The sequence below is a fragment of the Phocoena sinus genome, chromosome 13 (genome assembly GCF_008692025.1).
Source record: "Phocoena sinus isolate mPhoSin1 chromosome 13, mPhoSin1.pri, whole genome shotgun sequence".
NCBI classification, from domain to species: domain Eukaryota; kingdom Metazoa; phylum Chordata; class Mammalia; order Artiodactyla; family Phocoenidae; genus Phocoena; species Phocoena sinus.
The window spans coordinates 59,859,612-59,920,559 of record NC_045775.1 but is presented as its reverse complement, the minus strand read 5'-3'; the positions used below and the strand labels follow the sequence as shown (position 1 = coordinate 59,920,559).

At 41.9% G+C, this 60,948-nt stretch overlaps 1 protein-coding gene and 1 pseudogene across 5 annotated transcripts; one reads left to right on the top strand and one right to left on the bottom strand.

Moving 5' to 3' along the window:
* The first annotated feature begins 818 nt into the window (after positions 1-818).
* Positions 819-42,620, top strand: C13H2orf42 (chromosome 13 C2orf42 homolog). Of its 5 annotated transcripts, none has more exons than XM_032652903.1 (10): positions 819-871; positions 17,625-17,902; positions 18,701-19,535; positions 20,250-20,360; positions 22,319-22,423; positions 25,039-25,143; positions 28,074-28,181; positions 31,735-31,835; positions 33,173-33,335; positions 41,471-42,620. In XM_032652903.1, exons 3-10 carry the CDS (start codon positions 18,713-18,715, stop codon positions 41,677-41,679), a joined length of 1,725 nt encoding a protein of 574 aa, XP_032508794.1. In that variant the 5' UTR covers positions 819-871; positions 17,625-17,902; positions 18,701-18,712; the 3' UTR covers positions 41,680-42,620. The 5 variants fall into 5 exon arrangements, with proteins under 5 accessions (XP_032508794.1, XP_032508796.1, XP_032508797.1 ...); XM_032652905.1 differs by having other exon boundaries at positions 820-871; positions 17,625-17,766; XM_032652904.1 differs by lacking the exon at positions 819-871 and adding an exon at positions 1,225-1,446.
* Positions 13,964-14,944, bottom strand: LOC116764352 (annotated as a pseudogene).
* Positions 42,621-60,948: the final 18,328 nt, after the last annotated feature.

Genomic DNA, 60,948 nt, shown 5'->3' with positions numbered 1-60,948 from the left:
GAGGTTGTCTCCCTGACTATAGTCCTAAGTAAGTCCCTGAATAAAACTGAAACTCAGAGCTCTCACATTTTTTTTTATTTTAAATATTTTTATTATTTCCGTTGACAGTTCTCAGGCAACCAGCCCACAGTGCCACCACTAATAAGTAGCAGGATGAAGGCTAAAGGTGCAGGAAATCTCATTCCAGAGTTTTCCAACACACACACACAGGCCTCACCCTTAACACATTTGTACTCAGGAGCACAAATTTATTTATTTGATTAGACTTATTTATTAGACTTATTCTGTGCGATTCCAAGGACCAAAACTAGGTCATACCAGAACCCAATTCCAACGCCTTATACGGGAAAACGTTCAAGTAATATGTCAGAGTATAATTAAGGGAGAAAAAGATAACTTGATGCAAACACACAAGTGATAGAAGCAGTGAATTCTTTGGTGGACAAGATCCCCTTGACAGAACACTAAATCGCAGCCGGCATCTGCTAATAATGTAGAAAATCTAAGGCGATTTTTGCATCAATGACCAATGGAATTCTACTCAGAAATAGGACTCACTCAGGCCTGAAACAGTCATGACCAGCCCTAGAGTTGTCTGTGCCTTCCAGTACCAGCAGGGTTGGCCGGAAGCACTCTTTCCACAGCAAAGAACCTAAGTAGTACTGCCGCCAGGTAGGCGCAGATTCCACCACCGGATTCCCCAATTGTCAGCCGCCTCCAGGAGGAGGAAACTACAATTCCCGTCAGACAACGCTAGCGGAGGTGGGTGGGCTCTCGCCGCGCGTGGGCGGCTCTGACCAATAACGACTGTCGTTACAGCGAACAGTTTGGCCGCGTTTGTAAAAGGCCGTGGCAGGCGAAGAGAGAGGAGGTGAGGGCGGTCATCAGCTGGGGGCCTGGGACGGCGGGGTGGGGGGCGCAGGGCAGGTAAGGGGGCTGTGTTGACAGAAGGCGGGGGCGGCAATGGGACAAGGGCGTAGAGCTGGGAATCCCGGCGGATAGCGTTTCCCAAGAGCAGGGTGCCAGGCAGGTGATGCTTCTGCTTGGGCCTACTTAGGACCGGAAGTGAGCGGTCGCTCGGGGAGGATGCCGGGAAGCAGGTCCCCGGGGGGGTGCGTCCGGGGGCTGGCCGCATCCCGGAAGCCAGGTGGGAGGTGCGGGTCCCGCAGGCCGGATGACAGGGGTCTTGTCTGCGTGGCCCCGGAGGCCTTTCTCCACTATTCCGAGGCAGTGCGGGGCAATGGAAGCACCCTGGACCTGGAGTTGAGAGTCCTGGCTTCTAGTGCTGCCCCTTCCTCTCACTTGTGGTATGACGGAATCCAGCAGATTCCAAACTCACGTTAGATTATCTAGAGGCCGGCTGAGGGACATTAATCAAATCACTACTTTCTCTGAGCCAGTGTCTACATCTTTAAGATAAAATAACACCTACTTCACAGGATCGTGGTGAGCATACATGAGTAAATGCATGGGAAAAGCTTACCTGTACTCAGTAAACGTTAGCAAGTTTATGTTTTATTTATGGTGATCGTTCTCTTCACTTACTGTGCTTCACAAGCCTTAAACAGCATTCACCAAACTGTATATAGCTCTACAGCCGAATAGTACGGGGCTGAAAACCCAGCACTACAGGGAGCGTTCGTGGGGTAGCTCTTCCAGCACCAGTCCGTTTACACCATCTGAGGAGGCTGTTGAGTAAACTTGCCAGGGAGAGGAGACGCTTTCCTAGGCAGGATTCAAATACAGGTTCTTTATGAAACTGCACTCCTTCTTGGGTGGGACCCAACCAAAACTCAGACCAGGACTCCAACCCCCCTGCACCTCACATTGGGAATTGAACCCACAATCCCTGACTTAGGAGGGAACTCGAACCTACTGTCTTTTAGTTGAAACTGCTCACCTGGTGTCAGGACTTACTGAAGCTCAGAGAATTCAGCGTGAGGCAAAGTGGCAGGTGAAGAGTGAGTTTATTAGCATAGGAGGCTTGTGAGAGATACGAGCTGGACAGCAGGGGAGCACAGCCCTGAGAACAAAGAGGGCTATATTTTTATAATCAAAGAAAAAGTGGGGAGGGGAGAACACCATCTTCTTCCTCAGTCTTGGGCAGACGTCAAGGCTTACATCATCGGTTCCTCCTTTGACCCTATCTGGTCTAACCCGGACTGCCTTGGCACTATTTAAATCTTATGTATATTAGCAAAAGGGTGGTAAATTATACTAAGATATGGTAATTCATCTCAAGTTTTTGTATAATGTCCCCTCTCACCTAGTTTCTTTCCCCTTTCATCTATATTCCTGTCTTGGCTACATGCAGAAATGCTACTCTTCAAGGATCATTAACTCCCTGACTTCATGTAACAAGATTCAGACCCCATATCTATTGTCTTGTGTTGTAACTACCAGGATTTGTGGCTTGAGTGTGTCTGGTGCTTGGATGCACCTGGTCTTCCTTCAAGATAGTGTGGATTGTTGCTAGGTTACTGGATTCTTTTCTTGAGTGGTCATTAGCTTACATCAGTCTCCCAAACTCCCTTAAAATTCCCTTTCTCTCTTTAATTCCCTAGTGGGATTTCTAAACTAACTAATCCTACTCTATCCCTATCATTTACAAATTGTGTTACTTGTTTATATATGCTTTCAATATAGACTCTGTAATAAGTGATACTAGTACAAGTTTAAAATTCAAATCTTATGGAACAGTGAAATGTATATCTCCTTCCCACTTTCTATTTCTCAAGTCCCCAGTCACTTCTTCTGAGGCAACATATTCTGTATGTGTCTTTTTTCTTTTTTAAACTAAGAGTATCACATTATACACCAAGTATTATACCTTTTTTTACTCCACAGTATATCTTGATATTTGTTCCTTATCAATACATATAAATCGGATTCGTTTTAGGGGCTCTATAGTAGCATATTGTATGGTTACATCATGATTTATTTAGTTAGTTCTTAGGCCGCTTCTGTTCTTGTGCAGTTATGCAGCCTTGCATGGAGTACCCCTGTACATATTTTGTGTTCATGTGAGACTAGAACTCATGAAATCTTAAAAGTGGAATTGCTAAAGTGTGTTTTAAGTTTATTTTATTTACATCCCTTTAAAGACGATATTGCAGTTTACACGCCCACAATAATGTACAGTGCCTATTTCTCCACATCCTCATGTGATAACATTTATCTTTTATGTCAGTTTGCTGAAGTCTTGTTTTCATTTGCCTCTTGCTTATTGTAAGGTTGAATTTTGGACGTTTAAAATCATTTTTCGGGAATTCCCTGGGAGTCCAGTGGTTAGGACTCCGTTCTTCCATTGCTGGGGGCCTGAGTTCGATCCCTGGTTGGGGAAATAAGATCTCACAAGCCACACCGCCAAAAAAATCATTTCTTTTTCTTTTTCATAAGCTGTCTTTTTATGCCCTTTGCTCATTTTTTCTAGTGGGTTTGCTTCTTTTTTCTTATTGTAAAAATTCTTATTTTAGGAAATTAACCCTTTGTTATTTGTATTCCAAATATTTTCCCTTTATTTTTAATGACAGATTTACTGAAACATAAATCACATAACATAAAATTCACCCATTTAAAATGTTACAATTCAGCGATTTTTAGTATATTCACAGAGTCGTGCAACCTTTCATTACCCCAGAAAAATACATCACACTCAATGGCGGTCACTCCCAGTCCCGCCTTTCAACCCTAGCAACCACTCCTCTTTCTGTCTCTGTGCATTTGCTTATCCTAGATGTTCCATTTAAATGGAATGTAAGGCTTTTTGTCTGGCTTCTTTCACTTAGCCTAATATATCAAGGCTCATTCATCCATGCTGTAGCATGTATCAGAACTTCATTCCCTTTTGTGGCCAAATACTATTTCATTGTATGGATATATCATATTTTGTTTACCCATTCATCAGTTGTTGGACATTTGGACTGATTCTACTTTCTGACTTTTATGAATACTACTACAGTGAACACCAGTACAAATTTTTGTATGTTTTCAATTCCATTGGGCAAATATAAATATAGATAGATATAGATAAAGATTCTCTTGGGAGTCATATGGTAACTCTGACATTTTGAAGAACGATCTATTTTCCAAAGTGGCTGCACCATTTTGTAATACCATCAACAATGTATGATGGTTCCAGTTTTTCTATACCCTTGTTATTGTCTATCTTTTTTTAGTCATCTTAGGGGCTGTGAAGTGGCATCTCACTGACATTTTGATTTGCATTTCCTTAGTGACGTGATATTGAATATCTTCTCATGTGTTTATTGGCTATCTGTATATCTTCTTTGGAGACGTATCCATTCAGATCATTGACCCATTTTTTTTTTGAATTTTATTTTATTTTTTTATACAGCAGGTTCTTGTTAGTTATCCATTTTATACATATTAGTGTATAGATGAAAATCCCAGTCGCCCAATTCATCACACCACCACCACCACCCCCGCCACTTTCCCCCCTTGGTGTCCATACGTTTGTTCTCTGCATCTGTGTCTCTATTTCTGTCCTGCAAACCGGTTCATCTCTACCACTTTTGTAGGTTCCACATATATGCGTTAATATACAATATTTGCTTTTCTCTTTCTGACTTACTTCACTCTGTATGACAGTCTCTAGATCCACCCGCGTCTCTACAAATAACCCAATTTCATTCCTTTTTAAGGGTGAGTAATATTCCATTGTATATATGTACCACATCTTCTTTATCCATTCATCTGTCATTGGGCATTTAGGTTGCTTCCATGACCTGGCTATTGTAAATAATGCTGCAATGAACACTGGAGTGCATGTGTCTTTTTGAATTATGGTTTTCTCTGGGTATATGCCCGGTAGTGAGACTGCTGGGTCATATGGTAATTCTATTTTTAGTTTTTTAAGGAACCTCCATATTGTTCTCCATAGTGGCTGTATCAATTTACATTCCCACCAGCACTGCAAGAGGGTTCCCTCTTCTCCACACCCTCTCCAACATTTGTTTGTAGATTTTCTGATGATGGCCATTCTGACTGGTGTGAGATAATACCTCATTGCAGTTTTGATTTGCATTTCTCTAATAATTAGTGATGTTGAGCAGCTTTTCATGTGCTTCTTGGCCATTTGTATGTCTTCTTTGGAGAAATGTCTATTTAGGTCTTCTGCCCATTTTTTGATTGGGTTGTTTGTTTTTTTAATATTGAGCTGCATGAGCTGTTTATATATTTTGGAGATTAATCCTTTGTCAGTTGCTTCGTTTGCAAATATTTTCTCCCATTCTGAGGGTTGTCTTTTCATCTTGTTTGTAGTTTCCTTTGCTTTGCAAAAGCTTTTAATTTTCATTAGGCCCCATTTGTTTATTTTTGTTTTTATTTCCATTACTCTAGGAGGTGGATCAAAGGAGATCTTATGTGATTTATGTCAAAGAGTGTTCTTCCTATGTTTTCCTCTAAGAGTTTTATAGTGTCTGGTCTTACATTTAGGTCTCTACTCCATTTTGAGTTTATTTTTGTGTATGGTGTTAGGGAGTGTTCTAATTTCACTCTTTTACATGTACCTGTCCAGTTTTCCCAGCACCACTTATTGAAGAGACTGTCTTTTCTCCATTGTATATCCTTGCCTCTTTTGTTATAGAATAGTTGACCATCGGTGCATGGGTTTATCTCTGGGCTTTTTATCCTGTTCCATTGATCTACATTTCTTTTTTTTGTGCCAGTACCATGTTGTCTTTTTTTTTTAATTTATTCATTTGTTTATTTAGTTTTGACTGTGTTGAATCTTCATTACTGCGCACCAGCTTTCTCTAGTAGTGGCGAGCGGGGACTACTCTTTCTCATTGTGGTGGCTTCTCTTGTTGTGGAGCACAGGCTCTAGAGCACAGACTCAGTAGTTGTGGCTCACGGGCTTAGTTGCTCCGAGGCATCTGGGATCTTCCCGGACCAGGGCTCAAACCCGTGTCCCCTGCATTAGCAGGGGGATTCTTAACCACTGTGCCACCAGGGAAGTCCATATTGTCTTGATTACTGTAGCTTTGTAGTATAGTCTAAAGTCAGGGAGTCTGATTCCTCCAGCTCCATTTTTTTTCCCTCAAGACTGCTTTGACTATTTGGGGTCTTTTGTGTCTCCATATAAATTTTAAGATTTTTTTAAGACACAGACCTGCTAGAGAATGGACTTGAGGATATGGGGAGGGGGAAGGGTAAGCTGGGACAAAGTGAGAGAATAGCATGGACATATATATATTACCAAACGTAAAATAAATAGCTAGTGGGAAGCAGCCGCATAGCACAGACAGATCAGCTCAGTGCTTTGTGACGACCTAGAGGGGTGGGATAGGGAGGGTGGGAGGGAGGGAGACACAAGAGGGAAAAGATATGGGGACATATGTATATGTATAGCTGATTCACTTTGTTATAAAGCAGAAACTAACACACCACTGTAAAGCAATTATACTCCAATAAAGATGTTAAAAAAAAGATATTTTATTCTAGTTCTGTAAATAAAACACCATTGGTAATTTGATGGGGATTGCATTGAATCTGTAGATTGATTTGGGTAGTATAGTCATTTTCACAATATTGATTCTTCCAATCCAAGAACATGGTATATCTCTCCACCTGTTTGTATCATCTTTAATTTCTTTCATCAGTGTCTTATACTTTTCTGCATACAGGTCTTTTGTCTCCCTAGGTAGGTTTATTCCTAGGTATTTTATTCTTTTTGTTGCAATGGTAAATGGGAGTGTTTCCTTAATTTCTCTTTCAGATTTTTCATCATTAGTGTATAGGAATGCAAGAAATTTCTGTGCATTACTTTTGTATCCTGCAACTTTACCACATTCATTGATTAGCTCTAGTAGTTTTCTGGTGGCATCTTTAGGATTCTCTATGTATAGTATCGTGTCATCTGCAAACAGTGACAGTTTTACTTCTTCTTTTCCAATTTGTATTCCTTTTATTTCTTTTTTTCTCTGATTGCTGTGGCTAGGACTTCCAAAACTGTGTTGAATAACGGTGATGAGAGTGGACATCCTTGTCTTTTTCCTCATCTTAGAGGAAATGGTTTCAGTTTTTCACCATTGAGAATGATGTTTGCTGTGGTTTGTCATATCTGGCCTTTATAATGTAGAGGTAGGTTCCCTCTATGCCCACTTTCTGGAGAGATTTTATCATAAACGGGTGTTGAATTTTGTCAAAAGCTTTTTCTGCATCTATTGAGATGATCATATGGTTTTTATTCTTCAGTTTGTTAACATGGTGTATCACATTGATTGATTTGCATATATTGAAGAATCCTTGAATCCCTGGGGTAAATCCCACTTGATCATGGTGTATGATCTTTTTATTGTGCTGTTGGATTCTGTTTGCTAGTATTTTGTTGAGGATTTTTGCATCTATATTCATCAGTGATATTGGTCTGTAATTTTCTTTTTTTGTAGTATCTTTGTCTGGTTTTGGTATCAGGGTGATGGTGGCCTCACAGAATGAGTCTGGGAGTGTTCCTTCCTCTGCAGTTTTTTGGAAGAGTTTGAGAAGGATGGGTGTTAGTTCTTCTCTAAATGTTTGTTAAAATTCACCTGCGAAGGCATCTTGTCCTGGACTTTTGTTTGTTGGAATATTTTTAATCACAGTTTCAATTTCATTACTTGTGACTGGTCTGTTCATATTTTCTATTTCTTCCTGGTTCAGTCTTGGAAGATTTTGCCTTTCTAAGAATTTGTCCATTTCTTCCAGGTTGTCCATTTTATTGGCATAGAGTTGCTTGTAGTAGTCTCTTAGGATGCTTTATATTTCTGCAGTGTCTGTTGTAACTTTTCTTTTTTTCGTTTCTAATTTTATTGATTTGAGTCCTCTTCCTCTTTTTCTTGATGAGTCTGGTTAATGGTTTATCAATTTTGTTTATCTTCTCAAAAAACCAACTTTTAGTTTTATTGATCCTTCCTATTGTTTTCTTTGTTTCTGTTTCATTTATTTCTGCTCTAATCATTATGATTTCTTTCCTTCCACTAACTTTGGGTTTTGTTTGTTCTTCTTTCTCTAGTTCCTTTAGGTGTAAGGTTAGATTGTTTATTTGAGATTTTTCTTGTTTCTTGAGGTAGGCTTGTATTGCTATAAACTTCACACTTAGAACTGCTTTTGCTGCATCCCATAGGTTTTGGATCTTTGTTTTTTCGTTGTAATTTGTCTCTAGGTATTTTTTAATTTCCTCTTTGTTTTCTTCAGTGATCTCTTGGTTATTTAGAATGTACTGTTTAGCCTACATGTATTTATGTTTTTAATGTTTTTCTCCCTGTAATTGATTTCTAATCTCATAGCGTTGTGGTGAGAAAAGATGCTTGATATGATTTCAATTTTCTTAAATTTACTGAGGCTTGATTTGTGGCCCAAGATGTGATCTATCCTGGAGAATGTTCTGTGCGCGCTTGAGAAGAAATTGTAATCTGCTGGTTTTGGATGGAATGTCCTATAGATATCAATTAAATCTATCTGGTTTATTGTGTCATTTAAAGATTGTGTTTCCTTATTAATTTTCTGTTTGGATGATCTGTCCATTGGTGTAAGTGAGCTGTTAAAGTCCCCCACTATTATTATGTTACTGTCGATTTCCTCTTTTATAGCTGTTAGCTGTTGCCTTATGTATTGAGGTGCTCCTATATTGGGTGCATATATATTTATAATTGTTATATCTTCTTCTTGGATTGATCCCTTGATCATTCATTATGTAGTGTCCTTCCTTGTCTCTTGTAACATTCTTTTTTTTTTTTTAAAGAAGATGTTGGGGGTAGGAGTTTATTAATTACTTAATTTTTGCTGTGGGGTCTTCGTTTCTGTGTGAGGGCTTTCTCTAGTTGTGGCAAGCGGGGGCCACTCTTCATTGCGGTGCACGGGCCTCTCACTATCGCGGCCTCTCTTTGCGGAGCACAGGCTCCAGATGCGCAGGCTCAGTAGTTGTGGCTCACGGGCCTAGTTGCTCCGCGGCATGTGGGATCCTCCCAGACCAGGGCTCGAACCCGTGTCCCCTGCATTAGCAGGCAGACTCTCAACCACTGTGCCACCAGGGAAGCCCATCTTGTAACATTCTTTATTTTAAAGTCTATTTTATCTGATATGAGTATTGCTACTCCAGCTTTTTTTTGATTTCCATTTGTGTGGAATATCTTTTTCCATCCCCTCACTTTCAGTCTATATGTGTCCCTAGGTCTGAAGTGGGTCTCTTGTAGACAGCATATAGATGGGTCTTGATTTTGTATCCATTCAGCGAGCCTGTGTCTTTTGGTTGGAGCATTTAATCCATTCACATTTAAGGTAATTATCGATATGTATGTTCCTGTTACCATTTTCTTAATTGTTATGGGTTTGTTTTTGTAGATCCTTCTCTTCTCTTGTGTTTCCCACTTAGAGAAGTTCCTTTAGCATTTGTTGTAGAGCTAGTTTGGTGGTGCTGAATTCTCTTAGCTTTTCCGTCAAATCTGAATGAGATCTTTGCCAGGTAGAGTAATCTTGGTTGTAGGTTCTTCCCTTTCATCACTTTAAATGTATCATGCCACTCCCTTCTGGCTTGTAGAGTTTCTGCTGAGAGATAAGCTGTTAACCTTATGGGAGTTCCCTTGTATGTTATTTGTTGTTTTTCCCTTGTTGCTTTCAATCATTTTTCTTTTTCTTTAATTTTTGTCAGTTTGATTAGTATGTGTCTCGGTGTGTTTCTCCTTGGATTTATCCTGCCTGGTACTCTCTGCACTTCCTGGACTTGGGTGGCTATTTCCTTTCCCATGTTAGGGAAGTTTTCGACTATAATCTCTTCAAATATTTTCTCGGGTCCTTTCTCTCTCTCTTCTCCTTCTGGGACCCCTATAATGCGAATGTTGTTGCGTTTAATGTTGTCCCAGAGATCTCTTAGGCTGTCTTCATTTCTTCTCGTTCTTTTTTCTTTATTCTGTTCCGTGGCAGTGAATTCCACCATTCTGTCTTCCAGGTCACTTATCCGTTCTTCTGCCTCAGTTATTCTGCTATTGATTCCTTCTAGTGTATTTTTCATTTCAGTTATTGTATTTTTCATCTCTGTTTGTTCTTTAATTCTTCTGGTGTCTGTTCTTTAATTCTTCTAGGTCTTTGTTAAACATTTCTTGCATCTTCTCGATCTTTGCGTCCATTCTTTTTCCGAGGTCCTGGATCATCTTCACTATCATTCTGAATTCTTTTTCTGGAAGGTTGCCTATCTCCACTTCAATTAGTTGTTTTTCTGGGGTTTTATCTTGTTCCTTCATCTGGTACATAGCCCTCTGCCTTTTCATCTTGTCTTTCTGTGAATGTGGGTTTTGTTCCACAGGCGGCAGGATTGTAGTTCTTCTTGCTTCTACTGTCTGCCCTCTGTTGGATGAAGCTAAGAGGCTTGTGCAAGTTTCCTGATGGGAGGGACTGGTGGTGGTAGAGCTGGGTGTTGCTCTGGTGGACAGAGCTCAGTAAAACTTTAATCTGCTTGTCTGCTAATAGGTGGGGCTGGGTTCCCTCCCTGTTGGTTGGTTTGGCCTGACGCGACCCAACACTGGAGCCTACCCGGGCTCCTTGGTGGGGCTAATGGCGGACTCTGGGAGGGCTCACGCCAAGGAGTACTTCCCAGAACTTCTACTGCCAGTGTCCTTGTCCTCACGGTGAGCCACAGCCACCTCCCGCCTCAGCAGGAGACCCTCCAACACTAGTGGGTAGGTCTGGTTCAGTCTCTTATGGGGTCACTGTTCCTTCCCCTGGGTCCTGATGCTCACACTACTTTGTGTGTGCCCTCCAAGAGTGGAGTTTCTGTTTCCTGCAGTCCTGTCAAAATCCTGCAATTGAATCCCATTAGCCTTCAAAGTCTGATCCTCTAGGAATTCTTCCTCCCATTGCCAGACCCCCTGGTTGGGAACCCTGATGTGGGGCTGAGAACCTCCACTCTAGTGGGTGGCCTTCTGTGGTATAAGTGTTCTCCAGTTTGTGAGTCACCCACCCAGCGGTTACGGGATTTGATTTTATTGTGATTGCACTCCTCCTACTGTCTCACTGAGGCTTCTCCTTTGTCTTTGGATGTGGGGTATCTTTTTTGGTGAGTTCCAGTGTCTTCCTTTCGATGATTGTTCAGCAGTTAGTTGTGAATCTGGTGTTCTCGCAAGGAGGAGTCTCATTGGCCCATTTTTAAATTGGGTTGTTTGTCTTTTTATTGTTATAAGTCCCTTATCATATATATGACTTGCAAATATTTTCTCCCATTCTGTAGGTTATCTTTTCAGTTACTTGTTTTTTTTAATTTAATTTATTTTTTGGTTGCATTAGGTCTTCATTACTGCGTGCGGACTTTCTCTAGTTGTGGTGAGCGGGGGCTACTCTTTGTTGCAATGCACAGGATTCTCATTGCGGAGGCTTCTCTTGTTTCGGAGCATAGGCTCTAGGCACGCAGGCTCCAGTAGTTGCGGCATGTGGGCCCTAGAGTATGCGGGCTTCAGTAGTTGTGGTGCTTGTGCTCAGTAGTTGCGGCTTACGGGATTAGTTGCTCCACGGCATGTGGGATCTTCCCAGACCAGGGATCAAACCCATGTCCCCTGCATTGGCAGGCAGATTCTTAACCACGGTGCCACCAGGGAAGTCCCTATCTTTTCACTTTCTTGATGTGTCCTTTGAAGCACAAATGTTTTTAATTTTGATGAAGACCAATTTTTCTATTTTTTTTCTTTTGTCACTTATGCTTTTGGTGATATGTCTAAGAAACCATTGCCTAATCCAAGGTCTCGAGGTTTATTTATTTATTTATTTAAAAAAAGTTTTTTTTAAATTTGTTTATACATTTTGGCTGCGCTGGGTGTCAGGTGCGTCATGCGGGGTCTTCATTGTGGCATGCGGGATCCTTTAGTTGCGGCACTGTTTTTAGTTGTGGCATGCAAACTCCCAGTTGTGGCATGCGTGCAGGATCTAGTTCCCCAACCAGGGATTGAACTCGGGCCCCCCACATTGGGAGCGTGGAGTCCTCCCCCCGGATCACCAAGGAAGTCCCAGTCATGAAGATTTATGCCTGTGTTTCTTCCTAAGAGTTTTAGCTCTTACATCGATGTCTATGATCCACTTTGTTAATTTTTATATACAGTGTGAGGCAGGGGTCCAACTTCATTTTTTTGCAGGTGGCTATTCAGTTGTTCCAGCACCATTTGTTGACAGGACTGTTATTTTCCCATTAAATGATCTTGGTGTCCTTGTTGAACATCAATTGACCATAAATGTGAGGGTTCACTTTTGAATGCTCAGTTCTCTTTCACTGATTTGTATATCTGTATGTCTAAGTCACATTGTCTTTTTTTCCTCCAGCTTTTTTGAGATGTAATTGACATATAACATTGTGTAAAGTTTAAAGTGTGATATGCTTATATTGCAAAATGATTACCACCATAGCATTAACTAACACCTCCATCACATCACATAATTACCATTTCTTGTTTGTGGTAAGAACATGTAAGATCTACTCTTAGCAACTTTCAAGTATAAATGCAGTATTGCTAACTATAATAACTATGCTATATATTAGATCCCCAGAACTTATTCATCTTATAACTAGAAGAGTTTGTACCCTTTCACTAACATCTCCCCATTTCTCCAATCCCCTAGTCCCCTGGCAACTACCATTCTATTCTGCTTCTATGAGTTTGGCTTTTTTAGGTCCTACATATAAGTGATGTAATACAGTATTTGTCCTTCTCTGTCCACATTGTCTTAATTTGCTTTGTAGTAAATTTTGAAATCAGGAAGTGTAACTCCTTCTACTTTGTTCTTTCTCAAGATTGTTCTGGCTCTTCCAGGTCCCTTGCATTTCCCTATGAATTTTAGAATCATCTTGTCAATTTCTGCAAAAAAAAGGTATCTGGGATTTTGATAGGGATACATTATGTTGTACCTGTAGATCAATTTGAGGAATAGTGCCTCTTAACAATATCAAGTCTTCTGGTTCATGAACATGAAAAGATGTCTTTCCATTTTTTAGGAGGTCTTTAATTTCTTTCAATTATGGTTTGTAGTTTTCATCATACAAGTCTTGCACTGCTTTTGTTGCTTAGTTTGTTTTCATCTTCGAACTTAGTTTAAGGTACTTTTTTCCATGCAGAAAAGTTTCATTTTTATGCAATCAAATATAATGAGTCATAATTTTTAAATGGGCCAAATATTTGAATAGTTATTTCCCCAGAGAGATAGACATATGGCTAAGTAAGCACGTGAAATTTTGCCAACATCATTATTCATTAGGGAAATGCAATAAAAACCAAGTGAGATACCACTTCACACCCACTATAGGCAAATGGCTATAACCAAGGAGACAGTAACACGTGTTGGCCAGGAAATGGAGAAAGGAACCCTCATGTGTTGCTGGTGTAAATGTATAATGGCACAGTTGCTTTGGAAAACAGCTTGGCGGTTTCTTAAAATCTTGTACGTAAACTTACCCTACCACCCAGTAATTCTAATTCTAGGTATCTACCCAAGAGAAATGAAGACATTTGTCTACACAAAGACTTGCATGTTAATGTTCTCAACAGTGTTCATGATAGCCCTGAAGTGGAAACAATCCAAGTATCTATAAGGTGGTAAATGGATAAACAAAATGGTATAACCCTACAGTGGAATACTGTTCTGTTTACTCTTGAAAAGTGAGGATTTTGGGGGGCATGTAGGGATAGTTGTAGTGACAATAGTGGGGCATAAAAGGGTCTTTAGCTTTTTAGTTTGCTTTTGCACTATTTTGTAAGATGACTTGTCTTTTAACATTTTTTTCAATTTGCATTTTTGAAAAGATCATAGATTTACATGATTTTTTTTTGTTGTTTTTTTTACAAATATTTATTTTAATGAAGCTGGTACAGACAATGTCCATTTAAAACCCATATCCTAGGCCAAAAAGCATAAATAAAGTCAAAAAGAGCAGCGCTCTGCTGTATACACTTCTGCATGAATAACTTTAACTCCTAATGAAAAGTAGAACTTTTCTGGGATCTTCTGACAAGATTTTTCTTTCATCTTAAAATGCTTTCTCTTCAGTGAAGCCATCTTTGGAGTTAGTCATTATTTTCACCACCTCTGTCACCTTGACTCCAACCTGCTATTCCTCTTCTTTTGGTCCAGACCCTCAGATTTTAAAAGTAGCTTCAAGTTAAGGAAAGGTCATTTTTCCACAGTTCAGTTCTCTGAAAAACTTCCATCTCCCACGGAAAGTCACAGTCCAGGAGCAAAGCGATCACATGCTAGAACTTCAGGGCCAATTGGAAAGTCATTATGAGCACTCGCGTTAGTCAGTCTTATTTATCACAAGCCTGTAAATGCACAGTCCTGGAAAAGGCGGGTGCTCTGTGCACACATGTAATTTTTAAAAAGGAGAGGGCGATATGAACTGGGCTGAGGTTTGATCACCAAAAATCAGCACAATGAAAACACACAATAACGAATAATGGGCACTAGAATTCAAATTACCAGATGTTCTAAAGAGATGGGGTGCCAGTTTTCAATTCTGTTTTGAACACCACATTACAAACGAACTATTTTTAAAAATAAAAAGGATTAAGGGCAAAGAAAAAAATAAAAATATCTAAATCGTTGAACGACCCCCTGCTTGTTCCTGATAAACTTCAATCACATCTTCTTCCTCCATTCCCAGTTCTTTTGGAGTGTTATTATCAGCAATTCAAAGAGAAACCTGAGTGAATTCATGGGAACTCCCTGTCTTTGACAGTATGATTCTTTGAGTTTCTTGAGATGTGTTGTCATTTTCACTTTGAAGTGAATCTCACTGCTCTCCTGTCTGATGACTTTGAGTTTAATATATTCTCCTTCCTTCTTATCCCCCAAGTCCTCAGTTGAAGGTTTTGCCTCCTGATCAGACATGGTGACTGTGGTTTCCCCTGGGGTCTCCGCACAGCAGCGGCCTCGGGTAGGCAGAACCTCGCTCTGGGGTCTACAAATCCGTCTCCCTTCCCCACAGCACAACACAGCGGCTCTACATGATTTATTTACAAAATAAACTATAACTGGCAAGTAATTCCTCCCTTAATGAGCAAAGTTGTTCTGTTTTTACACTTTAATGATAATATGACATCATCATCATCAGTGTAATTTTAAAATTGAATTATATGGACTTCCCTGGTGGTCCAGTGGTAAAGAATCTGCCTTACAATGCAGGGGACGTGGCTTCAATCCCTGGTCGGTGAACTAAGATCCCACATGCCACAGGGCAACTAAGCCCACGCGCCACAACTACTGAACTCGTGTGTCTCAACTAGAGAGCCTGCTGTGCCGCAAACTACAGAGCCCGCGCCACAACTTGAAAAGAGAAAACGCCATAACAAGAGAGAAGCCCGTGCGCCGCAACGAAAGATCCCACATGCCACAACGAAGATCCCATGTGCCACAACAAAGACCCGACTCGGCCAAAATAAAATAAAATAAATATTAAAAATAAAAAGGTTTTTAAAAAATTGATTTATGGGCTTCCCTGGTGGCGCAGTGGTTGAGAGTCCGCCTGCCGATGCAGGGGACACGGGTTCGTGCCCCGGTCCGGGAGGATCCCACGTGCCGCGGAGCGGCTGGGCCCGTGAACCACGGCCGCTGGGCCTGCGTGTCCGGGGCCTGTGCTCTGCGGCGGGAGAGGCCACAACAGTGAGAGGCCCGCGTGCCGCAAAAAAAAAAAAAAAAAAAAAAAATTGATTTATATATAAAACAATCTGAAGCTCAGAAGTTAAAAGACTTGGTCACAGAGATAATTGACTTTGGAACAACATTTTCTCCTAAGAACTCATGTTTGGCTGAGTGACAGTACCTATCAAAGAAGTTTATTGACCTAAGAAGGAAATGCTGTGTAAACAGGCTAATGTCTCTAGGTCAGTGGTTTGTAACAGGTGATTTTGCCCCCAGGAGGACATTTAGCAATATCTGGAGACATTTTTGTTTTTTTACAACTTGGGGAAAGTGTGTTGACTGCTACTGGCATCTGGTGGTGGAGACCCGGGATGCTACTAGACATCCTGTGATGCATAGGATAGCCCCCTGCAACAAAGAGTTACCCAGCCCTACACGTCTGTAGTGCCACGGTGCAGAGCCCTGCTGTAAATCATATTTCAGAAAGCTTTATTCACTCAGCAGATATTACAGTTGGGGGATTAGTTCTTAGCCAATGAGAAGGTGGGCCTTCTTAGGCTTTTTTAATTTGTACTTTCCAGTTTGTTAATCAGTGGACTATAGAAGATGTGAAGGGAGAGTCTTTTATCAAGACCATTCTTGGGACTTCCCTGGTGGCGCAGTGGTTAAGAATCTGCCTGCCAATGCAGGGGACAAGGGTTTTTTTGCGGTACGCGGCCTCAGTGTTGTGGCCTTTCCCGTTGCGGAGCACAGGCTCCGGACGCGCAGGCTCAGCTGCCATGGCTCACGGGCCCAGCCGCTCCGCGGCACGTGGGATCCTCACGGACCGGGGCACGAACCCGTGTCCCCAACAAGAGAAGTCACCACAATGGGAAACCCGCACACCGCAACGGAGAGTAGCGCCCGCTCACCGCAACCAGAGAAAGCCCGTGCACAGCAACGAAGACCCAACGCAGCCATAAATAAATGAATGAATGGAATCCGCCTGCCAATGCAAGTTCGAGCCCGGGTCCGGGAAGATCCCACATGCCGCAGAGCAACTAAGCCCGTGCACCACCACTGCTGAGCCCGCGTGCTGCAACTACTGAAGCCCACACACCTAGAGCCCATGCTCCGCAACGAGAGAAGCCACCGCAATGCGAAGCCCGCGCATCACGATGAGTAGACCCCACTCTCCGCAACTAGAGAAAGCTCGCATGCAGCAACGAAGACCCAATGCAGCGGAAAAAAAAAAAAGACCATTCTTTGGGGTCAGGGAGGAAAAGCAAAGCTTTTCCCTACTTCAAAATCACAAGCAGATTTACCTTTCTAAAAAGCATTAAAACTATTAAACTTTAGTTAATAATATGCATGTCGATCTGATACCTGTAACTTACTTTGAAAGGCATTAAAATATGAAAGGGATTGACAGATGGAGAAAGGGTTGGATAGGTATGTAATAAAGCAAATATAGTAAAATGTTAATTGTAGAATCTAGTGGGTGGGTATATGAAGGTTGACTGTATAATTCAATTTTTTTATATGTTTGAAAATTTTCGTAATATTGGGGGAAATCAAAAACAGATTCGCACTCTTTTTAGCAGACACTGGGTTAGTAGAAACCACATTGCTGATTTTGCTGGGTGGCCTCAGGCAGGTTACTTAACTTTTTGATTTTCATCTGAAGAGCAATTGTTTGGCTCAAATAAGATACTAATATGGCGAAATTCAAATGAAATAATGAATGTGAAATCACTTTGAAAAGCATAAAGTACTCTAAAAATGCAGTGCATTACTATTAGGAAGGATGAGTGTTCAACCAATTATATACCATGGCTCTAGGTGTTCTTGACAACTCCCTGTGTAATGACATTAACACTGTTTTACCTTCTTGCGATTCAAAGTATAAAGCAACTATAACAATTTCTATCAAATATTTCTCAAGTATTTGTGAAAGACTTAGATTCCTTTTCTGGGAGGAAAGAATCATCCTGTCTTTGTATAACTTTAATATTTTTTTCCTGTGTTACTTATAGACTGCCAAGGTCTCCACTTAGGGCGGTGAGAATCTTTGACTGTGGAACATTGGACATGAGCTTTGCCATTGGCTGGTCGAGAAGGAGAAAGCAGAATGTCTGCACTGTTACAAAACAGAGCTCAAACTTCAGAAGACTTTGAGTTAAGCAGCGTCATTTACTATGCACATGATTATGTCTTCGTCTGTCCTATATGATCATCACAAACTAATGAAACACCTTTTAGGTCTTATGAATTCAGCTCACACTTTTTCTGGATGCTCGGGCAACTGATAGAGGTAGGATTGGGCTGGGTTTTGTGGGGAGTGGTGGAAGGGAAGGAATTCATCTTTCCCATTCTCCAGTCTTTGCTCAAGTCAAACATCTGTGCATGTAAAGATTAGGTTAACTAGGGAATTCCCTGGTGGTCCAGTGGTTAGGACTCTGTGCTTTCACCGCTAAGGATCCCCGCAAGACACGTGGTGTGGCCAAAAAAAAAAAAAAAGATGTAGGTTAACTAATCTAGGTTGTTGTATAGAACAGGATTGAATCTAGAAAAATGCTTCAGTTATTACATTAGGACTTAAAAAATAGAGAGAGAGGGCTTCCCTGGTGGTCCAGTGGTTAAGACTCTGTGCTTCCACTGCAGGGGCAGTGCAAGTTCGATCCCTGGTCAGGAAAGTTCCTCATGCCATGAGATGCAGCCAAAAAAAAAAAAATTATATATATATATATATATATATATATATATATATATATATATATGGAGAGAGAGAGAGAGAGCGATGTGAAAGGCAAAGTTTCCTCCACTTTTTTTTTTTAAACATCTTTATTGGAGTATAATTGCTTTACAATGGTGTGTTAGTTTCTGCTTTTATAACAGAGTATATCAGCTATACATATACATATATCCCCATATCTCCTCCCACTTTTATTTTGCTTGAGGGTTTAAGTGGATGTTCTCTTTGAGGGTACAATTTGAGAATAGTGGATAGCTTCTTACATTTTACTTTGTATACTAGATATCATAAGTGATTTTAACTTCATGTGTGTGTGTGCATGTATAGTCAGGCTGATGGGCTTATTGCCTTTTCTAGGACCTGTGAAAAATGGAACCAAACTCTCTAAGGACAAAAGTCCCAGCTTTCTTATCTGATTTGGGCAAGGCTACATTGAGGGGAATCAGGAAGTGTCCCCGCTGTGGCACATACAATGGAACCCGGGGACTGAGCTGTAAGAACAAGACATGTGGAACCATATTCCGGTATGGTGCACGGAAGCAGCCTAGTGTTGAAGCTGTCAAAATCATAACAGGCTCTGATCTGCAAGTCTACTCGGTGCGGCAAAGAGACCGGGGCCCTGATTACCGATGCTTTGTGGAGCTAGGTGTTTCAGAGACGACCATCCAGACAGTGGATGGGACGCTCATCACTCAGCTGAGCTCTGGACGGTGTTACGTCCCCGCATGCTTGAAAGCTGCCACCCAGGGTGTTGTGGAAAACCAGTGCCAGCACATCAAGCTGGCCGTGAACTGCCAGGCAGAGGCCACCCCTCTGACGCTAAAGAGCTCGGTCCTGAATGCAGTGCAGGCCTCCCCAGAAACCAAGCAAACCATCTGGCAGTTGGCCACGGAACCCACAGGTCCCCTTGTACAGAGGATTACTAAAAACATTTTGGTGGTGAAATGCAAGGCAAGCCAGAAGCATAGTTTGGGGTATTTGCATACATCGTTTGTGCAGAAAATCAGTGCCAAAAGCTTGCCTGAGCGCCGTTTCTTCTGCTCCTGCCAGACTCTGAAATCACAGAAGTCGAATGCCTCCAAGGATGAGGCGGTCCAGAGATGCATTCATTTCTTTGCTTGCATCTGTGCCTTTGCCAGTGACGAGACATTGGCTCAGGAATTCTCAGACTTCCTAAATTTTGATTCCAGCGGTAGGTGGTGTCGTTGACACTGTTACTCTGTTTTTCTAAAATGGCAATGAAAGTGTCCCACTGATGGCATTTGGAGATTGTCCTAGCAACCTTCAGAAGCAGTTGCTAGATAAATCAAATGAAAAGCATTCCTTCTTTTAATCCCAGTGAGCATACTTGCATAAAGTTTGGTTGGTTGGTTAGTTGAAATTAATGATCAAGAGACTACCTGTGCATTTTCATTGAAACAATGAATCTAGCAAAGTTAGCTTTGCTTTGATTTTTTTACTCCACAGATGCCCTATGTTAGTAAAAACAAAGAAAAAACAAACAAAATCCCTTTTATTTTGTCTTGCTTGCTTGTTTCTTATCTTTGAAGATGGGGAAAACTAGTACCTTGCTCAAAAGATCTTTAAATGTTTCTACATCATCTTATGTTTTTAACATTTTTATCTTGTAGATGCTTTTCATTTTCATTTCTGAACGATCTTTAGTTGGCAGCAGCTCCCAACTCTTTAGTTTTACATTTCTCTGTAGAGCCTTTTATCGTATTAATGGTCTATGAACAAAAACATACGTTTGGGAGAGTTCTTTAAAGGAACTGATTTTAAAGCAGACAGTCACTCTATAATTTGTTTTGGGGATTTGGATTTTTAGAAATTAATTTTCTCTAGATAGGGACCCATACTTACTCTTGGGTAGTATTAATAATTCAGATATTTTCTTATATTTTAGGTCTAAAGGAGGTTATTGTGCCCCAGCTAGGTTGCCACTCAGAATCAACAATATCAGCTTGTGAGTCTACTGCCTCTAAGCCAAAGAAGAGGAAGAAGGAGGAAGTATCTGGTGAGAAGCTGTTTGGTTTGTTTGTTTGGTGGTGTTACCTTTAGAGGTGGTTTTACTGTGTTCTATGTGTTTCACTGAATCTCAGCAAGTATAAGAAATAATGTTGCTGTTTCCTGAAAAAAGTTTTACTCTCCCTTGATGATTCTTTCTCAAGTGAAGCTAAGAGTCGGTTCTACTGGCCAAGTATAAGATCTGACCAAACTCCACTTTTAGTTTGCTCATCCCTTAATCAGACTAGTCTTACACCTTACTCTGCCTTAGGACAGTGTTATGAAATTTTCATCAATAGATATTTTTTTTTAATTTGTGACAATGGTTAATTATATTTTCCACGATAACTTAGCAATATAGTTTGTTATCTGCATCTTCAGCAAGTGGCTCCATATATGTATCTTTTTTCTTTTTAAATTCAAATATATCAGTGTCAGTTAAAGACTCATATAAATCAGTATGAAAATACTGAAGTGTCCTAGTCGGTAAGTGTTAAAAGACCTAGGCTCTAGGGACTTCCCTGGTGGTCCAGTGGCTAAGGCTCCGCGCTCTCAATGCAGGGGCCCTGAGTTCAATCCCTGGTCAGGGAACTAGATCCCACATGCCTCAACTAAGAATTAGCATGCCACAGCTAAAGATCCCGCACGTGGCAACGAAGATCCCACATGCCACAACTAAGACCCGGCTCAACCAAATAAATCAATCTTTTAAAAAATAATTTTAAAAACAACGACCTAGGCTGTAAACAAAAGGAAAATATTACCGGTCCCCACCTGAGAACCAAACTCCAAATACACTAGTGAAGAGAGAAATGCAAGCATTTTATAAATGCCAAATTAAAACAGGATACTTTGGGATACCAAATCAGCAAAGATATTTAAGCGATGAGACCACAGGCAAAGGTAAAATCAGTGTTCTTCAGCATGGCTAGTGTAGTGTAAGTTGCTTTAATCATTTGTAGTATCTGTTAAGAACCTTAAAAAATGTTCCTACCCATAGAGGGAGTATTGCTGCAGGTGGGTCAGAGGGTCAGGCACAGGCATTCAGGTGCTGGGAAGCTGGAGAAAGATGGAGAAACGAAGCGACACGGTTATTTCTGTGATTTTGAGGGGTAATTCTGGCAGCAATAAAGAGCAGAGATCGTGGTTAAATGTTTGATTATGGGTCTTTCCCAGGAAAATTTGAAATTAAAAAAAAATTTTTTTTACCCTCTAACTCAGTAATCCCACTTCTAAATAATCTTTTTTTTAAGGAAATAATCCTTTGTACAGGAAAAGCATTTTGTCCAGAGATGCCTATTGTGTAGTTATTTATAATATTGAAAAATTTGAAACAACTGAGGGCCAGCCACTGGGGATAGTTAAATGACCCGTGATAAACCACTTGATAGAATACCAGGTAACCATGAAAAATGACTATAAAGAGTTTGGAGAAATGTTAGCTCACTCGGGTAGCCAGAGAGAGTACATAATGCTCAGTTCAATTTGAATTTCAGATAAACAGTGAATAATTTTTTGGTATAAGTACTTCCCATGCAATCTTTGCAACATATTTATACTAAAAAATTATTTGTTTGTTTGAAGTTCAAAAAAATTTTTTTTTGCTAAATCTGGAAATCCCAGTATATTTAGAGCTACTTAAAGCACAAAACCAGCAAAATAAACTATTTACAAAAAAGAAAATGGACAGTAGTTCACCAGAAAATTAATAGTGATTGTCTGAAAGGTGGGAACAAAGGGTGAAGTTTTTTCTTCCTTTCACTTCTAGTCCCCCCACCAACTTCCTGTAAAGAGTGTGAGACATTTAAAATGTTATGTATAAAGGCTAATGCTAATTCTTTCTAGAAACTGAAGCTAACTTAGAAATTAGCAAAGACTTTTTATATGTTTTAGACTTCAGAAATTAATATTGAATCGATTTATATTCTGCAGACATTTTATTAAACACTATAATGATTTGTCGTTTAGGTGCACAGATGAACAGTTCACTGCTGCCTCAAGATGCAGTGAGCAGTAATCTAAGGAAAAGTGGCCTGAAAAAGCCTGTGGTTGCTTCTTCATTAAAAAGGCAGGGTAAGTTTCTCTTCCCCAGGATAGGCTAAAGAGTTGGAAAATCATCCTGAAGAAGCCCAGACAGGGGACTTCCCTGGTGGTCCAGTGGTTAAGACTCTGTGCTACCAATGCAAGGGGCATGGGTTGGATCCCTGGTCGGATCCCACAGGCTGAGCAGGGTGGCAAAAAAAAAAAAAAATGATGCCCAAAGCAATATAATCAAAAGAAATGCTGCATATTGTCCCCCTAGATAAATACTAGCAGGCACTGAGGCTAAGATCTGTGCTGTCAGTCCCACTGGTCTCGAATCAGTCTCAAAACCAAATTGTCTTTTTTTTTTTTTTAAGATTTACTTATTTATTTTTGGCTGCATCGGGTCTTAGTTGCGGCACCTGGGATCTTCGTTGAGATGTGCGGATCTTTCGTGGCAGCGCGTGGGCTCTTCGTTGTGGTGTGCAGGCTTCTCTCTAGCTGTGGCGCACAGGCTCCAGGGCGCGTGGGCTCTGTAGTTGTGGCATGTAGGTTCCAGAATGCATGGGCTCTGTAGTTTGCGGCACACGGGCTCCCTAGTTGATGCTCGCGAACTCAGTAGTTGTGGCAACTGGTCTTAGTTGCCCCGTGGCATGGGGTATCTTAGTTCCCCAACCAGGGACCAAACCTGCGTCCGCTCTATTGTAAGGTGATTTCTTTACCACTGGACCACCAGGGAAGTCCCCCAGTTTTTTTTTTTTTTTTTTTTTTTTTTGGGTGTATTAGGTCTTCGTTGCTGCACACAAGGCTTTCCCTAGTTGCGGCGAGCGGGGCTACTCTTCATTTTGGTGCGCGAGCTTCTCATTGCGGTGGCTTCTCTTGTTGCAGAGCACAGGCTCTAGGCGCACGGGCTTCAGTAGTTGTGGCGCACGGACTTAGCTGCTCCGCAGCATGTGGGATCTTCCCGGACCAGGGCTGGAACCTGTGTCCCCTGCATTGGCAGGCGGATTCTCAACCACTGCGCCACAAGGGAAGCCCCCCCCCAAATTGTCTTTAAATAACAAACGCAACAAAAATTACTGACATGTTTTGGCAGCACATATTTTGTAAAATATTTTCCTTTTGTTGCTGATTACCCATATGCAATTTGGTATAGGGGTTCCAAATTGAAGAAGAAACATATCTTACAATTATACTGATAAATATTTGTTGAGAAAGACAAATATAGTCTGTTCTCCAAAGTTAGTGAACTTTGAAAACACCTAAAAGCAGTAACATTTAAGAGACAGAATGACTTAATTTGAATATAACTTATAAATTTATATATGTCAATTTTCTACTCAGAATAGTTAAGCTTGTAAGTTTGGGGGTCGACATTTTCTTAACTCTCATATACTATGGCTGGGTGATTAAAAATTAGACATTATCCCTGCCCTCATACTCTGGTTTTGAAGACAAGACCGATACATAAATAGCAAACAATACAAGACCAAATCTTAATTAATTAATTAATTAAGAACTTACACAGTCCAAGAATAAATGTTTTTGGAAGGTCAGGAAGTAAACAAATCAAAAGTATCTGGTAGGGCTTCCCTGGTGGCACAGTGGTTGAGAGTCTGCCTGCCGATGCAGGGGACACGGGTTCGTGCCCTGGTCTGGGAAGATCCCACATGCCGCGGAGCGGCTGGGCCCGTGAGCCATGGCCACTGAGCCTGCACGTCCAGAGCCTGTGCTCCGCAGCGGGAAAGGCCACAACAGTGAGAGGCCCGCATACCGCAAAAAAAAAAAAAAAAAAAAAGTATCTGGTAGAAGATTTTAAACAAATTTTTATCACTTTGGTGCAAAGAAAAAAGAAAATAGCTTTTAATCCAAATTAGCACTATATGCATTTATTTATGAGAATTGTAACTTAAATGAATAGTCGTTTTGGCATCATTATCTCTTTATAAAAGGGAATAGGGCTTCCCTGGTGGCACAGTAGTTAAGAATCCGCCTGCCAATGCAGGGGACACGGGTTCGAGCCCTGGTCTGGGAAGATCCCACATGACGCGGAGCAACTAAGCTTGTGTGCCACAACTACTGAGCCTGCGCTCTACAGCCTGCAGGCCACAACTACTAAAGCCTGTACGCCTAGAGCCTGTTTTCCGCAACAAGAGAGGCCCCCGCAATGAGAAGCCCACGCACCACAACGAAGACCCAACGCAGCCAAAAATAAAATAAATAAATTTATTTAAAAAATAATAAAAATAAAAGGGGATATATACTTCAGTCATATGAAAACATTTCAGGAGAAGAAATAGAATAGAATGGTAGGTCATTGGGTATATAGACATATTCATCAGGAATAGGGCCAATTAATGGCTCTAAAACAGCCATTATACAAGGCCGTTCTTCAATTTGCAGTTTGATGTTGAAAGACTGCAAATCTTTTGTGGTTAATAATCTTAAACCCATTAGTCTCTCAGAGCTTTCTATTCCTTTTTTTTACTAGTTGGATTCTTTAAAAGAATCCTGCAATATTCCATTTCACTTATTGTATCTACTTTCTTTGAATTTCAGCTTGTTCCTCTTTTACGTATAAACTCCTTAGCTTTTTCAAACTTCAACTAACTGTTAAATTCTGTAAGAAAAACATTAATGAAGAGTTTTGTTTTGTTTTTCCCTAGGCTGTAGTCAGCTGTTAGATGAGGCACAAGTGACCTTATCCTTCCAAGACTGGCTGGCCAGTGTCACAGAACGCATCCATCAAACCATGCACTATCAGTTTGATGGTAAGTATTGGTCATCCAACTGGGCTATTGCTGAAGGTCGGAGAAATGAAAGTAATTGTGTTATAGTTCTACTTTGTTTTGATAGAAAAAGTAATTGGGCTTTAGTCTAGAGTGCTCTGGGCTGCAAGAGAGTAGAAATCTAAATGAAATAAAGGAATAATCACATAATAAAAATGCAGGACCAGCAAAATGAATTTAGAGATGGAAGAGAAAAACCACAGCAAATAATAAGTAAAGGTAGAGAGCCTTGGTCTTGGGGTATGCATGGGTGTGTATTTGGTAAGGGAGATACCAAAGCCTTAGAAGATTATTCTAATCCTCACACTTAAAGCAAGGGAGAAAATAGTTTAGAAAAAACTCTAAACCTGTGAGACTAAGACAGTCATATAAAATTACACAGACATGCTAAGGAAGATTGGAGAACACAAGCTGGATTTGGGTTGATCATGATAGCCTCATAGAACCTCAGCAGTTTCAGAGGTGGACCATCCACCCAAGCCTTGCCCATTGCCTTAAAAGCATCCTTGATGGATGATTTTCCAGGCTTTGTGCAGTGATGAGCAGCTCACTGCTTTTTGAGGCAGCTCATGACATTGTTAGACAGTGAGAACTGTGAGGAAGGTCTTCCTCATACTAAGTGGAAATGTTTGCTGATAATACTTCCTGTTGGTTCTAGTTCTGTGCTCTAGTCACACGGAATAAGTCTGTTCCCGTTTTCAAATAACAGTCCCTGCCACTGCACACACCCTTTGCTCTGCCTGACAGGTCTTCTCTTTTCCAAGTGATACATCTCAGGTCTTCAAACACTCCTCGTGGCATATTTACAAACCTCACATCATTTTGATGTTCTTTGCTGAATATGTTGAAGTTTATGAATATCATTTTAAAAATAAAGCACCCCAAACTGAATGGTAGCCCAACAGCAGACACTCAGTAGGAAGACATGGGTTTTGAAGGATTAGATCAGTTGTGGCTTCATGGTGAAGGGACAAGAATGGAGGTGTTGAAATACATGCTTAGTTTTATTTATATTAATTCAGAATAAATAAAACCTCAGAAGTTACTTTTTAGAAAAACAAAATAAGCTAGAGAAGGTTAAAGAGAAAGTCTATGTTTTTCTTTTCTTTTAAAAATTTATTTATATATTGTTTTAAATAATATAATAAATACCTACTAACCCACCTCCCAGAACTTAAAACAGAACATTGACAATAATGTAAACTATAAACTGTGGTCCTTTTTCATCCCATTCCTTGTAACACCCCCTCTCACCATCTCCATTACCACCACCTTTGTCAAAGTCACCATCAGCTCTCTCCTGGACTGTGATTCTATGTCTTTTACAAGGGCTTTTCAAGATTAATTTACCTAAACCCTAGCATCCCATCAGCTGAGTTGTGGTAAGTTAGCAGTTTTAGAGCTGTAATGATCTCTGCAGATCATAATCTAATTTCAATATGAAAGATTTTAAAAACCTTTCTGTAGTGACTTCTCTAAACTGCCCCGATATTAATATTTTAGTGGCTTGGGACTTCCCTGGTAGTCCAGTGGTAAAGAATCTGCCTTCCAATGCAGGGGATGCTGGTTGGGGATGCTGGTTCGATCCCTGGTCGGGGAACTAAGAACCCACATGCCGTGAGGCAACTAAGGCCCGAGCCCCTCAACTAGAGAGCCCACACGCTCTGGATCCCAGGCGCCACAACTACAGATCCCACGCGCTCTGGAACCCATGCGCCACAACTAGAGAGAGAAAACCCGCACGCCACCACTAGAGAGAAGCCTGCACACCGCAATGAAGAGACCGCGTGCCGCAACGAAAGATCCCGCGTGCCGCAACTAAGACCCGATGCAGTCAAAAATAAATAAATAAAAATTAAAAAATAATTTTAGTGGCTCAAAAGCAGTGACAGTTTTGTCATTGGCATTCTGCATTCAATTAAGTAGGTAAAATCAATTGATAGAATGTAAAACCTTAATATGGAATTCTAGAAAACCTTTCATTTTCATTTTTCTTGGCTTGATCTTTATTTCAGAAAGGCAGGTGAACTGTCTTTAAGAACTACACCTTCTACACGCAGGTGGAAGCTACATGTTAAGCCATGTGGTTCTGGATGTTTTCCCTCTGTTGGAGCTTGCTTCTTGGGCAGAGTTTTTAAGGAAAACTCTGAACTCTTTCATCCTCTCCCCTGAACACTCTTTCTGTTGACCTAGTGTCTTGCAACTTTTTTTTTTCTTGCTACTTTTTAAAGGAGGTTTGTTACGTATTTTCAAACAGTTTGCCTGTCTTCACATCAGAGAGGAGACTGATGCTTATTGGATAAAGTGTCCTAACTTTGCAGTCTCTGGCATTGGCAGTCCTGACCATCTGAGAAAATGCAAACAGCAGGTGCCTGGGATAGTGAGCAGCAGTGAATCAAGTTTACCTTCTCATCTCAGCCTCAATGTTCTCATCTCATTTCATGTCCTCTTTAAAGGGAGAAGTCTGTGCTGTGGCAGTGTTTACAAAATTAGGGATTTGAAAAGTTATCTTTGGTAGATGACAAGAGTGTGCTGTATTTGTTCTTAATTGCAAGGGGTCAAGAGTAGGGCAGGCGACAGTGCTTGACTCATAAAGGTCAATCAAAGCCTTCTTTTTGCCTCTGTATAAAGAAATCTCAGGGCTTCCCTGGTGGCGCAGTGGTTGAGAGTCTGCCTGCCGATGCAGGGGACGCGGGTTCATGCCCCGGTCCGGCAGGATCCCACGTGCCGCGGAGAGGCTGGGCCCGTGAGCCATGGCCGCTGGGCCTGCGCGTCTGGAGCCTGTGCTGCGCAAAAAATCTCAGTGGTATTTTTAGTTATTACTACCCGTCAATTCCATTTCTTCCACCTTCCCCTACACACCAGGAAGCCCACTGAGTTTCTTTAAATGAGCTTCTTCTTATTTCCTATAGGCAAACCAGAGCCACTGGTGTTCCACATTCCTCAGTCCTTTTTTGATGCCCTGCAACAGAGAATATCCATAGGAAGTGCAAAAAAACGGCTTCCCAACTCTACCACAGGTATGGGATTTTTCCTCAGGAATAGCAATAGATGTCTTGACCTTAGAGAATAATGTTTGGAAAAATTGTGTGGAATTTTCATGATTAGGACTTCCAGTTACATGCTCAGAGCATGAAGCCTTAGTCCATCAGCTCTTAGAATAATGATCACACTCTTCAAAGGCCCCATGCTTATGCTAGTAAGAGTTGATGGAAAGATTCCGAAAGCACAATGTTGGTAAAAGAATCACCGATGAAGCACAATGAAGGTGCCCACCAAGAAGCTGGATATTTTCTAGATATGAACCAATTTCAACAAAAGCATTGCAGTCACCAATTGTTGTTTGGGCTGGCTTCTTGGAAGCATATTACAGTATGTGTCAAAAGCTAAAACTTGTTTTTCACGATTCCCCATTTATGATGAAGGGAGATTTTATTTTTAGAGTGATTCTCAGGCTTAGAACATTTTATAATTATAGTATTCTGATACTTATTTCTTGGTTTTATATAATATCTTTCTACTAGAGATCTCAAGATACTTATTTGGTAGTATGAGGAAATAAGGGAGAGAAAAGGAGAAGGAAAAGATTGCTCAGGGACAAATAGCCCAAGAGTAACTACAGCTAGAAATCAGAGCTATTTCTTCAGTAAATTGTTATTTGATGATGTAATAGGGACTGAAGCGTTTCTGTTTGTTTGTTTTTTGGCTGAACCATTCAGCATGTGGGATCTTAGTTTTTGATTGGGGATCGAACCTGTGCCCCTGCAGTGGAAGCTCAGAGACCTAACCACGGAACCTCCAGGGAATTCCCAGGACTGATGTTTAATTCTGTCTTTTAATAGGTCAAGCTGTGAATCTCTCTGTTTAGGGCCATAAAAATCTCTGTCTTTACACCTTATCTTATCTATCTGACTTTTGAGACAGTATTTTTTTTAAATAAATTTATTTATCTTTTTTTTTTTTTCGACTATGTTCGGTCTTCATTGCTGCACACGGGCTTTCTCTAGTTGCGGCGAGCAGGGGCTGGTGGCTTCTCTTGTTGCCGAGCATGGGCTCTAGGCACGTGGGCTTCATTAGTTGTGGCACGTGGGTTCAATAGTTGTGGCTCACAGGGTCTAGAGCACAGGCTCAGTAGTTGTGGGGCACGGGCTTAGTTGCTCCGCAGCATGTGAGATCTTCCCGGACCAGGGCTCAAACCCGTGTCCCCTGCGTTGGCAGGCGCATTCTTAACCACTGTGCCACCAGGGAAGTCCCTTGAGACAGTGTTGATGCTTCCAGTTTAAACTTTAGGCCTGGAATTTCCTAGCAGTCCAGTGGTTAGGACTCCACACTTCCACTGAAGGGGCATGGGTTCGATCCCTGGTCGGGGAACTAAGATCCCGCATTCTGAGTAGTGCAGCCAAAACAAAAACAAAAACAAACCATTTTAGGCCTAATACATTAATTTTAACCCATTGCTTAGATCTTTTGGGGTCCTTCAGTGGAACCCCTTTATAATCTGGGAGGCAGGGCAATAGATTGGCAACCACATGAGCAGGCTTAAACTCTATGTAGTTATTTTAAGGACTATGATTTGACCTCTGACTTATCTAAAATTGTAAGAGGCTGTTTTATAATAGAGTCCTCTGTGTGTAGACTTACCAAACAAACAAGTTGCCAAGATGTCAAAAATCAGTAGTATCTCAAAAGAAGCATCAGAGACTTTTTATAGCAGAAATCCTTATCATTTGATTCATCACATTTCTGCCAAAACTCTATTATAGATTTGCTTCTAGAATTCCTTTTTTAGGGAATTCCCTGGCGGTCCAGTACTTAGGACTCAGCACTTTCACTGCCGGGGCTAGCTTCGATCCCTGGTGGGGTAACTAAGGTCCCTCAAGCTGCGTGGCACGGCCAAAAAATATATCTATTGGGTTGGCCAAAAAGTTCCTTCGTTTTTAAAATAAAAATAAAAGACACATTTTTCATTTTCACCAAGAACTTTATTGAACAACATATTCACCCTTTTGTTCCACTACCTTCTGCCATTTTTCAGGCAACTTCATAATCACACATCTTCCCAAAACTTTTTATCTTTTTGAGCAAAGAACTGTTCTAGGTGTCTTTTACAGTCTTCCAGGGAATTGAAATTTTTTCCATTAAGAGAATTCTGTAAAGACCGAAATAAATGGAAATCTGAAGGTTCAATGTCTGGTGAATACGGCAGATGAATCAGAACTTCCCAGCCAAGCTCTAACAGTTTTTGCCTGGTCATCAAAGAAACGTGCGGTCTTGCGTTATTCTGATGGAAGATGAAGCGTTTTCTGCTGACTAATTCCAGACACTTTTCACTGAGTGCTGCTTTCAGTTGGTCTAATTGGGAGCAGTACTTATTGGAATTAATCGTCTGGCTTTCCAGAAGGAGTTCATAATAGAGGACTCCCTTCCAATTCCATCACATACACAACGTCACCTTCTTTGGATGAAGACCGGCCTTTGGTGTCGTTGGTGATGGTTCATTTCACTTGCCCCATGATCTCTTCCATTCCACATTATTGTACAGTACCCACTTCTCATCACCCATCACAATTTGTTTTAAAAACAGAACATTTTCATTACGTTTCAGTAGAGAATTGCATGAGGAAATACAGTCAAGAAGGTTTTTTTCACTTAACTTATATGGAACCCAAACATCAAAGCGATTAGCATAACCAAGCTGCTGCAAATGATTTTCAGCGCTTAATTTGGATATTCTGAGTATGTCGACTATCTCCCGCATGGTATAATATTGATTGTTCTCAATTAATGTCTCGACTTGATCGCTATCAACTTCAACTGGTCTACCCAACTGTGGAGCATCGTCCAGTAAGAAATCTCCAGCACAGAACTCCACAAATCACTTCTGACACATTCAATCAGTCACAGCACCTTCTCCATACACTGCACAAATCTTTTTTTGTGTTTCAGTTGCATGTTTACCTTTCTTGAAATAATAAAGCATAATATAAGGAAAATGTTGCTTTTTTTCTTCCATCTTCAATATTAAAATGGATACACAGAAATTCACCAATTTTGATGTTTTTTTTAAATGCAACTGATATGACAGTTGTCACCATACAATCTAACAAGATTGTTTCAAATGAAATTAAAGACCACTAGGCAGGGCTTCCCTGGTGGCGCAGTGGTTGAGAGTCCGCCTGCTGATGCAGGGGACGCGGGTTTGTGCCCCGGTCCGGGAGGATCCCACATGCCGCGGAGCGGCTGGGCCCGTGGGCCATGGCCACTGGGCCTGCGCGTCCGGAGCCTGTGCTCCGCAAAGGGAGAGGCCACAACAGTGAGAGGCCCGCATACCGCAAAAAAAAAGACCACTAAGCAATACTAGAGCCATCTTACGGAAGAAAACGAACAAACCTTTTGGCCAACCCAAAACATATGTGTGTGTGTGTGTGTGTATAAAATACGTTTTTTAGAGGACTGAGATTCTATAAGGCAGGAATATCACTTCACTGAACTCTCCAGAAACTGGATAACAAATTCAATGAAAGAGCATGTTATTTTTCGATAGTCTAATTTTACCCCCTTTTTATCTTGAAGCTTTTGTTCGCAAAGATGCTTTGCCACTGGGAACCTTTTCCAAGTATACCTGGCATATCACGAATATCCTGCAAGTTAAACAAATCTTAGATACCCCAGAGGTAAGAGTTTATTTCTCCAATAGTGGGAGGGCAGAGAGGGGAAGACAGGGAAGCAAGTGCGGGAAGTATGTTTGCACCAGCTCCTTGAGTCATGGACACCAAAGAGAATTCCTTTTTTTCATACTAAGAGATTATTCAGAAATATTCATGGCTTTATTGTTCCAACTCTGATTTTAATAGGTATTCCCTGTAGCTTGAGGATGTATCTTAAATTGGAGTATCCTTTTTTCTTTGCCTTTGGGATCAGAAAACAGGGATGTTCCTTCTTGTAAATTAAATAATGATCCCCTTCTAGCCATGGTAAGCCCTAGGTTAACTGGCAAGCAGCTAGAAAGTATATATATAATTTGAGATGATATACTATTTGTGAAGTCCGTGGGTCCAGCACAATTCAGTGTTCCTCTCCAAACTGCAATTTCGCTCTCATTAGAGAAATGATTCTTAAGTAGTTTGTGTCCTTTCTCACAGGGGCAATATTAGACATTTTTTTCAAGCAGATCCTAAAAATGTGAGGATTTTCCCTTCCTATGATAATGGAATAGTGTGGAAAACTCAGCATCGTGTGATTTAATACATTAAGATTAGCTGAATTGCAAGGCACTGTTATATTCAGAAAAATAAATTGTTTGATAACTATAGAACTTACATGGGAACTTTAGGAAAGGCCTATGTTTGCACTAAAGACACCTGAGGAACTTCTTTAAATGGAGGATGTCGCAGAAACAGCTTCTAGCCTGAAAAGGGCGGGGTTCAGGGAGGCACTGCAGCAGCCCCAGAGCAAAGTCAAGTCATGGAGCTTCTGTGTTGCACGTTACTTACCTGTATCACCCCATTCAATCTCACAACCATGCACTGGTATTAACAGTATGTTGCAGATGAGAAACAGGCTATGAGAAGCTCAGCCTGCTGTTTAGTGGCAAAGGCAAAATTCAGTTCAAGCTCTGTCTGGCTTAGTCCCAAGGATGGTGGAAGCACACAGGATGTGAGGTCAGCTATAGGTGCTATTGGTAGGGTTTTTAGGAGAAGATTGTTGCTAGCAGAGCAGTAGGGGAGGGAATAAAACTGATTTTAGAGCAGGTCTGTGCCAGTAGCAGTCATGTGACCATGAAGGTATTAGGCGTTCAGTTCACTATGGTTTGGGAAGGGTTCAAATGAAAGTTACAGAGAGAAAAGGAAAGGCAGAACTGTTGAAAAAATTTACTTGAAAATACAAGGGGAGATTTTAGTTAATTTGAGTGTACTTAGAAAAGAATGAATAAAATCTGTTGTCATCCAGTGTTTGTCTACTTTGAAAGTTTTTCCTTTCTCACCTTTCTTGGTATTGTCTCCACATGCAGATGCCTTTGGAAATCACCCGGAGTTTTATCCAGAACCGGGATGGGACTTATGAGCTGTTTAAATGCCCTAAAGTAGAAGTAGAGAGCATAGCAGAAACCTATGGTCGTATAGAAAAGCAACCAGTGCTGCGACCCTTGGAACTAAAAACTTTTCTCAAAGTTGGTAAGTAAATTGGTGGTTTCAATAGCACACCTTCCTTTGAGGGTCACCTGTGTGTATTACGCTGTCCTCGACTTTGGGGCTTGACCTTGAACAAAGAAGACACATTCACACATTTTGTAAAGGCAGTCATGGAATAAAGTGTTTTGTTTCATCTGAGCCAGTACTTTAAAAATAAAATTAGAGGGCTTCCCTGGTGGCACAGTGGTTAAGAATCTGCCTGCCAATGCAAGGGACATGGGTTCAAGCCCTGGCCTGGAAGATGCCACATGCCACAGAGCAGCTAAGCCCATGCACCACAACTACTGAGCCTGAGCTCTAGAACCCGCAAACCACAACTACTGAGGCCATGTGCCACAACTACTGAAGCCTGCACACCTAGAGCCCGTGCTCCGCAACAAGAGAAGCCACCGCTATGAGAAGCCCACGCACCGCAATGAAGAGTAGCCCCAGCTCGCCGCAACTAGAGGAAGCCCATGCACAGCAATGAAGAGTAGCCCCCGCTCACCGCAACTAGAGAAAGCCAGTGCACAGCAACGAAGACCCAACACAGCCAAAAATAAATAAATTTATATAAAAAAAAAATAAAATCAGAGAAGTAATACCTGTTCATTATACAGAAATCATAGATTTCATTATAGAGCATAAAGGAGGAGAAAAATAAAAACCACCTGTAATCCCACCCACTATAGATGACATCATCATTAAGATTTTGGTGTATACCTTTTCAGACTTTTTTTTCTGTGCATGAAAAGGGTTTCTAGGGGCTTCCCTGGTGGCGCAGTGGTTAAGAATCTGCCTGCCAATACAAGGGACACGGGTTTGAGACCTGGCCTGGGAAGATCCCACATGCCGCAGAGCAACTGAGCCCGTGCACCACAACTACTGAGCCTGCGCTCTAGAGCCCGCAAGCCACAACTGCTGAGCCCGTGTGCCACAACTGCTGAAGCCTGCGTGCCTAGAGCCCGTGCTCTGCAACAAGAGAAGCTACTGCAATGAGAAGCCTGCGCACCGCAACGAAGAGTAGCCCCCGCTCACTGCAACTAGAGAAAGCCTGTGCACAGCAACAAAGACCCAACGCAGCCAAAACTAAAAACAAACAAATAAATAAATAAATTTTAAAAAAAAAAAGAAAAGAAAAAGAGTTTCTAAAACATGGGATCATATCTTAGCAGCTTTTTTCACTTAAAAATATATCATGAACAGCTTTCCATGTCTGTCTTCAACATTATTTTTTAAACTTTTTTTATTATTATAAAACATGTAATATAAAACTTAACATTTTAACCTTTTTTTTTTTTTTTTTTTTTTTTTGCGGTACGCTGGTCTCTCACTGTTGTGGCCTCTCCCGTTGTGGAGCACAGGCTCCAGACGCACAGGCTCAGTGGCCATGGCTCACGGGCCCAGCCGCTCCGCGGCATGTGGGATCTTCCCGGACCGGGGCACGAACCCGTGTCCCCTGCACTGACAGGCAGACGCTCAACCACTGCGCCACCAGGGAAGCCCCCATTTTAACCATTTTTAAGCTTAAGGTTTTCTGGCATTAAGTACTTTTGCATTGTTGTGCAACCATCACCACCATCCATCTCCAGAACTTTTTCATCTTTCTCAACTGAAACTACCCATTAAATACTAACTCTGCATTCCTGCCTCCCCCCAGACCTGGTTGCCATTCTACTTTCTGTCTGTATGAATTTAATGACTCAAATTAGAATCATACAGTCTTTGTCCTTTTGTGACTGGCTTATTTCACTTAGCATAATCTCTTCAAGGTTCATCCACATTGTAGCATGTGACAAATTTTCTTTCCTTTCTAAGGCTGAACAATATTTCATTATATGTATCTACTACATTTTGTGTATCCATTCATCTGTTTGGATACTTGGATTGCTTCAACCTTTTGGCTATTGTGAATACAACATTTTTAAACAGCTTCATAAAATTCATTCGTTATCTCACTCTAGTCAATTCTGAATTTAAGTTGTTTCAAACTTTTCGCTATTATGAACAGTGCTTCCTTTTATAATTAACTTCCTTTGAGACAAACCTTTTATAGCCTTAATTATTTCCTAATTTATTTAGGATATTCTTTCGGGTAAATTCTTAAAAGTTAAACTGGAGGGTCAAAGATTATGTACATTTTTAGGACTTTTGATTGTTTTTGTCGCGCTGCCGTCCAGAAAGATTGTAATATTTCTACAGTTTACTCCTGCTAGCCATGCGTGAAAGAGTTTCTCTTTTTATTTTTTACTTTTGGCTGTGTTGGGTCTTCATTGCTGCCCATGTGCTTTCTCTAGTTGTGGCGAGCAGGGGGCTATTCTTCATTGCAGGGGGCTACCCTTCATTGCGGTGCATGGGCTTATCATTGCGGTGACTTCTCTTGTTGTGGAGCATGGGCTCTAGGTGCGCGGGCTTCAGTAGTTGTGGCATGTGGGCTCAGTAGTTGTGGTGCACGGGCTTAGTTGCTCCGTGGCATGTGGGATCTTCCCGGACCAGGGATCGAACCCATGTCCCTTGCATTGGCAGGCGGATTCTTAACCACTGCATCACCAGGGAAGTCCCCAAGAGTTTCTTTTTTTAATCTTTATTGATTTGATAGCCAAAAAATGTTCTATCATTCTTTTAATTTGCATTACCCTCAAATGTTAATGAGAGTAAATTTTCATATTAGTCATTTGTATTTGATGCATTGCTTTTTCTTTGTCTATTTTTAACTTGGGTATAATAATTTAATAATAATAATGACAACTATAACAAGTAGCACTTAATGAGCACCTACTCTGTGCCAGCTTTTATTTTAAGTTCTTTACCTAGATTAATCCATTTAATGCTCATCAGCCCACTCAGAGGTGGATTCTGTGATCCCCATTTACAGATGAATAAACTGAGGTCAAGAAAGGTGCAGTAACCTGTCCAGAGTTACACAGCTAGTAAAGTGGTGGAGCTGGTCCTCAACTCCAGGCAGTTTTGGACTCCAGAGCCTTCACTCCTAGCCATCCAATACTCACCTGTCTTTCTACTGACTAGGCTATAAGCACTGTCAGGGCAGTGAACTGTGTCACCAAGAAATTTAGAATTTATAATTATTTTGTCAAATTCTTGTGAAATATATTTTTGGCTGCTCTTGGGAATAAGATATTTATCATGTGTCTAACTTGTTACTGCCAATGTATGGAAAGCTCTTGATTTTGATATAATTACTATCAAATTGCCCTCCTTAATGAGTTCCTAGTAGCGATGATAGTTGTTTACCTGTTGTTTCTGGGAAATCAATTATATCACTTGAAAAATAATGATAATTTTGTTTCCTATCAAATGTTTATATCTCATTGTTTTTTTCTTGTTAAATTAGCTACAACTTCAAGAGCAACAATGAACAATACTAAAGCTAGCAGCTGAGATTTTCATTTTACTATAGTAAAACTATCATTTTTACTATAGTAAAAACTCCTCCAGCATAGCATTTTCCAACTCTGTCTTGAAGAAGAGATAATGATAAGTATGCTGTGAAAAAAGTGTTCCATGATCTGATAAGTTTGAGAAATGCTACATACTGTATTTCTTTGATTCTAAGACCCTTGATTCTAAGACTCCCTGAACCCTTGTTCAGTCAATTTTGTAATAAATTTTTTGCTGGGAAAAAAAACTTTGCCACATGAGAACTTCCCTGGTTGTATGATATACTCAGATCGCAGATAATGTTACAACTGGAGTAGGGAAGCAGTAGGGAGTAGTGTCTTAGAATATAATGTATCCCTCTTAGTAACTCATCCTATAAATTTGCATATTAAAAAGATCCTGAAATTAAAATACCTGTTGAACTTTATTTAACTTAAGTTTTCCCCAGTTTATTTGACCGGTCAACACTTTTCAGGGGAATACCATTAGCATTTCATAGAATTTTTCTGGGAAAAGCTGCTCTGTGTTTCACTATTAAATAATGAACTATTGGTTATTGATTTCAGATAAAATTTTTTATTATAACAGCATATCATATTCTTGGTTTATTAAGTATTTTTATTAGGAACTAGAATTGATTTTTTTTAATGTAGTTGTTTTTTAAATTATTTTTATTTATTTATGTATTATTTTTTGGCCTCACCACATGGCTTGTGGGAGTTCCCCAACCAGAGATTAAACCTGGGCCACAGCAGTGAAAGCACCGAATCCTAACCACTAGACCACCAGGGAACTCCCTAGAATTTAATTTTTTGAAATACCTTTTTTTTTTTTTTTTTTAATTTTTGGCCACACCCCACAGCACGTGGGAACTTAGTTCCCCGACCAGGGATCAAACCTGTATCCCTGCTTTGGAAGGGGGAGTCTTAACCACTGGACCACTGGGGAAGTCCCTTGAAATACCTTTTTACCGTCTTTTGAGAAACCTCAAAAGATGAACTGTTTTGACCCAAGTGCAATGAAATTTATTTATTTTATTTAAGTATAATTGATTTACAATGTGAATTTTATGAATAAGTGTCTAATATTGAAGTAATCTTGCCTTTCTGGAATAAATCCTGTGTGGTCTTTTTTATTTTAATATGTATTATGTAGAGTCTATTTGCTAATACTTTATTTAGGATTTTTTCTTATTGATTCATAAGTATTAACTGCCTACAGTTTCTTTTTTGGAGGCTATCTTTTTTGGCGTTTTGTAATAGTTATATAGAAAATGATTTTAGAAAGCTTTGGACCAAATTAAATATCTTGGGGGGAAGGGTAAATTGGGATTTGGGATTGACATATACACACTACTATATATAAAATAGATAACTAATAAGAACCTACTGTATAGCACAGGGAACTCTACTCAATTCTCTGTAATGACCTATATGGGAAAAGAACCTAAAAAAGAGTGGATATGTGTATACGTATAACTGATTCACTTTGCTGTACAGCAGAAACTAACACAACGTTGTAAATCAACTATACTCCAATAAAAATTAATTTAAAAAAATAGCTTAGGAAATATCTGTTCCTTGAATGTTTGAAAGAATTTATTCTCTTGGACCTAAACTTTACTTGCAGGCAGTTCTCTAAAAACTTGTTTAATTTCTTCTGATTTATATTTGTACTCACGGTCCCTACCTCTTCTTTAGTCAATTTTAATTGTTTTTTTCCCAAAAAATTCTCCTATTTTCATCCAAAATTTAAATTGTGTACATTTTTATAATTTTTGGTATAGAGGATAATCACATAACTTTTAAAACCTAGGTCTATAGTTATATACTCCAAGAATTTTTTGTCTTTTTCAAAGAACTGGCTCTTGTATTTATCTGAATGTCTGTTTTGAACTATTTTATGCTTTTGTCTGTAAAAATTTCTCCTAACTCTTTAAAAATTTTTTCTAACACTTTCTTGGAATTTTTTAATTTTTATACCTTTTGAAATTATCAGTTAATTTTTAAAATTCATGTTTGATAATAAGAACATTTAAGGTTCTTCTTCTTATTAATATCTAAATAGTCTCTAATCATAGTTTAGTTTCTCTGTGTCCCCAACACTTTGTATTTAAAATTTCCAGTTGGTTGAGTTGGTTTGATTTTTATATTCTTAGCTATCAATTTCTACTTTTATTATTTTGAGGTCAGAAGATGTGCCTTTTCGATTTCTATTTATTTTAGGGATTTAAAAATATTTTCTCACTAACCTAATATATGATATTAATTTGTGCTAGCAAAGATGTTATTATTTATCCAATGTAAAGTCTTGTGTAGCTTTAAGACTTATACAACTTAGATAGCAGAGTTGTGAGACAATTTCCTACTACAGTTATGTTTCTCTAAATGTCTTCTGATATTGCAAAAAGCCTTTGAGTATTGTAATGCAGTGTTTTTGGTACATCAGAGTTATTGACAGATGTCAATGAAAATATATTGTCTAGTCCATTTGGGCTGCTATAACAGAATACCATAAACTGGGTGGCTTACAAACAACAGAAATTTATTTCTCACAGTTCTGCGGGGTGGGAAATCCAAGATCAAGGCACCAACAGATTCGATGTCTGGTGAGGGCCTGCTTCCCGGCTCAAAGACGGCCATCAGCAGTCTTCACTTTGTGTCCTCACATTACAGAAAGGGCAAGGATGTCTCTGGGGTCTAAAATAAGGGCACTCATCTCATTCATCTGCCCTCATGACCTAATCACCTCTCAAAGGCCCCACCTCCAAGTACTATCGCATCGGGGATTAGGTTTTCAATTTATGAATCTTGGGAGGATACAAAATTTGGGAGAAATTTTGGGAGAATGTAGATTCAGTACATAGCAATACTTTATCAATGTAAAAATAACATTTGCCCTAAATTCATCTTTGTTCAATATTACAAGTGACACCAGCTTTCTTTTGTTTTACATTTTTCTGATGTTTGCCATCCTTTTAACTTTTTTGTGACACTTTGTTCTTATTGAATCTCTTATCAATATTATATTGTTGGTTTTGATTTTTCTCCAATTTCAATAGTTTATCCCCTTTATTATAATTGATAGAGTTGGTCTTCTGTCTCCTTGTTTTGTTCTTCTGTTTTGTGCTAAATGGACTATGTTTTCTATGCTTAATTGTCTCCATAGTTTTGAAGGTGATACCATATGCTTATTTTTAATTCTGCTAGTATTTTACATTTTTTCAAAAGCATTCTTTAACCTGAGTTTTTCACGTTTAAATCTTTGATCTTCTGGACTTTATCTTGATGTAAGTTATGAGGTAAGATTCTGCCTTTTATTTTCTTCCAGATAATTATGTAGTTGATGCACACCATTTGTTATAAGAAACACTCGTGGGTTTCCCTGGTGGCGCAGTAGTTGAGAGTCCACCTGCCGATGCAGGAGACGCGGGTTCGTGCCCCAGTCCGGGAGGATCCCACATGCCGCGGAGCGGCTGGGCCCGTTGAGCCATGGCTGCTGAGCTTGCGGGTCCGGAGCCTGTGCTCCGCGGCGAGTGAGGCCACGGCAGTGAGAGTCCCGCGTACTGCAAAAAAAAAAAAAAAAAAAAAAAAGAAATAAACAGTTGTATTTCTTGTACTAATTGAAAGTGCCACTTTTACCTTATCTTAAATTCCTGTTCTTTTTGTATCAATTTTGGATCTTTCTGTTTTGTTTTGTTAATCTGTGTAGACATATGCCAGTACTTTTTTTTTTTTTTTGCGGTACTTGGGCCTCTCACTGTTGTGGCCTCTCCCGCTGCGGAGCACAGGCTCCGGACGCGCAGACTCAGCAGCCATGGCTCACGGGCCCAGCCGCTCCGCAGCATGTGGGATCTTCCCAGATCGGGGCACGAACCCGTGTCCCCTGCATCGGCAGGCGGACTCTCAACCACTGCGCCACCAGGGAAGCCCCACACTCTTTTGTTATTATGGATTTGTAATATGTTTTAGAACCATGTAGATTTTAAGTCTGTTTCTTTCTAGTTTCCTTGAAACCTTGACCTTTTCTTGATAGTCTCCCTTTTTAACCTCATCCAGCTGTCTTTTCCTCTTAGTCTGGCTGGGCTCTCCTTGTGATTCTTTTGGCCCTATTTTCATAAAAGCTGGGTCTTATTTTATTTGAGGATGCCAGACAGTTCCCTGAAACTTTGTTTTGGATAGATACAGCAGTAGTCACTTTTCCCTTCCCTTGATTCTTCTTGTTGGCCCCCCGTGCCTTTTTTTTTCCTCATATAGTTTTTTTTTTTTTTAACTTCTTTTTCATTTCCTTTTTTTTTTTTTTTTTATTTCCTTTTAAAATTTGTGAACAGGGTAAGATCTGTCCAGACTCAATTTTTTTTTAATTTTATTTATTTATTTTTGGCTGCATTGGGTCTTTGTTGCTGCGCGCAGGCTTTCTCTAGTTGCGGCGAGCGGGGGCTACTCTTCATTTCAGTGCGTGGGCTTCTCGTTGTGGTGGCTTCTCTTATGGCGGAACACGGGCTCTAGGCACACGGGCTTCAGTAGTTGTGGCACGTGGGCTTAAGTAGTTGTGGCACACGGGCTTAGTTGCTCCGCGGCATGTGGGACCTTCCCGGACCAGGGCTCGAACCCATGTCCCCTGCATTAGCAGCAGATTCTTAACCATTGTGCCACCAGGGAAGTCCTGTCCAGACTCAAATTTATTTTGGAATTGTACTAATCAATCTTTTTTCTTTTCTTTTGTTTTGTTTTCTTCAGGCAACACTTCCCCAGATCAAAAGGAGCCAACACCTTTCATCATTGAGTGGATTCCAGATATTCTTCCCCAATCCAAGATTGGCGAGCTGCGGATCAAGTTTGAGTATGGTCACCACCGCAATGGGCATGTGGCAGAGTACCAAGAACAGCGGCCCCCCCTGGACCAGCCCTTGGAACTGGCCCCTCTGACCACCATCACTTTCCCTTGAGGCAAAACAAAAGGGTCTTTCGCTGCTAAATTTGCACATCCCCACCCTTTGACAACTTTAAATACTAGTTAGGCACTTAGATGGCTCTGTTCCTTAGTGAACTACTCTTAGCTAAGATGCGGTTTCTCAACACATTCAAGTGGATTCTGTTGAAGAAAAACTCTTCTTGTACATAGCCCTTTTGGTGCTGCTGTGTATAGTCTTCATTATAAATTGGGTGGTATTCCTGGCTAGTTTTTGAAGGAACAAAAAGAAAACCAGCCCACATACCTTCTCGAAGGACTCACCTTTAGAGTTTGTTTCAACCTTTTCCTAATTCTCTGAGAAGTTAGCAGCACTTGCCTTACACCAACAGTGTTGGAAAGTTAATAATACCCTGGTTAGGAAAGAAGGTTGATGATCATCCTGGCAGAATTCCAGTCATGCCCTTTTATTCTCTTCTCAAAGCACAGTGTCACTAGTTTTTCCAAATTATATCTCATGTTGGCCTAATTATAAAATTATAAACCTTTCGGGAGATTCAGGTGATAGTAAAACAGGAAAAAGAGATCCAGGTGTCAAGGCAGTATTTGACTTTTCAAACTAATGCTTGTAATTGCTTGTTTTCTTGATTTTTCTTTCCTTCTTTACTCTCCAAAAAGTTTAACAGGTGGTAAAATTCAATTCCTATTTTTTAATTCATTGATCACAGAATGGAGATACACTGAAAGACACAGAATGAAAGCCTGCCTTTAAGGAGAAAAGAAGGGAATGAACATTTCCTGTTTGCCTACTACATCCCAGGCATTTTCATTTAGATTCTCATTTGATCATTTTTCTCATTTAGTCCTCATCATTCTTTGAGTTTAGCCATCACCCCTTCTTTTATAAATTTAAACAGTCTCTTTGAGATTAAGTATCTTGCTGGAAACAGCATTAAAAATGTTTCATTTTATTCCAAAGTGCATGTTCTTTCCACTCTGTCATGTTGCCTTATAATATAAATTCCTTATAATTCACTGTCCTTGGGAAGACAAGAAAAGTCCTTAGGTAGGCTTTTTGTTTTGATTGCACATAACAAAAACCCAACTCTAACCAGCTCAGGCAAAATGCGAATGAATGACTGGGCTGGACAACCATCCTGGGGTGGAGCTGGGGTGTGGCTAGGCCTCAGAACCCCTGCAGCCAGGGTCCATCTGACCCATCTCCACCTCTCCTGAGGCTTCACTCTCTCTCAGCAGAGAGCATCTCCTTCTGGTAGGAATTCTGGCTCCTAATGCACCTGAAAGTATGGCTTTCACTTCCACACTAGAGCAGGATTGACTGCTCTACTCTCCCTGATCCAAAGTCCAAAATCCCCAAAAGAAAGGCTCTGCTGGGCCTAACTGGGGTGGGGGTGGGGGAGTCTGTGATCATTTTTGGTGAAAGGGGGAGCTGTGCCCTTACAAGAGGGGGATGGGTAGGCAAATTAAGGGTTGTCTATCTACGATTGAGGAGCTAGCTTGTGTGGAGAGCTCCCAAGTGCTTCTGACAATGGGGAAAATCCTTGAGGAGAGTCCAGAGGTCCATGGAGAATGAGACCTGTGCTGGGCTTTAAAGGAGAGGAAGGTGGGGATTCCCTGGCAGTCCAGCGGTTAGGACTCCACGCTTCCATTGCAGGGGGCATGGGTTTGATCCCTGGTCGGGGAACTAAGATCCCACAAACCGTGCCACACGGACAAAATAAAATAAAATAAAGGAGAGGAACGGCCTGGATAGCTATAGAGAAGAGGAGAAATTAAAACTAGGTGCGGCAGAGTGTTTGCTTTAAAAGCAAAAACACCCGAGGAAACACAGTGGTTGGCCTATTCTGAGAAGTCTTTCAACCTCAGTACTTTGAGGACATCAGTCACAGCTTTTTGATCAAGCCAAACCTGTGAGTGACAGGCAAATCCTGGCTGGGTCTAGCAGTACTTGACTCCAACCACAGGGGCCAGAAGAACCACAGGAGCCATAAGACACATGGCTGGGGCAAATAATTCACCAAAAGAGGCCCCCACTCAAGCGCCAAGATCTTCCACCCAGGACCACCCCAGCCCACCAACACAGTTCATCAAAATCTGAAATGGGGTTCAGAGTTACATTGACCTTTTCTACATTGATACCCTCTCTACCAGGTCAAGCATGGTCCTAGGAGTACCAGTAGGGTCGCTACACCCACCCCCAGCATCCAGACACCTTTGGGACACCATCAGTATTGACCTCATTTCAGACTTGCCCCATGCCAGAAGAGTAGAGTGGTCCTAGCTACTCCCAACAGTCCAGTGTTCTTCAAACCCTGCACCCACCCATACATACTCCCATCTGTACCATCCACTGCACACCTCCATTAGGCGTTGGAATCTCCCAGCTCTGAGGGCTGCCCACCTGCTGCTTTCCCATGCTGCAGCCACTCTTTGTGTTCTGGAGTGAGCAGCGCAAGACCCTCCAGGTCCACGCAGCCTCCTGTCTACTGCACAGACAGACGGACCATCCTCAGACTAAGTGTACTGATGGGTCTGAGATGGATGGCATCTTAACTCCTCCTCCAGGCAACATGGCGGGGGGCCCTACCATGATGGACATCATGAGAACAGCTTGTATTCCCACACCCAGAACACTCTGGTTCACACCTGCCTCTACCAGAACTGCTATCATCTCAACAGCTTGCTACTATCTAGGGGAGCGACAGGCCACTCAGAGACCTCCAGAAAATCTGACTCCAAGAAGCACCCACCTAAGTGGAGTTCTGTAGGCCTGCCACCTGGCTCTCTCAAGGTACCAGATGTCATCAGCTCTGTGACTTTCTGGGCCTAGCAATTTCCACTCACATATGTCCACCCAATCTTTCACTGATTCCTGTCATGTCTGATCTGCCAATCACTTCCCTTCCCTCCAGCCCACATGTGCATACACATGCACCCACACCAGCCCCCAGGCCTGGCCACTTACAGAGTGCAACCTGTATATGTCATCCAAGAAGCACTCTGCTGTCACTGCCTGGTGTCCGATGTCAGAAACAGGCCAAAATTTGCCCTCCACTAGAATTCAGAGAAATCCCACTCTATGTGCTGAAGGTGAGGGAATGGGCAGGGGCTGCCCTCCTCCAGGCCCTTCGAGTGAATGGACCCTCTCAGGCAAAAGTCACAGACAACACAGAAAGGTCAGTCACAGAGAACAGCCCTTGTGTCTATTTTTTTGGTGAATTTTCCCAAGATGGACCTGCTTCCCCCCTCAATATACTCTTTTTTGTTTTTTAATCTCCCAGATTCTGATTTCCTAGTTTTCTTCCTTCACATCTTGTGATATTTACTGATACTCCGTATTTGATCCTCTTTTTAGACCTCCTTACAGGGAGTTCCCTGGTGGCCTAGTGGTTAGGTTTCCAGGTTTTCACTGCCATGCCTTGGGTTCGATCCCTGGTCGGGGAACTGAGATCCCACAGGGCACGTGGCGCAGCCAAAACAGAAAACCAAAACCTCCTCCCTATCCCTGCCCTCCCACCATCCAGCGCCACAAGCTCCCTTCACATCTTTCTACCATCCCACCTGTATCACCAAGGGAGCAGGGTGACATGATAACAACAGTTCTTTAGTGTGCATAGGAATCACCCAGGGATCTAGTTAGAAAGCATATTCTCATTCAGAAGTTCCAGGGTAGGGTCCAAGACTCCGCATTTGTAACATCAAGCTGAATAAAGAAAGTTGATGGACTGAAGAAACACTGCTGGACTGCAAGCCTCACTTTGAGTTGCAGGACCTAATACCTGAGCAGGTGCTGACCCCCACCTTTCATTGGCAGTGCTGGAGGTCGGTGACACTCTGAAACTAGTGGCCCTTGCATGTAGCCAGGTGTTTCAAGGCAGCATATTAGTCTGGGCTGCTTTATGGCACACTCCTGCAAACCTGATCCAACTGATGGAGGCAGTAGCCATGTTCCTAGGAACTAGTTCCCATCGACAGTTACAGAAGTACAAAGTCAGTCAGCTACCATATATGTTCCCTGCCGTTTTTCGCCCTTCTCCCCAGACCACCATCTTAAGGTTCAGATTTTAACCCCTGGGTTCAAACTCCCACTCTGCCACCCGCTTATTAACAGTGCAACCTTAGGCAAATTATTTAACTCTCTGAGCCCCAGTTTCCTCGTCTGGATGATGTGCAGAGTAAATAAGATAGTCTGTTAAACGCTTATTAATACTATTACCCTTTCGTCTCGCCTATTCTGCACTTCTCTCTTCTACCGTGTTTTCTTATTTATTTACTTTTGGCTGCGTTGGGTCTCCATTGCTGTGCGCAGGTTTTTTCTAGTTGTGGTGAGCGGGCGCTTCTCTGTAGCCGTGCGCGGGCTTCTCACTGCAGTAGCTTCTCTTGTTGCGGAGCACAGACTGTAGGTAAGGCAGGCTCAGTAGTTGTGGCTCACAGGCTTAGTTGTGGCGCGCAGGATCAGTAGCTGTGGCTCACAGGCTTAGTTGCTCCGCGGCACGTGGGATCTTCCCGGATCAGGGCTCGAACCCGTGTCCCCTGCATTGGCAGGTGGATTCTTAACCACTGCCCCACCAGGGAAGTCTCTACCGTGTTTTTCTAACTTAGCTTTGCTGCTTTTTGTCCCTCCTTAAGAGCTTTTGTACGTACACTGACATACAGCAAGATTAAAGTAAAAGAAAGTCTGGAAGTAAATATGAAAAGGGGTACTGCTATTCCTTCTCTTCATATCTTTTCCTTTATTTTTCCACCCCAAATTTTCTACAGCAATATAACTTATGTTGATAAGTTTGAGAAAAGGCAAGGTTTTAACCTTAAAAGAAGGGGCATAATAATCAAGCTTCCACACTGTACTAAAAAAATGAGGAATTGAAAGGCTCCCGGCGGCGAGGGCGGGGGCTGGTCACGTGGCAGCCGCCCCCTCGGCTCCGCGAGCTGATGTCAGTCACGTTCTCCTCTCGCCCGCTCCGCCTTTTCCAGCGGGTTTGGTGCTTTTCTTCCACCAGGCGGCGCCGCAGGACGTTCTGTTGCGGACGTCTCTTGCGCAGCCGCATTAAACCCCAGGACACGTCACCACCTTCGCGTCTTTTCTGGAGAGCGCGGGAAGGCGAGAGCTGGAGGACGGTGACGTCACCGGGGTTCCCCGCGTGGCTCGCGGGGGCGGGGCCGGGGACGTGGCGCGCGCCGGGCGGCGGCGGGGGCGGGGGCGGGGGCGCTGGCGCCGAGCCCTGGCCCGGCCGGGACTGACCGGGCCGCACCCGGCAACGAAGCTCAGGCGCTGCCTCGTGACCCACTGTGGGGCTGGGGTGGGCCAGGGCGGCGGGCCGGGCTGCGGGAAAGGAGCTGACGAGGCGAGCTGGGAGGGGAGGGGTGCCGGCGGTTCGGCGCGAGGCCTTCCCGAGGTCGTTAGCCGGCCGGGCCCCTAGGCGTGCCCCAGGTGCCTTTAGATCAGCTCTGAGGTCGGGCACCGACTTCCTGGCACCCTCGCGCGGGCGGGGCCGATCCTGGACTCCTGCCCACGGGTCCGCCGGGGCGGCGGGGCACGTGGGGCCGGGCCGCACCCTGAGCTGCAGACCGCGCGGCTCTGCGGGGAAGGAGCAGCTGCGCCCGGGGACCCGGGCCCTCCCGTTTTCCCAGTATTGGCCGAGCCTCACCCTGGCTGTCTTGCCAGGTGGGGAAGGAAAGGGAGCGTGGGCTCTAGCCAGCCTGTTTGACCTGAGCGAGTCGTTCATATCTCTGTCGGTTTTCTCCTTTACAAAATATCTACTCCACAGACTCACTAGTCTGTGTCTAGCACGTGGTAGTCAGTCAGTCAAAATATAAAAATTGCTTTTTCTCACCGGGTCCTTAGAGCCACTTTTCAGGGGCATTAATCCCAGGGTAGTGCTTAAAACAAAAGGCTTTGTGTGGTTCCCTGTACTGATTTTTAATGGACAGAAGCTTCCCTTTTCCTAGCATGAGCTCCACAGCCTGCCCAGTGCGTTTGGAGGAAAAGGCAGAGGGTTCATCCATGATCTGATGAGTTGAACCTGGGGTCTAGTCAAAATTTAGGGAAGGGTGGTTGGGGGGGATTTTCTCTGGGCCCAAGCATCTGTGATACTGCTGAAGTGAGAAGCCGCAGGATTTCCTGCTGGGAGCCCTGTCTAGGGCACACTCTGCCTTGTGGCACCCTTCAGTTGTCTTTCTCCTCTAGCTGCCCCTTTCTGGAATTTTTCATCTCGTGTTACACTGCTATGGTCAAGACATCTTTCCTTGAATGGCCCGAGCCCTGGGGACAAGCTAGCCTCCAGTAGTTTATAGGAAGTTGGTCTGAGTAAACAGAATGCAAGACTATCTCCTGGAAAGAAAACTAATGTATCCTGGAGTGCTTATTTAGCATGTATCGGAGACTGTATTTGCCTTTTCACACAAGTTATCTCATTTGATTCCCACAGCTGGTCGTGTGAGCTAGGTGGAATTATCCCTTTATATAGAGGAGGTTCAGCAGGGTAAATGGCATGCATCACATCTTACAGCAAGAATATGGTAGACGAAGTGCTCTCAGAGGCCATACTAAAGTTCCACTGCAGGACTCCGGCAGGAAAGCGGCAGTACTTAGTCAGCCCTTTTCTGGGGTATGAGAAGCTCAGGACCATCTAGAAGGTATGAGTGAAGGCATATTACACTAAAGGCTTCCCCTCTATATCCCCTGTCTCTTGGCCACCCCTGCCATTTGTATCAAGGCAAAACCAGGTTAAGCAATGGATCACTTAAGGTACCCTTTGAGACTCTAGAAGCCCCAAAAGTCAGAGAAAGACCAACCCCACCCACACACTTTGCCTTGGTCATGGATGGGTTAATGGAAGGACTCTTGTGTATCAGACTTGGGCCTTTTTTTAGCACCATCTGGCAGGAGCCACCTCTCCTGCACCTGCTCTATCTACAAACCATTGCTCATTTGCCAGTCAATGGTGTGAAGGGCAGAAATGTGGTGCCTGTGTAAGTTAGATTCACTGTTACCTCCAGGGGGGTCTGTGTTCTCTGTGTTATGTCCTGAGAATGGCAGCCCGTACTCACTGCTAAGTTGTATGTGGAACTGCAAGAGACAAAAGAAAGACAACAAACGCGGAAGTCCCCTTTCCATTTTCTTTTCTTTCTTTTTGTAAATTCTTGAACTTGGCTAGAGCAAAAGATAGAGAAATTCCCAAGATAAGGTAAACTAATAAGGGCCCAGGTATTTTGGAGTCATTCCTCAAAACCCAGGGCTTTGTAGGTAAATACTCCTTGGTTTTCAGCAAGGCAGATAGCTTTTGTGTTTTAGGTCAAGAGAGCAGATGGGGGCTTCCCTGGTGGCGCAGTGGTTGAGAATCTGCCTGCCAATGCAGCGGACACGGGTTCGAGCCCTGGTCTGGGAAGATCCCATGTGCTGCGGAGCAACTGGGCCCGTGAGCCACAATTACTGAGCCTGCGCGGCTGGAGCCTGTGCTCCACAACAAGAGAGGCAGCGATAGTGAGAGGCCCGTGCACAGTGATGAAGGGTGGTCCCTGCTCGCTGCAACTAGAGAAAACCCTTGTACAGAAACGAAGACCCAACACAGCCATAGATAAATTAGTTAATTAAAAAAAAAAAAAACAGATGAGCCTCCTTAGTTCACCCTGGGCCACTTTAAATGGAGGGTGTTTTTTTTCTTCCTCTTTGCTGCCAAAGCAGTCCTTTCTATACTGTCACAGGAACTTCCTGAAATCTACAAGGCATGGGCCCTCAGGTGCTTATTTGGAGAAATGTCTTCTCTTTTGTCAATGTAGCTTGTATACCTAAGTGACAGGAAATAAGTTTGCTTTCAGACCAGTAAAACCCAGGTGTAATGGATGATTAGCTCTCCATGAAAGTAAACCTAGAACGTGTCTGTAAATTTGTTGCCCAAATGTTTGAGGACACTCTGAACACTAATCAGATGTCTGGGAGCAATCTCAGGAAAGAAGGGCTGGAAAGTGGTTGTAATTTAGGTTAAGTTATAAAGCAGTTTGGAGAACTGAGCAGAAGGGACTTGGCCATCCTCTGAAGTAAAGAAGTGGGCCTGGTACTGCCTGAGGAAGGGCAGGTCTTGACTAAGGGGACTTGAGCGCTGTGATTGCCTTGGTCAGACTGCTCCTGTAGCAGGGAAGGGGGGGGCCCGCCGTAAAGGAGAGAGGTGACTTTAGGTCGGTTACTTTTGTTCTGAGTCCCTGTTAACCAAGCACTCTTTAGCCCATGAGGAAAAGATCAGCTAATCAGGCTAATTCAAGCATTCTAGTCCATAGAATGTCCACTGTTCCTTGGTATGTGTCAGTACACTGGCATTTGGCTTATATGCCCTGCGACCTCTGTGTGAACTTGGTTAATAGGTGTTTGAGAGGTGAGTCCCTTCGCATGGGCCAGCCTGAAAGTGTAAGGCCCAGATCTGGGTCCTTGTTCAATTCAGCACGATAAGCACTGCTAAGTGGGGATCTGTGGGAAAGAGGGTAGAAGGAAGGGGAGCAGGGGCAGGAAGCCAGCTTTGCCAAGGAAATACTACCCTTGTCTTATTGTTGACCTTCCTGTTGCAGTCACATTCAGGAAAATTATATTATCAGCATAAGGCAGAAGGTGCTAAATTCTAGATGAGTGATGCAGCCATTGAGTGCTGTGGTTTCAGAGGTAGGGGAGATTACTGTAGGAGGTTAAAGGATGGTGCCACACAAGAGTTTGGTAGGACTTGACAAATGGATACGATTTCAATAGGTGGAGATGTTGGAGGTGGAGAAGAAATACCCACTGCCGTTTCAGTGAAGTTCCCCTCTAGAGCTGATGTAAAATACATGGTCATCTGATCTCTTAGCTGTTAGACAAAAAACACTGTTGTGGCAGAAGAGGGAGTGGTAGGCTCCAGAGAAAAGGAAGGAAAATCAACCGTTCATTCAACAGTTTGTTCATTTAACATTCATCGAGTTTCTACTATGTGCCAGGTGCTGAGCTGTGTCCTAGGGATATAGAAATGAACAAAACAGACAAAAGCCCTACCTTCAAAAAGTTTACATTCTAGTGAGGAGAAAGAAAGACTATGAAAGGAAGGAAGGAAAGAAGAGAGGGAAGGAGGGAGGGAAGGAAGGAGGGTTAGATGAAGGGCTATACAGTATGTCAGATGTGCTGTGGAGAAAAAGCAAGGGCTGGGGAGGTTGGAGGATGTGCTGAGGTGTTTTTCTTCTAAATTTTTAATGAATTATGTGCAAGCTAATGTAAAAGTAAAAGTACACTTAGTCTTTGATCGTTTTCTGTGAGTTGGGGGATCTGACCAAGTTGTGACCGAGGAGATTGTGAATATAACCCACTGCCTGGGGAAAAATAAGCCACGATCTATGAATGGAACACTTCTTCTGAAAGCCAGAAAAACCAGGTGCAATGATAGGGGAAAACAGAATTGTACCCTAAACCCCTAAATATGGTTCTAAGAAAGTAGGTGTTGACGTCGTGAGATGTGATAGAGCTAAGCGGGGAAGAGGAAAGAGCTAAAGAAGCACCTTCTCTGCTCTTTTTCCTGCTCAGGGGTTGGGGGAGGGGAGGGGGGGAGTCAGGTCTTGAGACAGGGTGGCTGTGGAATCTGCAGAGACCACATGTGTTTCCTCAGGAGGTTCCCTGTTCACAGATGGGGCTGTGAGGCTGGAGATACGAAGTTGAGGAGGGTTCTCAGCCTGCCCACCTTGTGTGTCACAGCACTGTTTTCTGACCAAGGCTTTCAGAGCTATAAAGTTTATCATACTCCTTCTTGGTGCCACATGTGAAATTGGGATGAAAATATTGGCATTCTGAAAATGTTTTGATGGCTTATGAGCATGATAAGACAGAATAGTCAGGGAAGTAGAAGCTTGTGGTTGAGGAGGGAGAGATCAAAGGTGGATAGTGTGACTACGAGTGTTAACAGACAGTACCCACTGGAACAAGGCTGAGGGATGTACAACAGGGCCTCAAAAGTCTGCACCGACCTGCAAGTGTCAAAGTCCATAGTCATCTCTGTCCTCTTTGAAGCTGGGGAAGTGGGTGTGGCCCGTAACTGACCTTGGCTCAGCTTACGTTCCTGGCTTCACCTCTCCCCTCCTCTTCCCTCCTCTGTTAATGATAAGGTTGGGGGAAAGTTAAAGGACTTCCTCTGTTGGTGGGGGGGGGGGGGATGACACTTGTGTTCTTGGCTATCTCTGTTCCTCTCTAGCTCTGGCCTTGGGCAAGTCTGTCTCCCTCTTGGAGTTCTGACTTCCTCTTCTGTGTGAGAAGGACTTGAATTGATCCCTGTTGTTCCCTTAGACATTCTGTAAAGAGATGGGGGCCTCTTCATTTATAACCCAACCTCTTCATGTGGACAGAGGTTGGTCACTTAAAGATAATTAGGTGTCCTTCTTTTCTGAACAGTGTTTTCCCTCCTCTGCACAGAAGAGGCAGTGGGTATAAGCACAAGAGAAGTTCTGTGGGGACCTGAGAAGTGGCATCTCACCCAGACACAGTAATGGGCAGTGGAGACCACCAGCTTTATAGTCTCAGTTTCTGGTTTTGAAGAATCTTCAGGTTGACCAATAATTTCTGCATGTGGTCTGGCAGTGCCCATGAGACATGATAAATATATCCATACTCTTTGATCTAAAAACGGCAGCCCCCTCTCTCCTATACGATGTACCCATCCTGTGTCCACCCACTTCTTTCCACTCCCACTGGTACTACCTTAGTTCAGCCCATTTTCGTCTCTTACCTCAGTCACTGCAGGTGCGTCCATGGTCTTCCTGCCTCCACTCTAAGCCTCTTCAAGTCTTCCCCGGAGATGCCTGTCTCCTATGCAGACCTGGTCGTGGTACTCCCCTGCTTAAAACCCATCAGCGGCCCCTCATTGTCTTCAGATATTTATTGGCAACTAATACGTATCTACCAGTGTCTCTGAGCCCCACGGGGGACAAAACAAACGTGAGACCCAGCCCCTGCCTAAGCATGACAGCAAGAGCCTTGGTCACCTGGTTCTAATTTCCTCATCCACGCTCGTCTCTTCCACCCCACCCTCTTTTCTCCATGCACACAGCCATGTCTACTCTCTCTCTCCTACCTTTGCACATGTTGGTCTCACTGCCTGAACATTCTTTCCTTCCCCTGCTTCCCATGGCTGGCTCGTATTTACTCTTCAGGTTTTCAGCTCGAGCATCACAGTCTCTGATCACTCTTCCCTAACTCTCTTTGTGCCACCACGTTTGGAACAGGGCAGGCACACTCTGTGCAAACATCCACATACTGCCTTACTGTTAAGTGTTGGTGTTCTTGGCTCTCCACCATTTGACCGTAAACTTCTCAAAGACAGGGATCTGGGTCTTATGCACCTTTGCATTCCCAGTACCTAGCATAGTGCTTGCAACCTCAGAGGTGTTCTATAAATGTTTGTTGAATGAGTAACTGAATAAATTAATTAATGTATGAGTGCCCTGTGTAATCCGGAGCTTGACAAACCTGGAGTACAGGGCCCTGGCCTACGCTCTCCTTTTTTTTTTTTTTTTTTTTTTTACACTCTCCTTTTAATGGATCCTTTTTTATCTTGCAGTTCTCCCAGGGAGATGGCTTACAGTGTTCAATATATAGCCTTATACTGTTATGCTGAACTGAACTGTTCAATGCGGGTAGCAAAATCCATGGGGCAATGGGGAATTCACAGGTGATCTTCAGAATTACAAGCAAAATGGGGCCTACCACCTTATGCTGTAATGCTTGTACCCTGAGTTTGTCAAATCTTTTTTTTTTTTTAACAATTTCTTTTCTTTTTTTCTTTTTACTTTTTTGACTGCGTCCGGTCTTAGTTGCAGCACACAGGATCTTTGTTGAGGCGTGTGGGATCTTCTGTTGTGGTGCACAGGCTTCTCTCTAGTTGTGGCATGTGGGCTTCAGGGCGTGTGGGCTCAGTAGTTGTGGCGCTTGGGCTTGGTTTCCCCGCAGCATGTGGGATCTTAGTTCCCCAACCAAGGATCAAACCCACGTCCCCTGCATTGGAAGGCGGATTCTTTACCACTGGACCACCAGGGAAGTCCCTGAGTTTGTCAAATATTATTGTAAATTTGGTCCAAGGCTGTTTAAGTCAGGGCCCTGGGAATTCCCTGGTGGTTCAGTAGTTGGGACTGTGCTTCCACTGCAGGGGGTGCAGGTTCGATCCCTGGATGGGGAACTAAGATCCCAGAAACCTTGAGGCACAGCCAAAAAAAAAAAAAAAAACGACAGGGCCCTGCTGCTCAGGATCCATACATGGAAGCTTCCCCAAGCCACATTCCTTGAATCAATTCATACCCCCCATGTTCCCATGTTCTTCTTTACCTGGAAGAAAATCTACCTGTTATTGATGGAAATGGGTGATTTTCATACGCGCTTTTGAGCTGTCTTTTGCAAGCTGACAGATTTCTGAGATTCTCAAGGACGCAATCTGGCAGTTTCCCATCTGTCAATTAGCTTATATTTTTCAGTGACAAACTGTGTTTCAAGCCAGGATGTCCTGACAGGAAACTTGAGAAACACAACACTCCTTCCTGCCAGTGTGTTTTGTATGTATCTGTGGAAGCCACAGTGGTGCAGTAGCTTCTGGCTACTGCTTTCAGTCTGTGGCGTTCCTTCTTCTCAATCTGGTTGGGGTTTTCCTCTCAGAATGAGCCAGCACAGAATGAATCTCATGGTAGCATTCGTGGTGATGCTGTACACTGTGTAATAGGGAGCGGTCCTGCAGTCTCCGTAGGGCCTTCTGCCCCGTGTTCCCAACAAATTTAGCATCACTCGCTCGATGGCAGCGTTCTGGCCCAGCACCCTCAGGGGAGGTATATGGTATGGTTCTAGACACCTGACTCCCTGCCAAGCTCAGTGTCACTGAGAATGACTTGCTTTTAGACTCACATTTGATTTGAGCAGAACCTTTCATTGAATGCACCTGACATATGTCTCAAATTTCCTGCATATGAGCCAAGGAATTATAGCTAATGAAAGCTGAACGCTCTGACACTGTTACAACTAATTAACACCCTAAAAGGTTAGAGAATCTTGTGTGGAGTACGTCACCTAGAGTTCGAACTCTGACTCTGATCTTTGTAATGTAAAAGCTATTTCCCCAAAATCTTAAAAAAGGGAGAGGCTGGAGAAAGCCGTTCTTGTACATCATATTTCTGACACACAGCTAACCATGAAAATGTCCACAACTTAGTGATATACTTGTTACCTTGCAAATGGATTTAAAGAACAAAACAAACGAGTCCAGACACATTAATGAACTGAAGGTGCCCTAACAGGGTTATTAGAGATTGAGGGCTGGAGCTGAGTGTCATGTTTGTTTTTGTCCCCAGCCCAGGGCCTCGGACAGCCATGGATACATATTAGGTGTCGATTGACAGTCACTGAATTACTAAATGGAAATTTACTGGGGCCCTCTGCTCTGCTAAACTCCACACACAAATAGACCTGCCCCGTGGGATTCTTAGCAAGAGCAGATATTTTATGAGAGCTGTCGCTCCGAGTTGATTGGATAGACAAAGTGAAACCAAGGGATTGTGTTTTAAAACCAAATACATTTACTCTGCTAAATTTTACAACTGGGATGTTCTACTTTGGATGAAGTTGGACAAAATGACCTCTAACTTGAGGTTTGTAGGTTCAGGAAAATATAGTTGGGTTTTTTTTGGTTTTGTTTTTTTTTTAAGACACTGAAATGAACCCAGCAGGTGAACTGGCAGGAAGTCAGACTGCAGTCCTTGCCTGAGAGGATGACACAGGCCAAAGGAGAGAAGGAAAACAACAAGGCAGCCAGAGCTAGTAAGTCCTTTTACAAAGCTTTGCAGAGCTTTCCAGGTTTTTCTGGAAAAAGGAAGAAAAGAAAGAGTAACGGGCAGGAAGAGGATTGGTTAACAGCTGGCTACAGAAATGCTGATGAGTGGATTTGTGTATTGGTTTTGTTTTTCTAAGTCAGGGATAAGGAAAGAGGTTGTGCTTGGCTTGACGCAGCTTGCTGGCCGGGCGGTCTTCCTGGTCTGTGTGCTGACACTGTTGTTCCAGCCACCGGAGGAGTCCAGAGGCCTGCTGCCCTGCGTGTCTCATTGAAAAGCGGATGCAGACTGCCTTCCAAAGATGTCTAAGGCATGTGGAAGAGCAGAAAGGACAGGAGTTTTTAAAAATTTTATGCTGCTTTTAAAATGTTTATATGTATTTACTTTTTTGGATTGGTAATTCATATACATGGCTCAAAACTAAAATAGTATAAAAAGGTAAATAGTGAAAAGTCTCTCTCCTGTTCCTGTGCCCCATCTGTCCATTTCCCCCATCCCAAATAGATAACTTTGTTACTAGGTTTTTGTTTATCCCTCTAATGATGTTTTTATGCATATACAATCTAAAACAGGCATATACTCTTCTTTACTCCATTCTAACATAAATGGTGCCATGCTATGCACACCTCCTGCACCTTGCTGGGTTTTCCCCTGACTTAACACTTATGTCTTGGAAACATTTCCTTATAAGTGTATAGAGAGCATTCTCATTTTTATTTTTATGGCTGCAGAGTTTTACATTGTATGAATGTACTGTAATTTAACTGGTTCACCTGATGGACAGTTAGGTTATTTCCAGTCTTTTGGTATTACAAATGACGGCATGGACCTTAAAAACAGACATACCGGGCTTCCCTGGTGGCACAGTGGTTAAAGAATCAGCCTGCCAATTCAAGGGAAACGGGTTTGAGCCCTAGTCCGGGAAGATCCCACATGCTGCGGAGCAACTAAGCCTGTGTGCCACAACTACTGAGCCTGCGCTCTAGAGCCCACGAGACACAACTACTGAGCTCGCGTGCCACAACTACTGAAGCCTGCACACCTAGAGCCTGTGCTCCGCTACAAGAGAAGCCACCACAATAAGAAGCTGTGCACCGCAGCGAAGAGTAGCCCCTGCTCTCCGCAACTAGAGAAAGCCTGTGAGCAGCAACAAAGACCCAACGCAGGCAAAAATTAATTAATTAATTTTTAAAAAGCAAAAAAAAACAGATGTGCCTTCAAATCCTAGTCTGATGCTTGATTTTAGGCCTTCAATGCCTCATCCATAAAATGGGGATTCTTTTATATTTTTATTACCTGTCCCATAACATTATTGTGAAAGATTAAATAATATACAAAGAACTTGAGAGATAGTAGGTGCTCAGTGAAAAAATATACCTTACAACTGGGCATATTAGAATTTAATCTTGAAAAAGAAGATACTTTGATTGTTCCTAATTAAATAATCACATAAATTTAAATTCTGTTTTTCAGAACCAATGCACGTTTATTGTTTTAAAAAAATCCAGATGAGTAAAAAGAAGAAAATATAGATAGCCTATAATTGTACCACTGAAAAAAATTACTGCTAACTTTTGATCTGTCTTTCAAGTTATTTCTCTAACCAAATGTGCATATAATATAAAATTCTGAATGGAATGGTGCTGTACATGCTTTTTTGTTGTAATCATCTCTCCGTGTCATAAAATATTTTTCTCATTGTTTTCAATGACTGCCTAGTATGTCATCCTTTGTATTTACAATAATTTATTAAAAATTCTCTCTGGGTAGATATTTTTACACATAAATATTTAGTCTTTCTGGAATTAATGGTGATACATGGTATGAGGTAAGTAATCTAAATTATTATTATTTTTTTACAAATGGGTAGTTAGCAAATTGCCCAACATCATATCCTTTACTGAACAAGCCACACTTACCCCACCAGTTTGAAATGCTATCTTAATCATATTCTGAATCCTTATATATGTATAGATGGATTTGACTTTAGACTTTATTCTGTTCTGCAGATTGGCTTCTCTATTCTCATGTAGTAATCACAATTTCATTAACATGCTTAAATATCTACCGGTATAAGTCCTTCTTCATTACAGTTCTTTTTTCAAGAATGTATTGGCCATTTTAATTTTCTTATTCTCTCAGAATGTTAGAATAATTTTTCCAGATTCTAGAAAAATGGAATTGGATGAAAAATTGAATTATATTTAATTTATACATCCATTTGAGGATGTATTTGTTTCCTATGGCTGCTATAACAAATTACCACAGACTTTACGGCTTAACAACAACGACGAGAAATTAATTCTCATCGTTCTGGAGGCCAGAAGTCTGAAATCAGTGTCACTGAGTAGAACTGAAGGTGTCAACAATGCCACACTCCATCTGGAGGCTGTAGGGGAGAATCAATCCATTCATTGCCTCTTGTTTCTGGTGGCTACTGGCCTTCCTTGACTTTGAAGATACTTTGATTGCTCCTAATTAAATAGAGTAATCACATAAATTTAAATACTTTTTTTTAAAAACCAATGCATGTTTATTGTTTTAAAAAAAATCCAGGTAAGTAAAAAGAAGAAAATATAGATAGCCCATACTCGTCCCACTGCAAAAAATTACTGCTAACTTTTGATGTGTCTTTCAAGTTATTTCTCTAACCAGATGTGCATATAACATAAAATTCTGCATCACCCTGATCTCCGTGGTCACATCATCCTCTCCTCAGTGTGTGTCAAATCTCCCTCTGCCTCTATGTCATAAGGGCACCTGCGATGGCATTTGGGGCTCACTTGGATAATCCAGGACAGTCCCCTCATCTCAAAATCCTTAATTTAATCACATCTGCAAGGACTGTTTTTCCCTATAAGGTAACATTTACAAGTTCCAGAGATTAGGACGTGTATATCCTTTGAGGGCACCATTTCTCAGTTTACCACAGAGAAAAATTGACATCTTTGTAATTGGGTTATTGTGATTTATAATAAAAAAATATATTTGTCTTCATCCCATTTCTAAAATGCTTGGAATTTTTTTCTAAATGATAAGAGCAAAAAAGTGTCTTGTTATTCATAACAATCCCCTTTGAACCACACTGGAGTTTATGTGTATTTGGGTTTTTTTTTTAAGATTTTTTTGATGTGGACCATTTTTAAAGTCTTTATTGAATTTGTTACAATATTGCTTCTGTTTTATGTTTTGGTTGGTTTGTTTGTTTTTTTTGGCTGTGAGGCATGCGGGATCTTAGCTCCCTGACCGGGGATCGAACCCACACCCCCTGCATTGGAAGGAGAAGTCTTAACCACTGGACTACTAGGGAAGTCCCCTGGAGTTTATGTTAATGAGGTGACTTTTGGAAAGCATCTAAGGACTTTTGGAAAGCATCTAAGGATGAGGGCTGGTTGCCAGGGGAACCAACCATGTTATTAGAAGGTTGGAACTTTCAGTCCCACCCACCAGGAAGGGGAGAGGGGCTGGAGGTTGAGTCAATCACCAATGGCCAATGATTTAATCAGTCATACATATGTAATGAAACCTCCATAAAAAGTCCAAAAGGATGAGATTTGGAGAGCTTCCAGTTTGCTTAATCAGAATGTATCTATTTGCCAGGAGGGTGGCATATGCCAAACTCCATGGGCACAGAAGTTTCTGTGTTCTGGACCCTTCCAAACCTTGCCCCATGCATCTCTTCATCTGACTGTTCATTCCTATCCTTTAATATCTTTTGTAATAAACTAGTAATCTAGTAAGTGAATTGTTTTCCTGCATTCTGTGACCCACTGTAGCAAACTAATTGAACCCAAGGAGGGGGTCATGAGAGCCTCCCAATTTATAGCTGGTCACTCAGAAGCACAGGTAGCAACCTGGACTTGCAATTGGTGTCTGAAGTGGGAGCAGTCTTGTGGGACTGAGCACTTAACCTGTGGGATCTGACACCACCTCCAGGAAGATAGTGTCAGAATTGAGTTAAATTGTAGTCAGTGTCCACTAAGAATTAGAGAAGTATTTGGTGGTATTGGAAACACACACATTGGAATAATATTTAGTTTTTCCATGCAAATCAGAATGTTTCTCTAGTTATTCTTTTAAGTCTTTAGGTAATGTTTGATAGTTTTCTTCACATAGGCTCTGCATGTTTCTGAGGGTTTTGTTTTTTTTTTACCATTATATTTTCTAACTATATTATTGGCATATAGAAAATCTATCACTTTTGTGTATGTTTATTTTGTAGATATTTTGTAATTGGGATATACGTAATCAAGAATTTGCCTATTAATGCTAGTGGTTTTTCAGAAAATTTTCTAATATTTTCAGGTAAAGTAGCATATCATCTGCAAATACTGATATTTTTGTCTTCTTTCAAATATCTTATTTCTTTTTCTTGTCTTACTGCAGTGGCTAGAATTTCTAGAACAATGTTTTAAAATAGTGAGCATTCTTTCCTTGTTCTAGCATTTAAAGGAATAACTCTAGAATTACCCCATTGAGTATAATCAAACTATTGGTTTGCAAACTTTTACAAGACAATTCTATGATCTTTTAGGCATAAAAAAAGAGGGCTTCTGTCAATGCCTTTGCTTCTAGATTTGAAATTAATTAGACCAGTGCTAAACAAACAAAACCCAACTAATTCACTCTTTCCTGCTTTGTTACTGAATTGTAACAAATTGTTACTTTTAGAGCTTAGACTAAAGCAAGAAGTGCCTACTCTGTAACCTATACTTTAGAGGGCCCCATGTATCACAAACACATAAAATAATAAATTATTTAAAGAACTCACAGGAATCTTTGTCACTCAGGATCCTGTATTCAGTTCCAGTCCAGTCCCTCTCATAACCCTAAACACCTACTCTTATGACTAACTGTATTCAGGCCTTTGGAAACACTCTTCTCCACCTGTTAACCTGTGTCCTCAACACAAAAGGGGACTGCATCCAGATTGCTATGAAGGTTGTGAGTTGTGTGCCTCTGTGTTGGAAGATTGCTTCGGGGTTCAGGGAAGATATGAGGAACAGACCACTTTATTATGAGAAAAAACAAATTACTTGTTGGATCCTTCTCAGATAGCAGGAGTATTAGTTTCCTATTGCGGCTGTAACAAATTACGACAAATTTAATGGCTTAAAACAACACAAGTTTATTATCCTACAGTTCTGGAGATCAGAAGTCCTAAAACTGAGGTGTCAGCTGGTCTCGGTTCCTTCTGGAAGCTCTAGAGGAGAATCTGGTTCCTTGCCTTTTCTAGCTTCTAAAGGCCACTTGTATTTCTTGGCTTATGGCCCCATCCTCCATATTCAAAGCCAGTGATGTATAATCTTCCAATCTATCTTTCTCTCTCTGACCTTCCTGCCTTTTCCTCATAAGGACCCTTGTGATTACATTGGGCCCACAAAGATAATCCCCCCACTCAGGATCCTTACCTTAGTCACACTTGTAAAGTTTCTCTTGCCATAAAAGGCAACATATTCACAAGTTCTGGGGATTAGGA

Excerpts from the sequence above, each read along its gene's own strand:
- C13H2orf42 (XM_032652903.1), top strand. The coding sequence starts at position 18,713 with ATGGAACCAAACTCTCTAAGGACAAAAGTCCCAGCTTTCTTATCTGAT. Across the intron at positions 22,424-25,038 it reads TTCTTCATTAAAAAGGCAGG|GCTGTAGTCAGCTGTTAGAT; the intron begins GTAAGTTTCTCT and ends GTTTTTCCCTAG. Across the intron at positions 28,182-31,734 it reads GCTTCCCAACTCTACCACAG|CTTTTGTTCGCAAAGATGCT; the intron begins GTATGGGATTTT and ends TTTATCTTGAAG.